Source organism: Chiloscyllium punctatum, chromosome 27 (assembly GCF_047496795.1).
Source record: "Chiloscyllium punctatum isolate Juve2018m chromosome 27, sChiPun1.3, whole genome shotgun sequence".
Classification (NCBI taxonomy): Eukaryota; Metazoa; Chordata; class Chondrichthyes; order Orectolobiformes; family Hemiscylliidae; genus Chiloscyllium; species Chiloscyllium punctatum.
The window spans coordinates 66,655,930-66,716,877 of NC_092765.1; the positions used below are offsets into that span (position 1 = coordinate 66,655,930).

At 44.7% G+C, this 60,948-nt stretch overlaps 1 long non-coding RNA gene across 1 annotated transcript; it reads right to left on the minus strand.

Moving 5' to 3' along the window:
- Positions 1-17,735: 17,735 nt before the first annotated feature.
- Positions 17,736-60,730, minus strand: LOC140453721 (uncharacterized). The gene is made up of 4 exons (XR_011952471.1): positions 60,612-60,730; positions 41,869-42,003; positions 25,950-26,077; positions 17,736-18,231 (listed from the first exon to the last, which is right to left on the minus strand). It is a non-coding gene; the product is annotated as an uncharacterized lncRNA (long non-coding RNA).
- Between the last annotated feature and the right edge of the window lie 218 nt (positions 60,731-60,948).

Here is a 60,948-nt window from a genome sequence, read left to right on the forward strand (position 1 = left end):
ATGTGGATTAACTCAGAGACTTTGGTCAAGGCTGGGGTCTATTTTCCAGCATGCTTTAATCATTGTTCATTTTTGTAACAATTTACGATTGTCCATCGTAAGATTATTATTTCAGGTGGCCCGTCTGGTCAGAAAGGCAAATACAGTGATGACATTTCTTTTGAGATGACTTGAATATTACAACAGGGATGGATTTTCGCGGCTCTATAAGACTCTGGTCAGACCACATTTTGTGTTTTGTGTACCGTTTTGGGCCCCATAACTCAGGAAAGATGTACCATTCCTGAGCGTGTTCATAGGTACTACATAAGAATGGTCCTAGGAATGAAAAGCTCAACATATGAGATCTCTGGGTCTATACTCGCTGGAGTTTATAAGGATGAAGGTGGATCTAATTGAAGCATACAGAATACTGGTTGCCTGGTCAGAGTAGATGTTGGGAAGATGCTTCCACTGTTAGGAAAGAAAGGACTCAAGGACATAGCCTGAGAGTCAAGAGAAAATCTTTAGAATGGAGATAAGGAGAAACGTCTTCAGCCTGAGAGTGGTGAATCTATGGTAGAATGGAACTTTCATTCCTTAAGGACATTAGTGAACCAGGTGAGATTTTCTTGGCAATCGATTCATAACCACCATCAATCTCTTAATTCCAGATTTGAATTTAAGCTCTGCCATTTGTTGCAGCAGGATTTGAACCCAGGTCATTTGAACATTATCTGGGTTTATCACATCAAAATTCAGTGATAACACCACGAGGCCACTGACTTGCCCAATCCTCCACACTGTGACTAACGTGTGCAGTATGATATGCCCTGGGATTTGTCTTCATGTTATCCTTGACTTCTTTATCAAGATGTGGATGACTTTTCTCCGTAATGAAATTCTTCTTCGATCTTTATTATCTCCCTAATTGTTTGCCAAATTTCTTCAGCTGTCCTGTCTTTGACTGTTCTTTTCTCCCACCACAGACCACCACAGCCAAATTCTTCCTTAGGCCAGTATAGTTATCATTGACTAACACTAAAACTCTCATGTATGACGCAGTCTTCAATCTGAATGTGAAACTGAAGCATGTTGTGGTTATTCCAAGGCAATGCTCATCCACCAATCCTTTCTTGTTACATAATATCAAATCTAAATTAGATTAGATTCACTACACTATGGAAACAGGGCATTCGGCCCAACAAGTCCACACCGACCCTCCAAAAAGTAACCTAGTCATTTCCGTCTGAGTAATGTACCTAATTCTATGAGCAATTTTGCATGGCCAATTCACCTGACCTGCACATCTTTGGACTGTGAGAGGAAGCCCACGCAGACAGGCTGAGAATGTGCAAAGTACACGCAGAGAGTCCCCCGAGGCTGGAATCGAACCTGGGACCCTGGTATTGTGATAACTACTGAGCCACCATGTCGTCCCATTCTCTGGTTGGTTCCATGACGTCTTGCTCTCAGAAATAATCTGTCCTACACTCTATGAATCATTATTCAAGGATATCACTGTCAAATTGATTAATTGAGCCAATTTGCATGTTCAAACAACCTATAGTTTTTGTTATACCCTTGTTACAAGTCCTCACTCTTTTGTACCTCAGAAGTACTTTGGGTAGGATGGGGTGGTGACAATGGTTGAAAATTCTTCTTCCCAAGAGGTTTGTTCTCCTGCTTTTTATTTGCACTGAGACGAATTTCAATTTTTTTTGCCACAAAACACTTCGAAACGTTCTGAGTTCCTCTCGCACGAACAAACGTTTATTTTCTTTTGACTAGCTGCATGTCACAGTAAATATCGAGTTATTAAGAGGTCTAAAAGTGGTCATGAGATATCAGCAAACAGAATTGAGGAAAATCCCAAAGAGTTATTTTCATATATAAGGAGCAAGAGGGCAACTCGAGAACTGTTTGGCCCACACAAGGACAAAGGAAGAAAGTTATGCATGGAGTCAGAGAAAATGGGTGAGATTCTTAGCGAGTACTTTGCATCTGTATTCACCAAGGAGAGGGACATGACGGATGTTGGGTTTAGGGATAGATCTCTGAGTACTCTTGGTCAAGTTGACATAAAGAGGGAGAAAGTTTTGGATACTCTAAAAGGTATTAATGCAGACAAGCCCCCAAGTCTGGATGGGATAAACCAGAGGTTACTGAGGGATGTGAGTGTGGAAATAACTGGGGCTTTAACATATATCTTTGCAGGATGATTGAACAGGGGTGAGGTCCCGGAGGACTGGAGAATTGCTAATATTGTCCGTGCTGGGACCACTGTTGTTTGTTATATATATCAATGATTTGGAAGAATGTATCGGTTGCCTGATTATCAAGTTTGCAGATGACACCAAGATTTTTGGAGTAGCAGGCAGTGAAGGGGAGCCTTAGAGATTACAGAAAAATATAGACTGATTGGAGAGATGGGCGCAGAAATGGCAGATGGAGTTCAATCTGTGCAAATGTGAGGTGATGCATTTTGAAAGTTCCAGTTCAAGAGTGAACAATACAGTAAACGGAAAAGTCCTGGGGGAAATTAACTTACAGCGAGATCTGGGTGTTTAGGTCCATTGTTTCCTGAAGATGCCAACCTAGGTCAGTAAAGTGGTCAGGGCAGCATATGGCATGCTTTACTTCATTGGATCAGTTGTTGATTACAAGCGCTGGCAGGGCATGTTACACTTGCATAGGACTTTGGTTTGGCCGCATTTGGAATGCTGTGTATTGTTCTGGTGACCACATTAACAAAAGGATGTGGATGCTTTGAATAGGGTACAGAGTCGGTTCACCAGAATGCTGCCTTGGTTGGACCGTGCTGGTTCTGAAGAAAGATTGAGTAGATTAGAACTTTTTTATGACAAAGTCGAAGGTTGTGGTGTACAAAATCGAGACGGATATACACAGGGTGGATAGCAAGAAGCTTTTTCCCGAGATTGTGGAACTCAATTACTCGGGGTCATGAGTCCAAAGTGAGAGGGGAAAGGCTTAGGGCAGATATATGTGAGAAGATTTTTACACAAGGGCGGTGGCAGCTTGGAACGTGTAGCCAGAGGAGGTGGTAGGGGCAGGAACTATCGCATTATTTAAGATGTGTTCAGACAAAAATAGGAATGGGCAGGGAGCGGAAGGACACAGACCCTTAGAAAATAGGTGTCAGGTTTAGAAAATAGGAGGATCTGGATCAGCAAAGGTTGGAAGGGCTGCAGGGTCTGTTCCTGTGTTGGAATGTTCTTTGTGCTTTATCAATCTTTCTAAAAATAGTAAGTTTTCAACTTATTGAACGCTAAAATTTAATAATATAAACGATTTATTTATTTGATATTGCATGTCATTTTATTATCATTTCTAAATTACAGTCACAGGGTCAAATGGATGGACAGCATGGAAACAGACCCATCGGTCCAACTTGTCTATGTCAACCAGATATCCCAACTCAATCTATTCCCACCTGCTAGCACTCAGCCCATATCCCTCGAAACATTTGCTATTCATAAACCCATCCAGACTCCATCTAAATATTATAGTTGTACTAACCACCACCACTTCCTCGAGCAGTTCATTCCAAGCACGTACAATCCTCTGAGTGAATAAAATGACCCTTACATCTCTTTTACATTTTTTCCCTACCCAACCAAAACCTATGCCCTCTAGTTCTGGACTTCCCTACCACAGAAAAAAGACCTTGTCTATTTACCCTATCCATACCCCTCATGATTTTATAAACCTCGATAAGGTCACCCCTCAGTCTCCAACGTTCCAGGGAAAACAGCCCCAGCCTGTTCAACCTCCAGCTATAGCTCACACCCTCCAACCTTGGCAACATGCATGTAAATCTGTTCTGAACCCATTCGAGTTTCACCTGACCGATCAGGTCCTGGGGATTTTTGCATCCTCATGCGTTTCAAGACATCCAACACTTCTTCCTTTGCAATATGGACATTTTAAAGATATCACCGTCTATTTCTCCGTATGTCTACATCTCGCATGTCCTCCTCCTGAGTAAACAGTCATACAAAATACTCGTTTAGTATCTCTCCCATCTCCTGTGACTCCACACAAAGGCACCTTACTGATCTTTGAGGGCTCTATTCTCTCCCTGTTTATCCTTTTTATCTCATGTATTTGTAAGATCCTTTTGGATTCTCCTTACCTCTATTTGTCAAAGCTATCTCATGTCCCCTTTTTGGCTTCCTGATTTCCCTATTTAGTATCCTTCTCCTGCCTTTATACACTTCCAAAGGTTCACTCAATCTATCCTGCTTGTGCCTGTCATATCCTTCCTTCTTATTCTTAATCAGACCCTCAATTTGTTTAGTCATTCAGCACTCTCGATATCTACCATCCTTTCCTTTTACCCTAACAAGAATATACTGTCTCTGGACTCCGGCTATCTAATTTACTAGCCGTCCGCTTACATGCGAACATTTGCCGCCATCAGCTTTTGAAAGATCTTGCCTAATACCGTCAAAATTCGCCTTTCTCCAATTTAGACCTTCAGCATTTCGATCTTGTCTATCCTTTTCCATCATTATTTTAAAACTAATAGAATAGTTGGCAAAGAACTGAAGCTCACACATTTCATGTGAGAAATTAAATCGATTGATCATATTTAAATGTGTAATAGTTATAATTCTATTTGATTGTTCCATCATTTGCTCACGCTGAATATTCAATCAGTCAGAGGTCAACCATTTTGCAAATGATAGAGTGACAATGTATACATTCGAATACTGAGATTCAATGTGTAATTGTGATCACTAGCATCGTCAGACAACATGTCATTTTTCGATACATATCGAAATGTGCATTCTTTACTTTTGTAACATAAAAGGTTGTTTGGTGTTTATATTTTAATTCCATCAATCTCGAATCAACTTCATTGTTTTCAGAGATGATGCAGTTATTTTTCAGTTGAATAACAGTAGCTCATACCTTATTATTGCCCAATTCACAAACATGGCAAACTGCTGGTCATTGTTCAGGTCAGTAATCCCATCACTTTGCATCATGACCGACATTAAAAGTGAATTCTAAAAGGCCTGAATTCGAGTACAGTGCTACTGGACCTCACAGCTGCATGTAGCACTCAGAGAGACACTGGCCTGGTCCTGAATCTGTCCAGAGAGTTTCCAATCTTTGTCAGGTCAGTCATTCAAGCATTCCCGCACAGAGATTCAATTGGAATCCACCTTGAGCAGGAGGAAACTAGCCTACAGGCTATCCCTGCTCTCAGTGTAGGTACAAATGCTGTCTAAGTTAGATACCAATGACTGACCAGGAACCAAGCCTTACAAATTCATCATCAGTCAGAGCCTGGCCCAGGGAGCAGATGTATGGACATGGAGTGTCAGAATCACATCGCACACGTTACTTATGGGGATGACATCTGGCATGTCCCCCAGCCTGCATACATCTGCACCCTGGGCCAGACACTGGGAGAAAACGTTCACATTTGACAATCTATTGCAGCATTTTGTGTCTTACATTGAACCCTCTGAAACTATATCCAATAAATGTACTTTCACATTCAACAGTATCAAACCAAAATTATACATGTCTGTGGATGGTCAGATACGAATTCATGGGTCACCCAGCAGAATGTATCTGAAGAAACCAGGAGCGAACGGCAAGCCAAAATCGTTTTAATAACTGAACTTGTGGATTTTGTCTGGTCTAGATAACCACACATATTGTGCTGACACTCAGGTGAATGTAACAATTACATCAAAACTGCAAGTCTTGGTCTAACGCCCCTCCCCACCTTCCTGACCTCACACACCTCACTCCCTCACACACTCCATTCCCTCACTCCCTCACACACCTCACTCCCTCACATATTCACCATCTGACGAGAATCCACAAGCTGAGTGAAACTTGCAATATATAATAGTACAGCACAGTGCAGGCACTTCGCCCTCAATGTTTTGCCAGCCTTTTATCCCACGTGTTTACTTACATCTTCAAAGAATTCAATAAGGTTTCTGAGGGATGACCTGCTCCTCTCAAAGCCATGCTGACTATGTCTAATCAAACTATCGTTTTCTAATTGTAAACTCGGTCCCTCAGAAACGTCTGCAATAATTTGCCCACAACTGACGTAAGACTGACTGTTTGGTCTTTCCCACAGTTATCCCTATTGCATTTCCTGAACAAGGGAATATCATTTGTGACCCTCGAATCATCTGGCTGGCACTGCTCCAGTGGATTGTGAGGACACAAAGATCATCGCCAAAGGCACGCCAATCTCTCCCATCACTTCCTGTAGTAACCTAGGGTAACCCCATCTAGCCCAGGGGATTTACCCATCCTTATGTTTGTAATTCATTCAATCAGTGGATATGTCCCTTCAACTTTTCTACACACTGTCCAACCAACTGATTGACTGCTTTCCATTTCAGTGCAATACACAGTTCTGCCTTCCTGAGTAAGTATGGTTCACAACGTCATGTGAACCATGGAATGAAAAAAATAAAGGAATACACCAGTGCCTTCCTGATAAATGTTTATGACCGAAACATCGACTCTTCTGCCCCTCGGATGCTGCCTGACGTGCTGTAATTTTATAGCACCACATATTTTGACTCTGATCTCCACCAACGACAGTCCTCACTTTCTCCATTATTGATGGCTGTACCCTGTGCACACTGAGTGGGCAATTAACCATCAGAAAATCATTGTATGTGGAGCGAGCTGACTGCTCACTTTTGGAAAGTTGCACTTGATGAATACGTTTTTTAAAAAAATACAATTCCGCAGATATTCATTCAGTGCCAGAGTTAGAGTTATGGTTCATGGTTTGAGCAGCTTTATAACAAACACGAAATGACTGAAGAACTCCGAGGTACAGGGTATTCCAGGAGAAGTGACATTTTTACCATCACAGAGGCGCATTTGAGGGAGGTCAGGGCTAACAACTCAATACTCTGTTGTACTGGAATTATAGGCAGGACAGGACAGGGTGTTAAAGAGTGTGTGGTGTTGCTTTATTAATTAACAAATCAATTTCTGCTGAAATGATGGACAATATCTTGGAAGGGTCTTCAAATGAGGTTTTGTGGGTCGAGGTTTGAATCAAAATGGTGACACACACACACACACACACACACACACACACACACACACACACACACACACACACACACACACTGTTTTTTAAAGCACATTTTAGCTTACAGTGTGGAAACAGGCCCTTCGGCCCAACAAGTCCACACAGACCCTCCGAAGAGAAACATTAAGATTGACAAGTTGCCAAGCCCAGATCAGATTTGTCCTCGGCTGCTTTGGAAATGAAAAATGCAATTGCTTCGCCACTTGCGAAGATCTTTGCATTCTCGATCTCCACTGGAGTCGTACCTGAGGAGTGGAGAGAGACAAATGTAATTCCTCTCTTCAAGAAAGTAAATAGGGAAATCCCCGGCAATTACAAACCAGTAAGTCTCAATTCTGTCGTCTGCAAGGTGTTAGAAAGGATTCTGAGGGATTGTATTTATGACCATCTGGAAGAGCATGGCTTGATTAAATGCAGTCAACACGGCTTTGTGAGGGGCAGGTCATGATGAGAGTTGAGCTGTGGATGTGGTGTATATGGACTTCAGCAAGGCATTTGATGAGCTTCCCCATGGTAGGCTCATTCAGAAGGTCAGGAAGAATGGGACACCAGGGAACTTAGCTGACTGGATACAGAATTGGCTGGCCTACAGAAGACAGCGAGTGGTAGTAGAAAGAAAATATTCTCCTTGAAAGTCAGTTACGAGTGGTGTTCCACAGGGCTCTGTCCTTGGGCCTCTCCTGTTTGAAATTCTTTTAATGACTTGGATGAGGGGATTGAAAAATGGGTCAGCAAGATTGCAGATGATACAAAGGTTGGAGGTGTCGTTGACAGTACGGAGGGCTGTTGTAGGCTGCAGCGACACATTGACAGGATGCAGAGATGGGCTGAGAGGTGGAAGATGGAGTTCAACCTGGATAACTGCGAAGTGATGCATTTTGGAAGGTCGAATTTGAAAGCTGAGTGCAGGATTAAGGATAGGATTCTTGGAAGTGTGTAGGAACAGAGAGATCTTGGTGTGCAGGTACATAGATCCCTTAAAATGGCCACCCAAGTGGACAGGGTTGTTCAGAAAGCATATGATATTTTGGCTTTCATTTCCAGGGGGATTGAGTTTAAGAGTCGTGAGATCTTGTTGCAGCTCTATAAAACATTGTTGAGACCGCACTTGGAATACTGCATCCATTTCTGGTCGCCCTATTATAGGAAAGATGTGGATGCTTTGGAGACGTTTCAGAGGGGGTTTTCCAGGATGCTGCCTGGACTGGAGGGCTTATCTTATGAAGAGAGTTTGACTGAGCTCGGAATACTTTCATTGGAGAAAAGGGGACCGAATTGAGCTATACAAGATAATGACAGGCAGAGATAGAGTCGAAAGCCACAGACTATTTCCCAGGAGAGAAATGGCTAACACGAGGGGTCATAGTTTTAAGCTGGTTGGAGGAACGTACAGAGGGGATGTCACAGGCGGGATCTTTATGCAGAGATTTGAGAGTATGGAATGCGTTGCCAGCAGCAGTTGTGGAAGCAAGGTCATTGGGGACATTTAAGAGACTGCTGGACATGCATATGGTCATAGAAATTTGAGGGTGCAGACACGAGGATCAGTGGTCGGCACCACGTCTAGGCTGAAGGGCCTGTTCTGTGCTATACTGTTCTATGTTCTATGTTCTATGCTCTATTTTCAAAGTCCTTGCACTTAATAATAACTTGCTCTTGGGTGTGGAACTAAGACCCATTATTTCAATGCTCCATACTGTGAGTTGTGCACTGCTTTCAACATATTGTTATAAAAATGAACGGAATAAAGGGAGAATTTTGTGTTTATTGGACAATCTAAAAGTTGGTATTACGAAAAGATGTCGGACCTTCAGTGATAAGACTTTGCTGTTAATGGTTAGACCAATGCTGCAAGCATTTACACAGAGATTTCCAGCTCAAGTCACACACAAGGATGTTGGGCTGGGATGATGCCAGCCAATTCTGTTTGGATACTGACACTGTGGTAATAACATACACTGGATATGGCTTATGAAGGATTCAATGTAAGATGCCATGTGCTGCAGGAGTCCTTCACCTTTATAACACCTTCATTCAGGATCGTGTCCAAGGTACAGAATTACAGAATTTACGTGGCACAGAAGAAGAGATATACTTGCAAGCCATGGCTGCTTACAGGTCATTGTTACAAATGTTGAACTGCGTCTGGACCAGCGCCATGTGTTAGTCCATTGACCAGTCTGTCCCACACATATCTCCCTGTAGTTCAGGTATGTCTCTAACCAAGGTAAAAACAATGACTGCAGATGCCGGAAACCAGATTCTGAACTGGTGGTGCTGGAAGAGCACAACAGTTCAGGCAGCATCCAAGTAGCTTCGAAATCGACATTTCGGGCAAAAGCCCTATTCCTGATGAAGGGCTTTTGCCCGAAAGGTCGATTTCGAAGCTCCTTGGATGCTGCCTGAACTGCTGTGCTCTTCCACCACCACTAATCCAGATTATGTCTCTAACCAGTCTATTGTGAGGGATTGTGTGAGTAACTGTGCAGCTCAAGTTACGAATCTCTCTGAACATAGTTTGTCGATAACCAGTGTTTTGGAGGTCAAGGTGAGGGCCAGTAACACATTGTCTGAATTCAGGCTTTTTTGCAATGACATTTCCAATAGCTTTGCTGCCTGCAAGATGGTGTGTTCACTTAAATGAACATGAATTGGCTGTTTACTACAGTTAGGTGTGCGCGCAGGTACATCAATTATTGTTCAATTCAATTGCTTTCAACTGAAAAACAACGATGTTTAGTTTATTTTAAAATATGTAAGAAATAAGTGGTATTAACTCTTAATTATACAAAATGTAAAAGTGACCTGTTGTATATTTCCCACAGACTAATCAAGCAACAATCAGATATTGTCTGGAAAGCAAGATTATGTTAACAGGACTATGTCACAGGCAGCATCACCATCCTCTGTGGTGTGTTCTGTCCCACTGACAGGACACAGCCAGGCAGAGGGGGACAGCTCCTTGACATATAGACAAAATGGGGCGGCATGGTGGATCAGTGGTTAGCACTGCTGCCTCACAGCACCAGGGTCCTAGGTTTGACTCCAGCCTATGGTAACTGCCTCTGTGGAGTTTGTAATTCTCCCCGTGTCTGCTTGCGTTTCTTCCCACAGTCCCAAGACATGTAGCTCAGGTTGATTGGCCATGGTAGTGGTTTCCTGTTCGGAGGGTTGGCGTGGACTGGTTGGGCAGAAGGGTCTGTTCCCGCCCTGTAGGGAATCCAATATAATGATATTGGATGCTGGATCCTGTGGTGGCTATTCTGCTATATATAGGGAAACCTATAATTGACCACATCATCATCGATCTGCGTGCTGCAGATACACCACTCCATTTCATATATCGGTAAGAATGGTCACTGCACAGTCCTTATGGGGAGCAAGGGCTAACTTCACATTTTGCAGACCCACCTCACCATGTTATGTACTGAATGGTACAGACTTTATACAGGTTAAGCAACCAATGACGATGCATCCATGAGGTACAATGGACCATCTGCAGCAACAGAATCACATTCTGTACAACTCATACAGTTTGCAACTTCCTGGACCGACATACCTCCCACTGTACAGGAACCATCACGGCCCGACATACCTCCCACTGTACAGTAACCATCACGGCCGGACATACCTCCCACTGTACAGTAACCATCACGGCCCGACATACCTCCCACTGTACAGGAACCATCATGGCCCGACATACCTCCCACTGTACAGTGACCATCAGGGCCCGACATACCTCCCACTACACAGTAACCATCACGGCCATACATACCTCACTCTGTACATTAACCATCACGGACCGACATACCTCCCACTCTCCAGTAACCGTCACGGCGTGACAAACTTCCAGTATGGCCCCAAATACCTCCCACTATACGGTAACCATCAAGAATGGCATGATGGCTCAGTGCTTAGCACTGCTGCCTCACAACACCAAGGTCCTAGGTTCAATTCCGGCCTTGGGAGACAGTCTGTGTGGAGTTTGCACATTTCCCCCGTGTCTGCCTGGTTTCCTCCAACAGTCCAAAGATGTGCAGTTCAGATTAATTTGCCATGCTAAATTCCCCATAGTGTTAGGCGCTTTATTCAGAGGGATAAAGGAGGGATTGGGTGGGTTTGTATGGACTAGTTGGGCTGAAGGGCCTGTTTCCACACTGTAAGGAATGTAATCGACTCTCCAAGGTTCAAGTCAGGAATATGTTGGAATAATCACTTGCCTGAATGAGTGCAGCTCCAACGGTACTCTAGTATGGACTTACCAGCAACAGGCAACACAGTTGTATGGGGAGGATCATGTCTCGCAAACATGACTGAATATTTTGAGGAAATGGCAAATTTTTTTTGATAAGCGAATGGAGCTGGATGTTGGCCGTTTAGATGTTAGCAAGGCCTTTAATATGGTTCCCTATGGCAGGCTCATACAGAAGGTGAAGTGATAGGGGTTCAGTTAGTAAGATGGATAGAGAACTGCTTGGTTTGAGAAGACAGAGTAGTGGTGGAACAGTGTTTTTGTGACTGGAGATCTATAAATAGATTGGCGGAGTTGCAGATTGTTAGGATGATTGCCTGAGAATACAGCAGGATATAGGTCAGCTGCAGACTTGGACAGAGAAAACACAGATGTAACTTTATCTGGACAGTTGCGACATGATGCATTTTGAAAGGTCTAATGCAGGAGAGAAGTATAAAGTGGATGGAAAATTACTGATTGCATCAACATCCCAAGGGATCTGAGTGTACATCTCCACAGTTCCCTGAAAGTGGTAACACGGGTGGATAGGATGAACAAGAAGACTGATTGCAAACTTGCAGACATGCATCAGAGCATACAGTATGAAAATTAACAGGTCATATTGCAGCTGTAGAGAAACTGTATTTCGAGGTACATTTAGAATATTGTGTACAGTACTGGTTGCCACATGATGTTGAAGTGTTGGAGGGGGTATGGAAAGGTTTTACCATCATGTTGTCTGGTTTGGAGGGTATTAGCCAGAAAGAGTAATTGAACACACATGGTATGTGTGCACCTGGGCATGATTGGCTATGGGGCTACCTGATAGATATTTACAAAATTGTCAGAGGCATATCTAGAAAGACAGTTAGAGGCTTCCCCCCCCCCCCCCCCCCCCCCCCAGAGTAGGAATATCAATTACTCAGGACCGTAGGTTTCAGGTAAAAGTGAGAAAGTTCCGTAGATGTGATAGGTAAGGATTTTTTTTGCTGTTCCAGACATAATGTGAAAGTGCCTGAAATGCACTGATAGAGGGGAAGAAGCCAATATAGCAAGGTTTAAGAGGGATCTTGGCGCAAGTATGAGTAAGTAGGGAATAGAACGACATAGAAGATATCGGAGCAAAAACTTTTGCTTTAACTTTGTAATGGCATCATGTGTCAGTGCGGGTTTGCTGGGCTGAAGGGCCTGTTCTTCTACTGCACTGTTCTTAAAGTCAAGATTTGAGCACGGGAGAGGCGAGATGCTCACTGAATGATTACTGATGATCAACAGCCACATTATTGTGGATCCACCCCCTCATCAACTTGCAGCTTCATATCCTCCCCCACTGTGTGGAAACTCAACATGGAGAATTTGACAAGAAAGTCAGACCCAGTATCTGGTGACTCCATCTCGCCGCTCGCTCCTGCAGACTTCTATCCTGGACACCAATATCTCGGGGAAACTGCACTGACAGAAGCTGCATGTACTCCACACCCACCAATGCTGTCATCTGACACATGCCAGCCTCACTATGCCATCCCAGCACATCTCCGACCCATTGACAGTACGCTTCAGTACTTCAATGCTGCATCTCAGGGTGCACTGACAATTCTCAATGCAATGCTGCAAGGACACTGTGCTCAGGAAACACACACACAGCTCATGGACTGTCCCTCTGGGCTGCTCACTCCATGTTTGCACATAGTCAATACTGCTGCAAGGACACTGTGCTCAGGGACACACACCCAGCTCATGGACTGTCCCTCTGGGCTGCTCACTTCATGTTTGTACACATTCATTTTGAACTGACTTGAATGCTCAAAGAATTATTGACTTGCCTTACCCTGCCTTTAGCAGCGTTTCCCCTCACCTACAGCTACCAGGCTCACCCGCCTGCTGTAATGTCTTGGTGTTTAGCAGGGACACAAACCCAGGAAGCTTGATATCTTTGTCCACAGTCAGTCATGATGCCCAGCACAGTGAGTCAGGGGAAGTCTCAGATCCCAGTCTGGGAGCTTGGACACGGTCAGTCAGCCGCTCGTGGTTGTTAGGGTCAGGATCCTTCCCCTGTGAGGGGGTGAGGAGATGAATGTTAGGCTGCCCCATATCCCTCTTCGATCTTTGTGGCCTAGTGTGGGAAGGTTCCTTCTGGAATGTGAGAATTACAAGAAGGATGAGGGAAATCGAAGTGATTGGTGCAGCTGTTAGTGCTGGGCCAGCTGGGGAAAGATGTCGAGGTGCGCTGAGTGAGTGAGTGGGCAGCAGGCAGAGTGGGGCAGAGGGGCAGAGAAGAGATTAGAGAGACTGAGAGAAGGTGCTGCATTCAGTGAGAGTGGGAGAACATGAGCCTTGGCGGGAGGTGGGTGCAGTAACAAAGAGAGTGAGGGTGCGGTCACAAATTGCAGATGGTGGCACTTACCCTGGTGGAGGAGAAATGGTCACTGACCTCCTTCCTATACTGGTGGATATTCACCCAGAAGGCTGGTACCTCACTGACCCAGGGATCAGCCTCGGACCAAGCTGGCAGAGTCTGGTGTCATAGCTTTCCCTGCCATCCCTGAAGGAAGATAATGTCCCTCTCATGCACCATGTCATACGCAAGGACCCGTGGTTTGGCCACAAAGTGGGGCCCCAGTTTAACCCCCTCTGCCATGTCCAGGCCATTTTCAGCTTCACACTCCAAGAGTAAAATGACATTTTAAAGATGGCTCCTGGAAACAGGGAGGCTGGTGCATTCTGGGATATCCAGGCAGAGGGCAGTTGTTATGACGAAGGGGAAAAATCATCACGTTAGTGTCAGATAAGAGGAAGACCACGCAGGCAGGGAGAATATGAGGCAGATTGGGATGGTATCATGAGAAAATGCAATTCACCGTTTGGACAGTAACCCTCCATGAAACCCGATTAAAATGAGACTTGACGAAATCATAAGATGGGTTAGGCCTCTGTCTGTATGAAACAAAATAGAGATGAAATATTGGGAGCAACAAACTTGGAGCGGAGAATTATACAGGAGATTCAATTCCTTAAAAAGGGGTAACACAATGTTCCAGACTGCTAAAAGGAGCAGGAGAAAATCCCCTGCCTTATCGTTATCTACGTTATTCAATCCTCCCTGGATGCAGGGATGGTGCGGGCGGACTGGAGAATGGCTAACACTGCAGCTTTGTGTCATGTGGAGCAAGGGACTGACTGAATAGGTCGAGGCTGGAATTATGAGACAGTGGATAAACTGTCACTGAGGATGTCCCAGGGACTCCAGGACAGTCAGTATGAGGTTGTTCAAGGAAGATCGTGTGTAATTAATCTGACTGTGTTGGTTTGAGACAGTAACTTGTAACTACATGTGACTTACTTGGATTTAACGAGAGATCCCATGGCAGACAGTTTAAAAACAGAAGCTATAGGATCCAGATGAATGGAGCAACCAACCCAGAGAAGTGTCGGGCAAGGCATTTGGGGACATCAACAATAAAGAAGAATGGCGAATAAATGAGAGTATGGTCAGTGTGGGCAGATAAATGAAGGAAGCTGGACAGATCAATAATCTTGTTAATGCAGCAATTGGCATTATTTCCTCTGTCAGCCAAAGTGCAGAACTTCAGAGCAGGAAGATTATGCAGGAACTATATAAATGATGAGTTCAGTCACAGCTTGGGGACTGTGTGCAGTTCTGGTCAACCCATCACATGGAAGGATGGAATTGGACTGGAGAGGGTACAGAGGAGATTCTTCACCCTGTGACAGTGGAAGTGCAGATATGGGGAAAGATAGGGGAATTGAGGATGCTGAGAGGAGATTTGATTGGGGTGCACATATTGCCATGAGCCTGGGTCAAAAAGGAGAGAACATCTTGCTCCTGTTGAAGAATTGCGTTACCAACAGTGAATATAAAATGTAATTGGTTGAAATATTAGCAAAGTGCTGAGGAAGGTTGTTATTTCACCCAGAGTATGGCCGAGATCTGGGAGTCACACATGGAAGTGGAGTAGAGGTAGAAACTCTCAAACCATTTTAAAAAGGTGCCGGAAGCTGCACCTGAAGGCCTATCGTCTCTGGGGAGGCAGAACTAGGGCTTTAAAAATAACATTACATTTTGTCCAATGTAGACAGTGTGCAGAGTGATTTCCTCTATCCTGTACTATTTTAAGAAGTTTTCAAGGGTTACCAATATCTGATAGGATCAATACACAGGAATGAGGGTAGAAAGCAGGGAGGAGCAGTATGTGAATTGATTAGCATCACAATACTACTGATCCCAATCTTTATACACAGTGCACTTCCCTGTTTTAGCCTTTATATCCTTCCTGTGTAAATGGTTAAACCCCTTTGATATATCCAGTTCTGAGTCGTTGTCACACTGCAGCCACGTCTCCATAATGGCAGCCCCATCTGACCTGGTTCATGATGTTTAAAGCTACCATTTCATTGGCCTTGTTGAAACTTTAGGAGGGAATTCAGGGATGGCAGCAAGTGCGAAGTCCAGGATAGCTGTAGGGTCCAGAGGAGGTAACAGACATAGGAAAGAGTGTGAAGGTTATGGGATATTGCAGGGATATGGGTTGTTCTAAAGGCTGAAGGAGATTACAAAGACAATAGTAGTTTCAGGTTTTAAAAATGGAGCTGGAGCAGCCACATCAATATTCAGGCTACAAGAGCCTTGTAGAGAGAAACCCTCCCCGACACCTGATGAAAATGTTACCTGGACAATTTCGCACATGATTTATTTCTCTTTATCTCTCGGCTCCAGAAATAAAACTTCTGTCCAATGTGCCGACAAACTGCCAGTCTCTGAAACATCCTTCATGTTCCATGACCCTTCCCGCCTCTGTAAACCCACGAGTTTCTACAAATATTCCTATTTGTGTGAAGGGCTCCATGCCCTTATGAAGCTCCCTGCTTCAAACCCCCTTCCTCCTTATGGAGAAGGTCACACACAAACAGCAGACTGTGTCTTTGGAACCAGTTAGTGATTCGTAAGAGACGTTCAGAGTTGAGAACATTGAGACCGAGAGTTTGTAGAAAACAGAAAAAAAAGAGCAGAGCTTGTATTGGTCCTGCAGGAGAATGATAACAGGAGGATCGACTGAAAAGGTACAGGACTGTCCTTGGGGAAATTTACAGAGACAGCATTGTCGAAACTGGGGGAGGTTTCAGAGATTAGGGGATTTGTAGGTGTTCATGAACGTTAGAGATACGTGAAGTGTTTTTATAGCGATTGGAACGAGGTCAGTCAGGTAAACCTCATTTTACGTGTCACCTGATTGGGTCTGTTAACCCGCTCTAATCAGGGAATCCTGGCTCAGAAATAAACAGAAGCATCGGGGCTCTGTTCAATATTAGAGCCAGCTCTGAGCGAGCGTGGGTCAGTGCCATGGATCATGCATGGACAAATAAAAGGGGATTTGGTAACAGGATACCAGCCTCTGTGGATTATTGCAGTTTTAACATCTGGTAGATATTACAGAGAGAGGGAGGGCTGGGGAAATTTTCACAGATCAGGACGGTTTAGAATCTGGAAGTTGCAGGGACAGTGAGCTGTGTCGTGGCAGAAGGTGGTTAAAAAATCAGGAGCCTGGTCGGTACTCGAGGATGTTACACAGGTTGTTAGGCATTGGAGTAGATTAGACAACAGGGAAAATTGTAGGGACTGTAGCTAAGAAAATAGATGGGCAGAGTTGGCAGTGCTGGAGGACGTTGGAAATATAATGAATACTGTAGTGGCTGGAGTTTATGAAGATACTGCAATCTGTCAGTGCAGGATGGGGGTAAGTAACGCTGATTGTTGTATGGATTGGAGGAGATTGGAAAGATTAGGTTTCTATGGATCAGAGTAGTTGCAGAGAAGGGAAGATCTGTAAAGACTTGAGAAATATATTATAGAGAGGAAAGTTTCGGGACTGGAGGAGATTCCAGAGAAAGAAGGTTTATATGGCCTGTATGAGTTACAGAGATAAGGAGGGCAACATTGGCTGATGGAGATTGCAGAGATTAGGATGTGTCATACAGGATCGGCGAGGTTACAAAGACGGGATGTTTATGGATTTGGAGGACTCTCAACACATCACACAGACGCCTTTGGCACAGAAGGGTGTCATATGGCCGAACATGGCTATCCCAGCTCTTCAACTGAACTCTGCTGAGTAATTTTCTTCTCCTTCACTCACATCCTCACGTTTGTTTTGTTTTAGAAATTATCCATTCGCCTCCTGAATGTTTCAGTCAAACATGCAGCTATAACGCATCTGAGTGCATCTTAAGTGTATTTTGTGGAGATCTTTTTTCCAGGTATAAATCCTTTTTTCTAATTTTGATGCAGCCTTACTCCATATTTTAACACGCTCATTATGAGGGGCTCACAGGGGGATTCTGAGACAGATCTATGGTGACTTTCAGTTTTCATATAATCCCGCTCTGCTCTACCATCTCCCCTCTAAACCTCCAGCATTCTTCGTGGCTCCCAATTCAATTCTCCATCTGACACGAACTCTATTGTTCTTCACTGTCACCGAGGGAGCATTGGGGTTGTTTATCCTGCCGTTCCTATCTGAGGGATCATTCCTCGATTGGGCCCAAGCCATCTCCTCTTTGCAGGGAGCCATGGTTCAGTTTATCATTTTCTGACCAAATTGGTGTTCCAGTCAAACCTTCCCAGCTTCATTCTTGCCCCATTGAAGGCTGCTCTGCAAAATAATGTTTCTCACTCTCAATTACTGTATATCATTCTCTACCATCATCCTGAAATTTACAATAAAATGATCGCTGTGCCCCCAATCTCTTCCCCTACTGACACTGGATCCACTTTCCTCACCTCTTTCCCAAGGACCAGGTCCGACAGTACATGCTGTCTTGGGCTGGACACATACTCCTGCAGTAAGCTCTCCTCCATGTTATCAAGGAATACTCGAACCTCGTGACCCTGCAACACCAATGACGCAGTTAATATCTGGATAATTTAAGTTTCTCAGTATAATTAATCTGTAGTATTGTCATGGCTCTCAAACGCGCCTGAATATTTATTCTCTCCATCATTTCTTTGGTTGCTGGCGAACAGACTGTACCACATTGTATACGTTATGTTCTGTAACTCCAGCCAAATTAATTCTGTCCTTGGACGGATCATCTTTCTCTTGGACTCCTTAAGTAATGCTAATCTAAACCAGTACTTCTCCCTTCATCCTTTCCCTTGCCTTCTATCATTTTGGAATTCTTTATCATCAATATTTCACACCCAATCCTGCCATTCTTTGAGTCAAATTTCCACACGCCTATCTGCATCTGTAATTCTGCACACTCCGAGTATTCACGTCGATGCAGAGAACCTCAGATTAAGGCTTTCTTTCTTACTCCATCTTCCACTCTTAAAATTGTTGTAGCAAATGAGTACCAACGGCATCTCCCTGTATTTTGAGAATCCTGGTAGTCTCCTCTACTTTCCTTTATGGATCCTAAGCACAGGCCAAGTTATTTTCAATCCCTCCCAAACACCCCGTAAGGTATTCAGTCCCAGCTTTGTCACGTTAGCCCATCCAGCTTGTACAGTTGCTGCCTTCCCCAGAAACAGTCCCAATGTCATAGGAATCTGAAGCCCTTCCTGCTGCACCATCGTTTCAGTCACACTCTCATCTACCTAAAACTCTGAGTTCTGTTGCCACTTGGACACAGCACTGTCAGTGACCAAGGGCTTGCTACATTTGCGGACCTGCTTGCTAACCATCCACCGAGCTCGCTAAATTCTGATTACCAGATAACTTCACGCTTCCTACCCAGGTCATTCCTACCAACATGGACGTGACCTTTGACTGCTCACTGTCCCCCAGACGAAAGTCCTCCAGACACAGTGACATTCTTGACCCCACTATCCTGGAATTACAGACACGCTGACACCTTCTTCACTTTCCTGCCTCCCCTGTGCCTATTGCTCCTCCTTTATTCTCCCTCCCCTCCTGTACAGTCAGGCTGCTTGTGGTGCCACAGACATGGCTCTGACTGTCCTCCACTGAGCAGGCCACACCTTCATCAGCTTCCAAACTGGGAAACTGAATTGGGAGGGAGATATCAGGGTATTCCTGTATTCACTGACTGTTTCTCTTCGATTGCCTAATCCCCCATTCCCTTCTTTATTCCAGGCTGTCATGGCTGCAGGGTGATCTGCTCTGTGCGTGTGCTATCCCCATAACTCTCAACATCACAAAGTCTCTAGCACTGTCTGATCTGCAAGACTCAGTGTTCATCTAGGACATTAGCAGTGACTATGACTTCCCAATGTAACAGAACACATTTACCATGTGACAAACTTGTCTTGCAATGTCGAAAAATGCAACATGTCACGAGTAACTTAATGAATTAGTTAGAATGAAGTTGACATCCGGGAATAACAATATGGTTAATCCCTTATTCCACTGTGGCTTACTGAGGGTAATTCACTATATTGGCTCAGAATTTCACATCCTCTCTTATGTCTGAGATCAATCCTTACTTCAGAAATTGAAAAAATAACTTTGCTGACTTACAGCAATTGACTGACAGTCGTTAATAACGGTGTATTTATCAGCCAATTAACTTACAGCCTTTTCTGCGATGGTTCTTGCACTTGTTCCAAACTCAGTGCAGGCAGGTCCCAGCAGCTGAAAGTTATCTCTGTGACTCCCAGTTATATGTAATCCTCCAGCTCCCATACCACTCTGCTCCCTCACAGGGTCACCGTCTCTGTGACTCCCAGATACGTGTAATCCTCCAGCTCCCTCTGCACTCTGCTCCCTCACAAGTTCACCGTCTCTGTGACTCCCAGGTACATGTAATCCTCCAGCTCCCACTCCACTCTGCTCCCTCACATGGTCACCATCCTTGTGACTCCCAGGTTCGTGTAATGCTTCAACTCCCACTCTACTTTGCTCCCTCACAGGGTCACCGTCTCTGTGACTCACAGGTACGACTAGGCCTCGATTCTCAGTGCTGATTTATATCCTCCCATTTTGCTGCCTCTGTAGCTCCCAAATGTGAGTGAGCCTCATGCCCCTGCTCCAAGTTGCCCCCTCACATGGTCACTCCCTCTGTGACTCGGTGCTGATTTCGAGCCTCCTGCTCTGCTGCTTCTCCAACTCCAAGTCCTAGTCAACCCCAATCCTCGCTACTGATTAATATTCTCCCGCTATGTGCTGTTCTCTCAGGTTCTCTCCCTTTGTGACTCCCATGAAATGGTAGGCCTCAAGCTTCAGCTGAGATTTATAACATCCCATTTCGCACTGCTCTCTTACAGGATCGCTGTTGTGCCTGGAAGACAGTGGGAAAGAGGGGGATTAGACAGAGCAGCGGGTGTTACAGTGATTGAGCTAGTTGTATGGGATGGAACAGGCTATCTGGGGAGCTAGGCAGACCTGCAGTAACTAAAGAACGTTACTGGCAGATACAGCGAGAGTTGCAGACACTGAAGAAGGCAAAGGAAATAGAGAGATAGTGGCTTGTTCATGACGGAGCTTTGTAGAGTCTAGAGGGCTTTTTTCTGAGTTGCTTACAAGATACGTAGACTTCAACAAATGCAAATCGAGAGCCAGCAAGTCGCGTATGGTACTGGAGACTGTTGGATGTTAGAGAGTTAGAAGACTTGCAGTAACTGGGGGGAATAACTTTGTGACACTGGTGGTTTTCAAGTACTCCCAGGACATGAGGAGATGCAGAGAATGGGAGCATTCGAAATAGTGGGATTGTAGGAGTTGGAAGAACTGAGATGTATAAGTAGGAAGAAAATTGCCAATTTAGCACACGCAACCATTGTAATTATTGAGATTTTGGAAGGGAACCTATGCTATCATTGATTGCAGTTATATGGAGAGTAACAGAAACTGAAGGGGTTACAAATTTTAAAAGGGAGAAACTTTGGGTGACCAGAAGTTTAAACAACAATTTAGAGATTTTACTGATCTCAGGCACAGATGGGAATGGAGGAGGTGAGATATTGTGAGGAACTGTCAGATTTATATGGCGGGGAGGATGTCACATATACAGAGAGAGGTGCCTTGTCTGTGTGCAGTTACAGACATTAGAAGTGTTGTAGCCGTAGTTCCAACGGCTGGTGCAGGGGCTCAGGAAGGCAGCTCACTACTACCTTCTCAGGGACAAGTCCAAATAAATGCTGGCTCATCCATCAAAGCTCATGTTCATGAATGACTGATGGAATAAAAGATCTACAAGCAGCACTGAGGTCACTCAGGCAGGCCCGTTCAACAGTACTTCACAAACCCGGAATCTCTATACCATGGAAGGATAGGAGTTCCCTATGCACGGGAACATCAGCATTTCCAACGTGCGCTCCATGGCACGCTCCATCCTCCCAGCACTGTGTCTGTCCCTACACCCAAACGACTGCAGAGGGTCAGGAAGGCAGCTCCCCACCACCTTCTTCAGGGAATTACAGATGGGAAGGTAATGGTGAAACTCTGCTGTTTACAGTCAGACAGAAAAATAAATCCAGCAGTGGGTGTGAAATGAAATTTCCGTTTCAGAACAACATGCTGAGCATGGATAGAGGATTTGCCTGACTGGCACAAGGCAGAGAGTGTGAAGGAAAGGGTCTTTGTCACGATGGGATCTGACGATGGGGAGGGCTCCGCAGGTGTCATTGTTGGGACTACACACTACACGTTATACATTCAGAGTCTGGACAGAGGATGTGAAGGGGTATGAGAAATGGGTTTCCAAGAAAGATTTCAGGGATGAAATTCGTGTCGTATAAGGAGCAGGTGAAGTCTCTGGATCTGCACTTGATGAAGCTTCAGAGGCGACGGTAGAATCCCATTCAAACTTACAGAATACAGAGGGGCTGGATGGAGTGGACGTGGGGAGGATGTTTCCACTTGTAGGAGAGACTAGAGGTCAAGGCCACAGCGTTAGAGTGAAGGAATGACCCTTCAGAATGGAGAAGTGGAGGAATGTATTCAGCCAGAGGGTGATGGACCTGTGGAACTCACTGCCGTTGGAGGTGTGGATGCTTAGTGTTTCAGTGTATCTAACTCAGAGATAAGCAGGTACTGAATGAATAAGGAGATCAAGTGTTACAGGGAGTGAGAGAATGGGGTTGAGAAACAATTCATCCATAATCGAATAGTGGAATAGACCTGATGGACCGAATGGCCTAATTCTACCCCTATACATGATGGTCTTATGGACTGCGCTTATTCCATAGGTTTCTAAGTGTGCAGTTAGCATTTCTGGCATATCGTTTACCATACATTCCAGCACTTTCCTGATTATTGCTGTCATCTCTTGGTTTCAGATAAACTGCAGAAAGCTACACCATGGAGTAACGTGGGATTCCTTGTGTATAAATCTCAGAAAGGTAGCATACAGGGCCAACATGACATAGAGAATGTAAACGGAATGCTGGCATTGATTTCAATGGGAATAGAGAATAAAAATAGGGAAGGCTTGTAATAAATATAGTGGACTCCTGTCAGTCCACACTGAGAATACTGTGAACAGATTTGGTCCCATATCTGGAAGGAAAATGCCCTTGCATTGGAGGCAGCCCAGAGAAGGTTCACCAGGCTGATCTTCACAATGGAGGGATATTGATGAGAAGAGGTGGAGAAGGTTGAACTTGTAGTTGTTAAAATTTAGAAAATGAGGCAAATTTATTGATACACCAAAGATTCTTGTGCTCTTACAGATTCGGTACTGAGACATTGCTTCCCTGACCAAGGATCTGTAACCGTAGATGAAGGGGAATACAATTACCAGAGAAGCTAACAGAGAAAAGCTGGGCTGTAGAGAATGGAGGGTGTTACAGAGTTCGGTGGTTTGAGATCACGATTGGTGGTTAGAGATCAGTTGGTTGTCGGGCTGAAAGATGTCAAGTGGAGTTACAGGATTATCAGTTCTGAAGCATTTACAGAGATCCAGTGGAATATAGGGACTAGAGATTACACAGTAGTAGTTGGAGCTGCAGAAGTTTTTAGAAAAAGGGAGAGTAGACAGATGGGGTGGTATTTGGAGCTACAGGAGTTTACAGAGAAAGGGAGGATTGGAGGGACTGGAGATTACACGGATTGGGGTGGTAGTTGGAGCTGCAGGAGTTTATAGAGAAAGGGAGGATTGGAGGGACTGGAGAGTACAGAGGTAGGGGTGGTAATTGGAGCTGCAGGAGTTTATAGAGACTGGGAGAGTTGTTGGTGCTGGGAATTACATGACATGGACAACAGTGGAGCTCAGGAGTGAGTGAGATAGGGAGGGTTGAATGGGCTGGATCAGTTCACACAGCCAGGGAGAAGTGTAGGGGTTGGAGGATCCAGAGATACTGAGAGTTGCAGGAGTTCAGAGAGCTGGTGAGGACTGTGAAGGCAAGTTTGCAGCATTCCCATCAGTTACACAGAGATGTGGAGTGCTTTTCTGGAGTCGGTTACAAAAATTGACAGGGTTGCAGATACTGGAAGATATTACAAAGACAGTGAGCTGTAGTATTTGAGGAGGTTACAGCGACAGGATGCATTGAGGAGTTGGAGGCTCCTACAGGTTTTAAACCTGCTGCAAGTGATCAAAACCTTACATCGATCAGGGGGATTGGAAGCTCTGGGGATAAAGAATGAGAATTGCAGTAACTGAAGAATATCACAGAGATGGGGAGTAACATATGAGTTAGAGGAGTTATAACATGAGATGAGCTGTATTCAATGGAGTCAGGGAAGATACAGGGAAATCTGAAGGGACAACAGGTGATCAAAAGGACAGTGAGGCTTCTCACTGTCGGATTGGGTCAGTTTACGCAGGCATGGGGTATTTTATGGAATTGTGCTTCTTACAGAGATAAAGAGAGTTGTATAGAATTGAGGAATGTACAGAGATATGGAAGGCTGTAGTTAATGAAGACTTTTGTTGATGTCAGATGCTGAGGTTCTGGAAATTATATGGACCGGCAAGCTGTACAATCTGTCAGAGCTTACAGAGACAGGATCAGCAATAGATCCTGGAGAAACAAACACAGATAGGGAGTATTGCAGACACTGGAGGAGGTTTCTGTTTTAGGGATGATTGTAGGGGAGTGTAACGTTTACACAGTTAGGGGTGTAACAGCTGGAGAAGGTTATGAAGATGATTAGATTGGTGGGGGGACCGGAGGAGCTTCAATTGACAGGGCGGGTGATAGCGACGGGAGAAAGTTACATAGATAGTAAGTCCTGCAGAAACTGATCGGGAGCAGGTTCCACAGATCGGGGTTTTACAGGGACCTGAGAGGATGATGCAGAAAGGGAGGTTTGTAGGATGTCCACATTTTCAGAGTGTTTCAGGACTGGAAAAGGTTATTCAGTTAAGGAGGGATGTTGGAGCTGTGGGAGTTCACAGAAACACGGAGATTTGAAGGGGTTGGGGCTGATTATGGATAGATGGATATATTTAGGGGCAGTAATATGGAACGCAGAGGGAGAGTTTAGATTAGATTCCCTACAGCATGAGAACAGGTACTTCGGCCCAACAAGTCCACACCAACTCTCCAAAGAGTAACCCACCCAGACCCACTTCTCTCCGACAATGCACCTAACACTATGGACAATTTAGCATGGCCGATTCACCTGACCTGCACATCTTTGGACTTTGGGAGGAAACTGGAACACCTGGAGCAAACCCACGCAGACACAGGGAGAAGGTGCAAACTCCACACAGACAGACAGTCACCTAACGCTGGAATCGAACCTGGGTCCCTGGCACTGTGAGGCACCATTGCTCACCACTGAGCCACCGTGCTGCCTAACTTGCAGAATTACACAAAGAGAGAGTGTTTGAGGTGCAGGGAGGACTGGAGGGAGTGGACGAGCAAACAGAGATGTGGAGTGCTGCTGTGGCTTGAAAAGGGTCTGGAGGTGTTCATATGGGTAAGGAGGTCGGTAGGGATGGGAGAAGGTTACTGTGGTCGTGTGGTGCTATAGGCCAGGAGGCAGGAATGTGATCGGACCTGCAGAAGGTTACAGTGATATCATGTTTTCTTGAGACTTGAGGAAAGTACACAGGTGGGTATTTTGCTCCAGGCTGGTGAATTTTACAGAGACGGGGTTACTGTAAGTATTGTGCAAAAATACAGAAATAGGGATTATTGTACTGAGTGCAGGATGAGATTATTGAGATTGGGCATGTTATCGACATTGGACCAATTTAAACATAGAGAAAGTCGTCAGCATTGGAACAGTTTTCAAATATATAGTGGCAATTTGGGAGGGGTGGAGGTTACAGAAATAGGAAAATTTCTGGGAATTACAAGCATTCAAGACATTGACACAAAAAAGGTTGGACAGAAAGACATGTTTCCTTGCTGTATGACTCTATCACATGACAAGAGACAGTGTGAGAGGGAGAATATAGAACCGAAAGATCCCAGGTTTCAATACCATCTCTTAAAGGGAGGCCTGCTTTCCCCTCTGTTGTCCTGATCCTCACTAAGACAGCACAGGCCTGGATTGATAACTGTCAACTTACGGTATTAACATAGGAAGGCTCAGTGCAGTAGAGATGTAAATTAACATGAGGTGGAGTTTGAGCCTGGGACCATCATGCTCTGTGTTTACCCTTCAACACTGTATCTGTGTCATCTCTTCTGGACCAAAGTTCGATCCCTTCAATATACTCTGCTCTGTTCACTGTGAGTGATCTTACCTCCCTGCAGGATTTACTGAAAGCTGCAGATCTCACTCTCCATCTCTTTGGATGACCGACTGTCTTCAGTGTGGTGATGGACGAGACAGGAATTGGGAATTCTGCTGAGTCAAGAGCATCCTGAGTATCTACAGGAGATAGAGAAACAGACAGAATGGGAAATTAGACTGATGCAGTGAGGGTTACACATGGAGAATGGCACTGAGTCCCACAGGGATCTGGAAAATCCCAGTCTCCATCCCTGGCCTGTGCTGCTGCTGCGTCTCCCTGGAGTGGAGAATTCTGTTGGCTCAGGATCTGGAGTAACTACAAAAGGTGCAGCCACGGGCAGCAATTAGAACCTCACAGTGACAGATACCACATGGGGAGAGACTGTGCGATATCACCAGAGTGCTGAAGGTATCAGGATCAAATCTCGGTCAGGAAGAAGGTGCACTGGGATCAGTACTCAGGGATAAGGGAGCTATCAGTGGACCAGGCAATGGTCTCGTGTTACTCTCACTAGACTGTTCATCCAGAATTTAATACCAAAGTCAGGGATACACATCTAACCGCTTAATAATACCCTTTCAGTAAGCAAATCTGTTATAGGCTTCCAGTCTGGCCTATATATGAATTCGGACCCAGAGAAATGGAATTGACGCTCAGATGCCCACTGTAATGATGTGGCAAGCCACTCAGCTCTAAGGCTGGTCAGGGTAGGCATGCGATGCTGGCCAGCCAGAGACAGCAACATCCCATGAGTGATTTAAAATCAACACTGCTGGGAGCAGTGTCCTAGCCGATCATGTCGGTAGGTTTATGGACAGGGCTTTAAACTGACATGGAGGGTGTAGGGACATAGTTCAGATGAAAGGAGCTTTCCAAATCCAAAGAGAAAATGTGAAGCCTCGGAACAGCATGGGAATGTGGCTGAAGACAAGCAGAAAAGAACAGGAAGGGACAGAGTTTAACTAAAACTGTACATTAATGAATCGGTTTGTGACAGGACATTGTGGGGAAGAGGAAATATTAATGCTGCTTTTTTTTCGAATGGACATAGTATCTACAATAAGGTAATAGACTTGTGACACAGAGAAAAATGAGACTTAGTCACCAGGCAGACGTGATTACAGTTTGAACAAAAGGTGGAACATAAATATTCAACAGTAAACAACCTTACAGGATCTCAGGCAGAATGGAAAAGCAAGATGGGAACCCTTACACTAATGGATAACAAAGGTATCACAGAGAAGGCATTTAGTCTCAGATTATGCAGCTGAATCAGCCTGAATGCAAATTCTGGGTGCCATTTGTCAAAACCACAAGCAGGAGAACAGTTTTTTATGCTGCCTTGCAGTATTTCATTGCTCATTCCTGCATTAAACAGGAATTCATTAGAAATTGTAGCAAAGGTGGTGTGATAATTTTGGAGACTTCAATCTTTGTATAATCCGGGACAAACACATTGGCAAGAGTGATATTATCCGAGATCCCCCTTGAATGTTTTTGTCAGTACTTCCTCGAATAACACATTGTGCAAATGGCTAGGAATATAACTATCTCAGATCGACTGTTGGGTGATGAAGCTGAGTGAATGAGTAATATCACACCGAGATCCTCCAAGAAATTATACCAGAATTCAAAGAGATTATGACATTTTAAAGTGACCATAAATCACACCCGAGCATCAGTAACAAAGCCTATTATACGATTTTGAGAGAGAACTGACCAAGGCAAACAGGGGAAACAGACTGAAATGTCAGGTTGTAAATGAACAGTGGAAAACATTTATAGCCAGAGAGAGCTAGAGACGTACAGCACATAAACTGACCCTTCGGTCCAACTCGTCCACGCCGACCAGATATCCTTTCCTAATCTCGTCCCATCTGCCAGCACTTGGCCCTTATCCCAATAAACCGCTTTTATTCATATACCAATCCAGATGCCTTTTGAATGCTGCGATTGTACCAGCCTCCATCACTTCCTCTGGCAGTACATTCCATACAGAACCACACTCTGCGTGAAAAGGTTGCCCCTTAAGTCCCTTTTAAATCTTTCATCTCTCACCCCAAAACTACACCCTCCATTTCTGGTCTCCACTACCCCAGGGAAAAGACGTTGTCAGTTTATCCTATCCATGCCCCTCATGATCTTATAAACCTCAAGAATGTCACCCCTTAGCCTCTGACGCTCCAGGGAAAACAGTCTCAGTCGTTTCAGCCTCTCCTGGCAGCTCAAATCCTCCAACCCTGACAACATCCTTGAAAAACTTTTTTAAACACTTTCAAGATTCAGAACATCCTTCAAATAGGAAAAAGATCAGAACTGAATGCAATATTCAAAAAGTGCCCTAACCAATGTGCTGTACAGCTGCAACATGACCTCCAAACTCCTATAATCAATGCTCTGACCAATAAAGGAAAGAATACCAAACACCTTCTTCACTATCCACTTACCTAGGTAACACTTACGGGGGCATGGGCGTGGACATGAATTGGTCGTTGAGTGTGGTCGTCGGGGCCGGTGTTGAACGTGTTTGGGGACGGGCTGAGTGTGATGTCGGACGTGTCTGGGAAGTGGGGGCAGGTGTTGGGTGGAGGGTGGTGTCGGACGGTTTTGGGGGCAGGATTCGCTGTTGGGTCAGTTTAGGGGGGGACGTTGAGAGGCAGGTGGGGGCGGTGTTGAATGCCTTTGGAGGCTAGCGGAGTTTTTGGGATCTGACAGGGTGTGGGGGCTCACTCATGGCTTGCTGCTGCCTAGTCACCTGAACAGGGAGCAGACTGGACTGAAAACTCCGAGACCCAGAGGAAAGGCATTGAATGGATTAACCGAATAATCAATTATCCGAACGAAATAGTGCCCGTCCACCTCGTTCATATAATCGAGGTTCCTCTGTAAACCATCTGGACTATAGCCTGGTGTTGTGTGAGTTTTACCTTCACCCAATCAACCCCTGCTCAATCCTGCTGAATGGTCCCAATATTGGCCCAGTTCCTGTATAAGACCTAAATCTGTCAACCTGTCTGATCTTTTTCCACAACTATGTTAAAACAAAGACAGTTGTGGTGACTGGACGCAATGTGCTTTCCGACTGATACTTCAGTCACTTGCCTGACCTCGTTTTCTGATGACAGGCCCAGTGTTGCACCCGCCTGAGTAGCGTAGTTCCATCTATATCTTGGTTTAGGAAACTTTCTTGGATACATTTTACAAATTCCACCCAGTACTGGTCTTTTACGCTCTGGGTGACACAGTCAATCCAGGGAAAGTCAAAATCTCCATCCAATAATACTCTATTATTTTTATAGGTAACTGCAAACTAACTACATATTTGCTCCTCTCGTACCCGCTGTTCTATGAGGGTCTAGAACATGATCCCAGCAGACTGACCATCCCCTCTTTGTTTCTAACTTTTATATTTATGGCCTCATTTGATTACTGCTTAACAGAATTGTCTTGATGCACAGTTGTTATGTCCTTCCTAATCAAAAGGGCAACTCCCCCTCCTCACTTACTTGCCCTTCTGTCACGCCTGTAGTTTCTTTGACTGGGAACACTGAGCTGCCGGTCCTGCCCTTCTCTCAGCCATGTTTCCATTATGGGGATAATATCCCAGTCCCCAGAGCTAATCCATGCTCTGAGCTCGTCTGCCTTACCAGTCAGGCCTCGTGTGTTGAAATAAATGCCCTTTAAACCAGATGTCTTTTCCCTCCCTCGACTGTGCCCCTGGATATCCTGAATAGGTAACTTGCTCCTGATGGCTGATGTATTTCCCTGACTTTTCGATGGTCCCTCTCTCACTCAGAGTCTCAACCCCCTGCCAAACTAGTTTAAATCCACCTGGGTAACGCTAGCAAATCTCCTGCCTGGGATCATTGCGCCCCTTTACTTCAAATGCAAACCATCTCATTTGTACAGGTCCCCTCTACCCCAGAAGAGATCCCAATGACCCAAGAACTGAAAACCCTGCCGCAATACCAGCTCCTCAGCCACACATCCATCCGGCCTACCTTTCTATTTCTATCCTCACTGGCATTTGGCACTGGTAGTAATCTCTAGATCATTGAAGTCAATATCCTGCTTTTTAAACTTCTCACCTGACTCCCTGTACACATTTCACAGGACCCCATCCCTTTGTCAACTCTGTCATGTGGACCGATGTGCACAATGACCTCTGGATGTTCACCGTCCCCCTTCATAATGTTCAATAACGACTCAGAGACTTCCTTGACCCTGGTACCTGGGAGACTTCCTTGACCCTGGTACCTGGGAGGCAGCACACCATCCTTGAGTCTCTTCTGCAGCCACACAGTCTCCTGTCTGTCCCCCTCACAACTGTGCCTCCTATCAATATCACAATGATTAGAGAGGATCTGGCAAACAGAGACAGGGAGGAACTCCCTGCAGTTGGGTCCATATTAGGAAAGTGGTGCATTTTAAAGTGATGCAGTGAGAACGCAGGCCCAGCGTGCTCCTTGTAGAGTGGATAGTAAAGGCAGCAAATCCAGAGAATACTGATCAAGTAATATCGTGAGTTGATAAAGAAAATACAGTGCAATAAAATCAGGTGAAGCCCTTCACAAGTATAGAGAGTGCAAGGGGTTGGGGAAAATGAGGGACAAACAATGGTCATGAAATATATTTGGCAGATACGATTGTGGAAAAGCCACAGGTATTTTATCGGCCTCCTGAGAGTAAGAGGATTCCCAGCGAAAGAAGAAGGCCTGTGAGAAACCAAAGGGACAATCTGTGCATGGAGCCAGAGGAAGCAGGTGAGGTCTTCAATGAATACTTCCCATCTGTATTCACACAGGAGAAAGGCATTGTAGCTGGGGATTTCAGTTGGGATGCTGAGGCTCTAGAACATGTTAAGATCAATAAGGAGGAGGAATTAAATATTTTCACAGGCAAAAAAGTGGAGAAATTCCCAATGCCCAATAAAATGTATCCCAGGCTGCTATGTCATTAAGAGAAGAACATCTGGCCATCTTCACGTGGTCTGCACGACATAGCCACAGCAAAGTATTTGCCTCCCAATTACCCTCTTCAAAGGTCGAGCCAGTTACTCAGTTCTAGGCAAGAAAGGCTGGTCAGATAGAGACACCACATCCCATATCTGATTTAATAAATAATCCATTAGGATGGTCCCACTGGAACCGTGCTGGGACCAGGGTCCTGGCTGATCATGTCAGTAGGTTTATGGACAGGACTTTAAACTGACAGAGAGGATGCTGGGACAGGGTTCAGGTGAAAGGAATTTTCCAAATCCAAAGATAAGAGGTGAAACAATGGAACAGCATGGGAGGGGACTGAAGACAAGCAGAAAGGAACAGGAAGGCACAGAGTTGAACTAAAATTTTACATCAGCGAATAGATTTGTGACAGAAAATTGTGGGAAAGAGTAAGTTATGTTTTGGTTTTAATGGGCAACGTCGCTGTAGTAAGGTAGCTGGATTTGTGACACAGCGATAAAAGAGATTTAGACACCAGGGAGACATGGATACAGGGTGAACAAAAATATTCAATGATTCACAATCTTGTAGAAACTCAGGCAAAATGGGTAATGCTAAAAATAATGGATAACAAAGGCATTACAGAGAAAGCATTTGGCTGCAGATCATGAAGGAGAGTCAGTCTGAATATAAATTCTGGCTACTATTGCCAAAGACACAAGCAACAGAACAGTTTTAGCCACTGAACAGTATTCCATTGCTCATCATTGCATTACACAGGGACTCATTGGAATTTTTTAACAAAGGCATTGTGATAATTTTGGAACACTTCAATATTTGTATAATCTGGAGCAAACACACGGTCAACATTGATATTGGATGAAGAGTTCGGTTAATTCTTTTCAGTATTTCTTTGAAAAACACATTGTGCAACTGGCTAGGGCCATAACTCTCGCAGAGCGACCGTGTGATGAAACTTATTGAATGAGTCATGTCACCGAGAGAGATCCTTCAGGGAATTGTGATAAAGTGCAGTTTAAGTAAATATAAAGTTTTAAAGTGAATCACAGAGGACAACTGCAACTAGAAACAAAACTCGTCAATTACATGTGTGTAGGAGAACTGACCAAGGTAAACAGGCTAAACAGACTGAAGCATGTGGCTGTAAATGGACAGCAGAAAACATTTGAAGGAACAGTGTACAACACTCAACAGAAAGACATTCCATTGAAACAGTATAAACCTCAGCAAGAAATCCCCACTGGTCCCGCACTCAGGACAAAAGATAAATGTGAAGTGTTCCATTTTGGTGAAACAAACCAAACCTCATACTAGATTATGAGGCTGAGAGAATCAACATAAAGTACTTAAAACCATGAAGTTAGAGAGTGTTTTAGGAGTAAATGTTAAATAGATTACAATGGGTCTGCTCGCAGGAGGAGGGCTGTGGGAAGGGGAATCATTGTCATGGTTTAATGCCACGATAGGAACAGGGAGAGGTGAATGTTCTGGAGGTGTTGAGAGTGTTACAGAGAGTGGTCAGGGCCTCAACGGTGTTACAAAGCCAGTACGGATCGTTGGAGCTGGAGGGGTTTGCAGAGGTAGGGAGGGATATATGTATTTTTATTTATTCATTCATGGGATGTGTCTGTCACTGCATGGACTAACATTCTTTGACCCCACTGCTAATTACGCAGAGGGTAGAACAGAGTCAGCCATATTGCTGTGTGTCTGGAGTCAAATGTTGGCCAGACTAGGTTACAATATTTAATGTCCTTGCTAAAAGGAAGTAAGTGAACCAGATGAGTTCTTCCTACTGATCAACAATATTTTTATGATGGCCCCACCAATGTCTTTTACAGATACAACATGACACCCAACTCTTACTCTTAATGCTCTCCCCAATGAAGGTAACCATCCCGAACGCCTGCTTCACCAGCCTGTCTACCTGTGACACCACACTCAAAGAACTGTGTACCTGCATCCCTGGGTCACTGATTGATAACACTGCCCAGGGTCCAAACATTAACTGTACAAGTCCCACCCTGGTTTGTTTCACCAAAATGGAACACTTCACATTTATCTAATTAATCTCCACCTGCTATTCTACAGCCCACTATCCCAGCAGTACTGGTCATCCTGTTGTATCATAGATTATTTTCTTCACTGTCCACTTTAGCACCAATTTCAGTGACACACAAAAACCTTACTTACCAGGAAACTAATATTCCCATCCAACCCACTTATCCAAATGACAAACAACCCTGGACCCACTACACCGCTAGTCACATGCCTCCGGTCAGAAAAACAACATGTCATCCATCACCCTCTGTCTCCTACCACAAAGCCCATTTCGTATCCAGTTCCCTAGCTCCTCCTGAATGTCATATCCTTTTTACATTGATCTGAGCTTTTTACCCAGTTTACCAGACAGAACATAGAACACAGAACAGTTCAACCCAAGACCCTGCGGCCATGATGCTATGCCAACCTTTTATCCGGTTATAAGATCAAACTAGCCTACATACCTTTCATTTTACTACTATCCATGTGTCTGTCCAAGAGTCTATTAAATGTCCCGAATGTGTCTAATTTTACTACCACCATTGGCAGTCCATCCGACCACCTACCATCTCTATCCTATTATCCATCCTCCAATCACCATAAACTTATGCCGCCTTGTAATAGCCATTTATGCCATAGGGGAAAAAGTCTCTGACTATTCACTCTCTCTATGCCTCTCATCACATTGTTGACCTCTACCAAGTCACCCCAACCCCTTCTTCACTCCAATGAAAAAAGCCTTAGCTCCCTCAACCTTTCTCCATAAAAATGCCCTCCATTCCAGGCAGCATCCTGGTAAATCCCCTATGTATGCTCTCTAAAACTTGCACACCCTTCCTGTAAAGATGGGACGAGCACTGAACACAATAATCCAAGTGTGGTCTCACCAGGATGCTATGAAGATGCAGTAAAACCTCACGGCTCTTGAAATCAATCCCCTTGCTTAGGAAAGCCAACACAACACATGACCTTTTAGCACCCTATCAACGTGCGTGGCCACTTTGAGGGATCTGTGGACATGGACGCTATGATCTCTCTGTTCCTCCACATTGCCATGTATTTTGCCTTTAAAAAATGTATTCTATATTCAGGTTCGACCTTCCAGAATGAATCACTTCACACTTTTCCAGATTGAACTCCATCTGCCACTTCAAGCCCAGCTCTGCGTCCTGTCAATGTCCCAATGCAACCTACAACAACCCTCCACATTACCCATGACTCCACCAACCTTGGTGTGATTGGCAAACTTACTAACCCGCTCTCCAACATCCACATGCACATCATTTACAAAAATCACAAAGAGCAGAGTTCCAGAGCTGATTGTTACAGAACACCTTTGGTCACTGAGTTCCAGGCTCAATACTGTCCATCTGCTGCCACTCTCTGTCTTCTCTGGGCCAACCAATCCTGTATCCAGACAGACAGATTTCCATGTATCCCAATCATCCTTCTTTTCTGAATGAGCCATCAAGGTATTCTGTCATATCCTCAAAGAATTCAATGAGGTTTGTGAGACATGACCTGCCCCTCACAAACCCATGCTGTCTCTAATTTAACTATGTCTTTCCAAGTAGTCATAAATCCTTTCTTTAGAGTCCTCGTCAATAATCTGCACACCACAAACATTAGATCAAATCTGTAATTTCCAGTATTCTACCTCCGTAACATGGCTCGGACTTTACAAATCTTCTCTCCTCTGCCATGTTCCCCAGAAGGGCACTGGAGGGTGGTGGGGCTTACAGAAATAGAGAGGAATATCAGGACAGGAGGATTTTGCAGACATTAGGAGGTTTGCAGTGCCAAAAGGAGGCTTCAGTAACTGTGAGATTTCATGGAGATGAAGGCATTTGAGGGAGGGAGGGAGGGAGGATTGTAGGGAAATGAGAGGTTTCACAGTTTAGATGTTTCGTTAAGACTTCAAGACGTTACTGAGTCGGGGAGGTTTAAGTACTGGTAGATGTCACATAAACATGGTTTTGGTTGCAATGGCAGGAAGAGGATTTAGGAAACTGGAGAGTATGGGGTCTGAACGAGGTTACACAAAAGGGAAGAATTGTCAGAAGTAGAGGTGTGTACAGAGACAGCAATGGTCTGATCTGGAGCAGAGGACCCAGATTGGGAGGGACATGGGGACTGGAGGTGGTTTCACAGGGTGGGAGGACCATAGAGCCACAGGAGGTTATAGAAATGTGGAGAGCTGTAGGGCTGACGGGTTCATGGAGTTGGGAATGCTGGGAAAGATAGAGAAGTTTACAGGGATAAGGATGTTTGTAGGACAGGGCAGGATTACACAGACGGACTGTTTTAGGGAGCTGAGCAGATTACAGAGATAAAGATGTTTGTATCATCTGGCGGAACAAACAGAGATATGGAGGGTCATCGTGACTGAACATGTTTATAGATATAGGAAGGCCATGGTTCTGGGGGTTATTTAGACATGGAGGATGTGGAATCTGGATTCTTTTTTGAGAGATTGGGTAGCAAGTTTGGTTGGAGACAGTTTCACAGAAAATGGAGCATAGCAGAAACAGGAGGATGTTCCTGCGGAAGGGAGGGTTCGAGTGGAGAGTGATGTTTACACAGATGGGGGTAAGAGCTGGAGAAGGTTATGGAGATGAGTAAATGTTTGGAGATACAAGAGGAGCTTACATTGACAGTGTGGGTGATAGTGACGGGAGGATGTTACACTGTTAATGAGTCTTGTCGGAACAGGATCGGGAGACGCACAGGCATTGGAGTGGGATCTACAGATCGGGAGTGTTGCAGGGACCTGAGAGGATAACACAGATAGGGATGGTGGTAAGGTTTCCACAGACTGATGGCGTTTTAGGGACTGGAAGAGGTTTGGTAGATAGGGAGGCCTGGAAGAGCTGCAAGAACTTATGGAGAGTTGAAGAGTTTGAGCAGTTTACAGAGGGAGGGTTCTCCGACAGGAGTAGGTCACAGATAGTGAGATTTATGTGGCCTGAGAAAGTTAAAGAGAGGGTATTTTTCGGGACTGGAAGATATCACACTGACAGGGACAGTTGAAGAGACTGTAGCAAAAATGCATGGAGAAGGTTAGACAGATAGGGAGGTGAGTAGGGACTGAAGATGAATACACAAACATGGAGGGTTGTATTTTTAGATGGAGCTTAGAAGGGTAGGACTGGTGTAGGGATTTACACGGATAGAGAAGATTGTGTCTTTGGAGAAGGTTACAATGATACAGACAGTGTTAGGGAGTGTTTAATGGACTACAGAGGAGCTCAGAGAGAATGTATTATGGGGAGTGGAGGAGATTACAGACACAGAGATGGCTGTCGAGTTGAAAAGATTGTCTACAGATCCTCGGTGCTGTATGGCTGAATGGAAGTTACAATAATAAGGGTTACCTACACTAAATTACTTTTTTGATATCGAGAAAGTGTTAGAACGGGATTGTCAAAAGGAAGTATAGACAGTCCAGATGAGTTTACAGAGATAGAAATGTTTTGGGGGCTTTCAGGATGGAACAGTGATTAGGAGTGCTGTCACGAATGGCAATATTTATAGAGAGGGTTCTAAAAGCAGGAAGAGGTGACAGTCATATCTATCGTGGTAAGGACTGGAGAAGCTTACATCGCCAAGGAGTGTTTTAGAATCTGTTGGAGATTACACATATAAGGAGAGTATTGGGGATGAGGCAAGGTCCAAGAGACAGAGATGGTTGACAGGACTAGACAATAGCCTGGATAGAATCTCCACAGTGTGGAAAAAGGCCATTAGGCCCATCAAGTCCACACCAACCCCTCTAAAGAGCATCCTAACCAGACCCATTCCTCTCCCGGTACAATAAACCCTGCATTCCTCATGGTGAACTCTCCTAAACCACACTTGCCTGAATACTACAGTCAATTTATGATGGCCAATGACGTATCGTGCAAATCTTGGATATGGCAGGAAACCAGAGTACCCGGAAGAAACCCACACAGTCGTGGGGAGAACATGCAAAGTCCACACAGACAGTCGGCCAAGGCTGGAATTGAAGCCAGGTTCCAGGCACAGTGAGGCTGATTATATAGAGCACTGCAGAGATTGGACTAGGTCACAAAGTTCACAAGGGTTTATTGGAACAGAAGGAAAATATAGTCAGGAACAGGAGAAGCTTACATAGATGGTGTCCATGAGCGGGCCTGGAGGAGGTTAACGCAATAGGGATGGTTGTGCATTCTCTCGACAATTATAGGTAGGGACGGTTGGGGAGACTGGATGAAGTTAGTCATACTCAGAGTTTTACACTCTGAGTAATGGCAGATGGAGTTTACTTCTGATCACTGTGAGGTAATGCACTGTGGGAAGTCTCATAAGCGAACGATATACATCATGAAGGGTAGGTCCTCCTGGCGAACTGAGTAACACCGGGACCTTAGTAGGCAAGTCCCTGGATGTCTGAAGGTGTCAGCACAGGTTGACAGGGTGGGAAGACACCTGAACTGGGAGCAGGAGGGGGACCCATATCCTGATGGGGCGAATTGTTACAGATGCTTGAGAGGATATCATCTAATCTGGCAGGGTGTTGCACCTTAAACATTCATAAGGCCAGAAAGAAGATTGAGGTTGGTGAAGTTAAAGACAGCAATTTCAGCAGACAAGGCAAGCAAGAACATAGTAGGAAATGGGGGAGGGTGAACTGATGAGTAAACTGCATTTATTTCAATGCAAGGGGCCTGACAGCTAAGGAAGATGAACTCAGGGCATGGATTGGAACATGGGACTGGGAGATTATAGTTATTACAGAAACACAGCTGATGGAGGGACAGGACTGTCAGTTCATTGTTTCAAGGTGGAGATGCTACAGGACGCATCGAAGGGGAGGCTAGAGAGGACGTGTGGTGGTGGGTTTTCATTGCATGAATCATTACAGCAGTACTTAGAGAGGATATTCCTGTGGGATCACCCAGTGAAGCTATGTTAGTGGAACTGAGAAATAAGAATGGGTCATCACTCTGACACAATTGTCCTACTGACCCCGAATAATCAGTGGCAGACTGAGGAACAAACATATCAGGAGATCTCAAATATCAATCATAATAATAGGGCTGTTATGGTTGGGGTTTTTAAACTTTCCAAACCTAGACTGGGACTGCCAGTGTTCAGTGTTTGTAAGGGAGGAATTTGGTAATTGTGTTCCAGAAAACTCCCAATCAATATGTAAATGGCCTGAAAAGAGAAAGGAGCAAAACCTGACCTCCCCTTGGGGAAACAAGATCGGGAAAGGGACTGAGGTGTGAGTGGGAAAGCATTTTGCCAAAGTGACTCAAGTCTATTAATTTGAAAATAGCGATGGAAAAGGACAGGGCTGGTCCACAGGTTCAAGTTATAAAATGGGGCCAGACTAATCTTGATAATATTAGCCAGGAACTTTCAAAAGGTGATTGGCTGGTCTGTTTACAGGGAAAGGGAAGTCTGGCAAGTGAGAATATTTTAAAAGTGAGATAAACTGATCGATCAGCACCAGAATGTTCCTGTTTGTGTGCAGGACAATGCTGACAGCATTCGGTAACACTGGCTGTCTACTGAGGGTCTGGTCAAGGAAAAGAGGGAACATGTCAGGTATAGTCAGCTGGATCAAGGGAATCCCTGAGGATCACAGGGTCTTTAGCAATACACTTTGGGTAGAAATCAGGAATGCAGAAAGGGTTCATGAAATAGCCTCAGCAGAGAATGATAAGGAGAATCCAAAAGTGATTGTATAAATATATTAAGTAAAAGAGTAACTTGAGACAGAATCGTGTCCCTTAAAGATCAATGAGACCATTGATGTGTGGAACCGCAGGATATGGCAAAGACCTTAAACACATTTTTTTTTACTCCAGAACTTATTGTGGACAAAGACTGGGGAACTCAGGGAACAAGAGTAATACGTTAGAAAACATTTGGAGTTCTCTGCAATTCCAGCATCCCCGCTATAGGAAGGAGGTTGTGAAAGTTAAAAGTGTTCCGAAAAGATTAACAAAATGTTGCCAGGGTTGTTGCTGAATAAGTTGGGGTTATTTTCCCTGGAGCATCGGAGACTGAGGGGTGACCTGACAGAGGTTTGTATAAACATGAGGGGTATGGATTAGGTAAACAGTCAAGGTCTTTTCCCACGGGTTCGAGAGTCCAAATCTAGAGAGCATAGGTTTAAGGTTGAAGGGGAAAGGTTTAAACGGCACTGAAGGGACAGCTCTTTTTATGCACACGGTGATGTATGTATAGAATGAGCTGAGAGAGAAAGTAGCAGATACTGATACTATGACAACATTTAAAAGGTATCTGGATGGGGATATGAATAATAAGGGTTTAGAGGTACATGGGCCTAATGCTGGTAAATGGGATGGATGTATTTAGATCTTCTGGTCAGCATAGATGAGTTGGACCAAAGGGTCTGTTTCCATGCTACCCATCTCTATGACTTAAAAAGAGTGCATGTTATAGGAGAGGTGGTGCTGGAGATTTTACAACACAAATGAATGGAAAGACCAAGGACCTGATTAAGTGTATCATAGGACATTGTGCGATGCTAGGGAAGAAATTGTGGAGCCGCGAGCAAAGATATTTGTACCATTGACAGCCATGTGTGATGTGCTGGAAAGGCTGGAGACTGGCATAGTGGGCAGTGAAGGAGGTATTTTTGAGATTACAAAGGGATCTTGATGAAATGGGTCAATGGGCTGAAAAACTGTAGATGATATTCAATCAGAATAAATGCGAGGTAATGCACTTGGTAAAATAAACAAGGGTAGAGCTTATACAATTAATGTTCGGGTCTCGGTTAGTGTTTTGGAGCAGAGGGACCTCCGGGTTCAGGTACAGAAATCTTGAAGTTTGCATCACAGGATGGAAAAGACAGTGCTTGGCATGCCTGACTATTGCTCAGTCCATTGAGTGGAGGATTTGGGACGTCATGTTGAGATTGTGCAGGCATTTATGAGGCCTCTTCTGCAATACTCTGTCCATTTCTGGTCGCCCAGTTATAAGGAGGATATTATTAAGCTGCAGGGTGTTCAGCAGAGATTTACCAGGACATTGTTGGATATGGAAAGCTTGAGTTCTGAAAAATGGCTGGACAGGCTGAGTCTTTTTTTCACTGGAGCCTGGAGTTTGGGATGTGATGTTATAAAAGTTTATTTTTAAAAATGAGCTATAGATCGATTTAATGGTAGTTGCCTTTTCCGTAGGATGGCGGAGTCTCAAGAGGAGGGACCACATTTTTCAGGGTAGAAGAGAGAGATGTTCAGAAAAAAGACATGGCGGCAAATTGTTACACAGAGGATGTTTTGATTGTGGAATGAACTTCCTGAGGAAGGGTGGATGTGGTTACAATTACAACGTTTAAAAGACAGAGATACTAATCGAATACTTTGCATCAATCTTTACAGGGGAAAAGGATACGGAAGATATAGAATGTAGGGAAATAGATGGTGACACCTTCCAAAATGTCCATATTACAGAGGAGCAAGTGCTGGACGTCTTGAAATGCATAAAGGTGGATAAATTCCCAGGACCTAATTGGGTGTACCCTCGACCTCTGTGGGAAGCTGGAGAAGTGATTACTGGGCCTTTTGTTGATTATTTGTATCATCAATACTGACAGGTGAGGTGCCGGAAGACTGGAGGTCGGCTGACGTGGTGCCACTGTTTAAGAAGAGTGGTATGGAGAAGCCAGGGAATTATAGAGCAGTGAGCCTGACGTCGGTGGTGGGCAAGTTGTTGGAGGGAATCCTGAGGGACAGGATGGACATGTATTTGGAAAAGCAAGGACTGATTAGAGATAGAGATTTGTGCGTGGGAGATCATGTCTCAGAAACTTGATTGAGTTATTTGAAGAAGTATCAAAGAGGATTGAAGAGGGCTGAGCGGTAGATGTGATCTATATGGACTTCAGTAAGGCGTTCGACAAGGTTCTCAATGGGAGACTGATTAGCAAGATTGGATCTCATGGAATTCAGGGAGAACTAGCCATTTGGATACAGAACTGGCTCAAAGGTAGAAGACAGAAGGTGGTAGTGGCGGTTTGCTTATCAGACTGGAGGTCTATGACCAGTGGAGTGCTACAAGGATTGGGCCTAAGACTAGTGAATGGCCAAAGGTGAGGGAGTCCAAAACTCGAGAGTACAAACGGGACGTGAGAGAGCAAAGATTTAAAGAGGGAGCTAAAGGGCAACATTATCCACAGAGGATGGTACACAGACTGCCAGGGGAACATGGGCGAAACAAGAACAATGACAACATGGAAAAGACATTTGGGCAGGTACATGGAGGGGAGAAGGTTTGAAGAGCTAAGGGCCGAACGCAGGCAAATGAGACTCATTCATTATAGCAAACTTGGAGAGCATTGATGAGTTGTACCACAGGTTCTGTTTCCGTGCTGTATCACTCTGAATCCAGTTAAAGAGGATTACAGTACAGAAATAAAGCATGTTGTAGACACTGAAGCTATTTATGGCGATAAAAATGGTAGTCTCGAATGCAGTACATTTAAAATATGTAGAGGACTATCGGGAAGGTAGGTAGTTACAGCGACAAGAACGATTATCGGAGTTAAAAATTACTGAAGACACTGGTGCAGAAGCCATGCCATAGGCACAGAGTAGCAGAGTAGTGAGTCTTAGCACACTGATGGAGGGAGAACACAGAACAGAAAGATCCCAGGCAGCATTGCCAACCTCTCGTCGGAGCCCTACTCTCCCCTCTGCTGTCCTGATGCTCACTGAGACAGCACAGGTCTGGATTGATAACTATGAACTCCCCATGCTGTCTCAGTGCAACGTAAATTAAAGTAGAGGTGGTGATTGAGTCTGGGGTGTGTCTGTACTGTACTGTGCTCCCCATCCAGCACTGTATCTATGTCATGTCCTGTTCGCGATGTTTGGATCTCTATCATCGCTCCCTGCTCTGTGCACTCTGAGTGATCTTACCTCACTGCAGGATTTATTGAAGCCTCCACATCTCCCTTCCCTTTGTCTCTCTGGCTGACCAACCATCTTCATTGAGGTGTTGGACGAGACCCCCAGCAATTGGGATGTCTATTGAGTCAGGAACTTCCTAAATACCTACAGGAGACAAAGAAATAAACAGAATAGAAAATTAGACTGATGCGGTGAGGGTGACACTTGAAGAATGGAAATGAGCCCCATAGATATCTGGAAAATTCCACTCCATCCCTGAGTTGTGCTGTTGCATTTCTCTGGAGTGGAGAATTCTGTTGGCTCAGGATCTGGAGTAACTGGAAGAGCGGGAGGCGCTGACAGAGGCAGCAATTAGACCCACACAGTGAGGGATATCACATGGAGAGAGACTGAGTGATATCACCAGAGTGCTGCAAGACTTCAGGATCACACAGTCATGGTGGAAGAATGGGTTTAGCTTCATGATGCTCTGGTATCAGTGTTCAGGGATGATCAACCAGTGAGCAGGCGAAGTGATGGCCGAGTGGTATTATTGCTAGAGTATGTGTCCAAAATCTCAGCTAATGTTCAGGGGGAAGATGGTTTAAATCGCACCATCAGAAATGGTGGAGTTTAAAATTAATAATTTCAAAAATAGTAATTCACAATCTATAAATAAATATGAAACCATTGTTGATGTACAAAAAAAAACCAAATACTTGTCCTTTAGATAAGGAGATCTGCTCATCATCACGTGGTCTACACGACATGCCCACAGCAAAGTGTTTGCCTCTCAATTACCCTCTGAAATTGCTGAGCAAGTTAGTTAGCTCGAAGGCAGCTAGGGCTGGGCAAGAAAGGCTGGTCAGCCAGGGGCACCCACATCCCATACCTGATTTAATAAATAGTGCATTAGGATGGTCCCACTGGAACTGTGCTGGAACCAGTGTCCTGGCCAATCATGTCGGTAGGTTTATGGACAGTGCTTTAAACTGACAGAGAGGATGCAGGGGAAGGGTTCAGGTGAAAGGAGCTTTCCAAATGCAAAGAGAAAAGGTGGAGTATGGGAGCAGCATGGGAATGTGACTGAAGACAAGCAGAAATGAACAGGATGGGACAGAGTTTAATTACATCAGGGAATGTACATCAGGGAATCGGTCTGTGACGGGAAATTGTTGGAAAGAGTAAATTATGTTTTTTTTTGGAATGGATAAAGTCGCTTCAATAAGGTAGATTGATTTGTGACACAGAGATAAAAGAGATTTAGACACCAGAGAGACATGCATACAGGGCGAACAAAAGGTGGGCATAAATATTCAATGGATCACCACCTTGTGCAAACTCAGGCAAAATGGGCAACGCTAACAATAATGTATAACAAAAGCATTACAGAGAAATCATTTGACCTCAGATCATCAAGTAGAGTCAGTCTGAATGTAAATTCTGGCTACTACTTGCCAAAGACACAAGCAGCAGAACAGGTTTAGCCACCGAACTGCATTCCATTGCTCATCACTGCATTAAACAGGAACTCATTGGAATTTTTTAACAAAGGCATTGTGATAATTTTGGGAAACTTCAATATTCACATAATCTGGACAGTCATACTGACAACAGTGATATTGGAAGAGGAGTTCAGAAAATTATTTTTTCGGTGTTATTTTCACTAACAAATTGTGCAATTGGCTAGGGACATAACTATCTCAGAGCGACCGTTGTGTGATGAAACTTAGTGAATGAGCAATGTCACCTGGAGAGGTCCTCTGGGAGGTTGTGATAAAGTGCATTTTAAAGAAATATACAGTTTTAAAGTGAATCACAGAAATGATACACTACAAATAGAAACAAAAACAGCCAATTACATGGGTTTGCGATGAGAACTGCCCATGGCAATGAGGCGAAAGAGACTGAAATATGTGCCTGTAAATGAACAGTTTGAAGGAACAGTGTAAATCACTCAACAAAAGAACATTTCACTGAAACAGACAAAATCTCAGCAAGAAATTCCCAACAGCCCCTCATTCAGGACAAAATTGATAATTAGATTATGAGACTTCGAAGATCACCAAAAAGTATTTAAATTCCTGAAGTGAGAGAATGTTTTATGGGTAAGTGTTAAAGGGATTGCAAAGGGTCTGCTAGCAGGAGTTTGGCAGTGGGAATAGGAATCATTGTACGGATTTAATGTCACAAAAGGAAAAGGGAGAGGTGAATGTGCTGGAGGGGGTGAGAGTGTTACAGAGAGTGGTCACGACCTGAACGGTGTAACAAAACCAGTACGGATTGCTGCAGCTGGAGGGGTTTGCAGAGGTAGGGAGGGACATATGTATTTTTATTTATTCATTCATGCGATGTGGGTGTCACTGCTAATTAAACAGGGGACAGCTCAGAGTCAGCCATGTTGCAGTGGGTCTGGAGTCACATGTTAGCCAGGCCAAGTTAGAATGTCAGATGTTCTACACAAAAAGGAGGTCAGTGAACCAGATGAGTTCTTCCCACTGATCAACAATGCTTTTATGGTGGCCTGACCAATGTCTTGTACAGATACAACATGACGTCTCAACTCCTACTCTTAATGCTCTGCCCAGTGAAAGAAATCATCAAAAATGCCTTCTTCACCTGCCTGTCTATCTGTGACACCACTTTGAAAGAACTGTGTACCTGGGTCACTGATTGACAACATGACCCAGGGCTCTAACATTAACTGTACAAGTAACACCCAGGTTTGTTTCACCAAAATGACACACTTCACATTTATCTAATTAAACTCCACCTGTTGTTCTTCAGCCCACTATCCCAGCAGTACACTTCATCCTGTTGTATCACAGAAAACATTCATCACTGACCAGTTTACCACCATTTCACCAAAAAACTTACTTAACTTACTTAACAATATTCCCATCCAAACCATTTATCCATATGACAAACAACAGGGGACCCACTCCACCGCTGGTCACATGCCTGCAGTCAGCATAACAATATGTCTCCCATCACCCTCAGTCTCCTACCATCAAACCCAATTTTCTGTCCAGTTGACTAGCTCCTCCTGAATGCCATATCCTTTTACACTGATCTGAGCTTATTACCCAGCTTTCCATACGACATGTAGAATACAGAACAGTATGGAACAAGACCCTTCAGTCATGATGATACGTCAATCTTTTATCCGACCGTAAGATTTTAAAAAAGTGGCAGAGAGAGTTTAATTCAGATAAATGCGAGGTGCCGCATTTTGGGAAAGCAAATCTTAGCAGGACTTAAACACTTAATGGTAAGGTCCTAGGGAGTGTTGCTGAACCAAGAGACCATGGGGTTCAGGTTCATAGCACCTTGAAAGTGGAGTCGCAAGTAGATAGGATAATGAAGAAGGCGTTTGGTATGCTTTCCTTTATTGGTCTGAGTATTGAGTACAGGAATTAGGAGGTCGTGTTGCGACTGTACAGCATATTGGTTAGGCCATTGTTGTAATTATGGTCTCCTTACTATTGGAAAGATGTTGGGAAACTTGAAAGCGTTCAGATAAGATTTACAAGTATGTTGCCAGGGTTGGAGGATTTGAGCTACAGGGAAAGGCTGAACCGGCTGGGGCTTTTTTCATTGGAGTGTCGGAGTCTGAGGGGTGACCTTATGGAGGTTTACAAAATTATGAAGGGCATGGATAGGGTAAATAGACAAAGTAGTTTCCCTGTGGTTGGGAAGTCCATAGGTTTAGGATAAGAGGGGAAAGATATAAAAGAGACCTAAGGGGCAACTTTTTCACACAGAGGGTGGTACGTGTATGGAATGAGCTGCCACAAGAAGTGGTGGAGGCTGGTACAATTGCAACATTTAAGAGGTATTTGGATGGGTATATGAATATGAAGGGTTTGGAGGGATATGGACCAGGTGCTGGCAGGTGGAACTCGATTGGGTTGGGATATCTGGTCGGCATGGACGGATTGAACGGGAGTGTCTGTTTCCATGTTGTACATCTCTATTACTCTAACTTCCATTCCCTTCATTTTATTATCATCCATGTGTCTATCCAGAAGAATATTAAATGTCCCTAATGCATCGAATTTTACCGCCACCGCTGGCAGTGCATTCCACATACCCCACTCTATATGTAACGAACCTGCCTCTGAGATCTCCCCTTAACCATCTGCTAATCACCGGAAAATTATAACCCCTTGTAATAGCTATTTATGCCAGGGTAAAAGGATCTCTCTCTATTCACTCTATCTATGACTCTCATCACCTTGTTCACCTCTGCCATGTCACCCCTCATCCTTCTTCACTCCAATGAGAATAGCTTAGCTCCTCTGTCTCACCTGTCTCCCCGTGTCTGCGTGGGTTTCCTCCGGGTGCTTCGGTTTCCTCCCACAGTCCAAAGATGTGCAGGTCAGTTGAATTGGCCATGCTAAATTACCCGTAGTGTTGGGTAGGGGTAGATGTAGGGGTATGGGTGGGTTGCGCTTCGGCGGGGCGGTGTGGACTTGTTGGGCCGAAGGGCCTGTTTCCACACTGTAAGTAATCTAATCTAATCTAATCTAAAAAAAAATTCCCCATGTAATTTCCTGGCTTTTCCCTGCAGCCCTTATGTGATAGAACAGCATTAGCCGCCCTCCAGTCTTCCAACACCTCACTGTGTCTGATGATAATATAAATATATCTGTTAGAGAAACTGCAATCTCTTCCCTAGCTTCCATTAATATTCTAGGATCGACCTAATGAGCTGCTGAGGATTGATCTACCTTTATTTGTTATAAGATTTCAGCAATTTCTCTTCTCTTGTGGGGATTCTTTCCAAGACACCACTGTTTATTTCCCCAAGTTCCCGAGCTTCCATGTCTTTCGCCACAGTAAATACTGACAAGATTATTTTGTCTAATATCTCACCCATCTCCACTGGTTCCACACATGGGTGACCTTATTGATCTTTAAGGGGCCCTATTCTCTACCAAGTTACTCTTTAGCCCTTATTGAAACTTGCGTTAAGGCTTCTGATAAATGAAATACACCATATCCCCCGTACAACCACACCCTCCTACACCCTTACAATTCTGCCACTTATATTCACACCAACAAATTAAATTCAACAGGCTCAAAAACAAATTCTCTTTCAATCAATTGGCTTTCTAAGTGGCCAGTTATTGTATATTGATATATCCTTTCTAACAATTTCCGTATGCTCCCGACTTACTGTCAGGCTAACACTATTTGGTTTCAGAATAACAGCAGAAAGGGTTGAGTGAGTTCTTGTTTATCAATCTGAAAAAGGTAGCTTACAGGGTCAGCAGGTAATAGAGAAGGCAAATCAAACGCTGCCATTTATTACAGAGGGAATGGAGTCTAAAAAATGGGCAGGTCTAGCTAAAACTATGCAAGGTACAATTCAGACCACACCTCGAATATGGTGAACAGTGTGAGTGCCTGAAGGAAAGGCATTGGAGGCAGGTCAGAGAAGGTTCACTCGGCTAATCCTTGGAATGCAGGGATTTTCTAAAGAGAAGAGGTGGAGGACGTGGAGGTTGAATCCATTGAAGTTTAGATAATGAGAGAGGAATGGAATGAAACATCCAAGATTCTGAGGGGTTCTGATCGGGCAGATGCTGGGAAGTTAGAAAATAGAACAGTAAAGCACAGCAACAGGCCCTTCGGCCCACCACGTCTATGCTGTCCAAGATACTATTCTAACTCATACCATCTGCCTGCACATGGTCCATATCAGTCTATTCTCTGCCTGTTCATGTTTCTGTTTGAATCCCACTTCAAAACTTAACTCATTTCTGCTTCTACGACCTCCCTCGGTAACATCGACTCTCTATGTGAAAAAAAACACTTGCCTCATACATCTCGTTTAAACTTCCTCTGTCTCACCTTAAACCTATGCACTCTCGTATTTGAAATTTACACATTGGAAAAGAGATTCTGACTATCTACATTATCTATCCCTGTTCCAAATGTTATATTCCTGTATCTGGTCACCTGTCAGCCTCTGATACTCTCACTAAACAATCCAACTTTGTTTAATTTCCTCTTACACCTAACACACCCTTAAAAACCCTAACACAGGCAACGTGCTGATAAACCCCTTTTGCACCCTCTCCAAAGCCTCCCCATCCTTTCTATTGTGTGGAGGTGAGAACTGCACACAGTACTCCAAGTGTTGCCAAACAAACAGTTTATACAATTACAAAACAGATGCAAGAAACTATACTCAACATTGTGACTGATGAAGGCTAGTACTCCATTTGCTGTCTTTCCATTCTGAAACACTGTAGTTGCCATTTTCTGGGAGTTACTGACTTGCACCAAGATCCTTCTGTATACCAATATCCCTCAGTATGCTAACGTTCTTCCTGAATTGGACATCATCTCACACTTGTCCAGACTAAACTCAATTTGCCATTTCTGTCTATCTCTCCAACTGTTCTGTAACCTCCTGCAGATGTCAATGAATCAGGGAAACAAGGGTTTTGTGGAAAAGGCAGGAAAGTAGAGTTGAACAGTATCAGATCAGCCATGATCTGATTGAAGGACAGAGCATACTCAATGGGCCAAATGGTCTCATTCCCCTCCTACATCTCGTGGTCTGAGCACAAACTCAATATATCCTGCATAATATAATGGGTCTCTGCTCACAGAACCCCTTTAAAATGAGATTATTGGATATTTATTAGTACACAGCATTTGATCTACAAATATGATATGTCATAGAAAACCATCTCACATCCAATCCAGGATTCCTGATACTCATTGCTGTATCAGTCGGCATGGAGACCACTGCCACACACAGTTACTGTACTGCCCTTGCCATAAGTACATTCAGTGTCCCGACTGTAACCATATTGACATTCCCATCACTGTTTGGTGCCTACAAAAGAATTCCTGCTAACGGTTGCTGCTGCTTGTTTATTCTCAGCTCCACTTTTCATATTCAGATCCACATGACTGCATTAACCTCATCCTTCCTTCACAACTTGTTGGCTTTTTGCCTAGTTTGCTTATTGGGACTAGTTTGGGTAGGGCTATCTGCTCAGCATGGGTGGGTTGGACCGAAGGGTCGGTTTCCATGCTGTACATCTTTCTGACTCTAGGACTCTTATCCCAACAACCCTTCAGTGTTCACCTCCCAGCGATGGTCATTCTGCAGCTAAATCTCTAGAAAGACAGTTCGATCCTATCTGTTCACTGTCATTTCATCTGCCTCATGGCGAATACAGGGAGTCATTCCTCAGTAGTGGGAGGTTGAACAGATGTGTAGAGGTTACAGAGGTAGAGGGGCTTACAGGGGCTCAAGAATGTCAGTGGGACAAACGGGTTTGGGGATTGGAGAAATTTTCAGAGATAGAGGGAGCTCGATTAGATTCTGGAGATAGGGATAGGAATGGAGAAAGGAAGAGGTAGGCAGACTGAGAGGCACAGACAGGGGGCTGTTTCATCTAGGAGAGTATTGTGCATACTAACAGAGATACGGAACGTTGTTGTGACTGAAGACGTTTACAGATATAAGAAAGCTTCTAGACTCTGGAGGCGACAGTGATTGGAAGGCAATGGAGAATGCCAGGTTACTGGGATGGAGACAGTTACACAAATGGGGAGGGTTGCACAAAGTGAAAGAGATTCCTGTGGTCGGGAGCGGTATGGTGTCTGGAGTGAAGATGAAATTTAACAATGTAAAGATCAAAGAATTGGAGAAGGATAAGGAGATTACAATTTTTCACAGCTAAGGAGGGGTTGTAGGAGCTGGAGAAGATTACATAGGTAGGGACTGATGGAGAGGTTAAAGACAAATACATTGTCATGGAGGGTGCTATTGGTAGGAGGGGCTCACAGGGATAGACAGGACTGTCAGGGTTTACAGGGATGAAGGAATTTAGTATCTACTGGAGAAGGTTAGGAATTAGTGTTTTTGGGATTGGAGAACCTGACAGAGATAAAGACAGAGGTGTGGTGTGGACGAGAGGAGATTCCAAAGACAGGAAGTATTATCGGGACTGGAGGATATTACAGACATCACGAATACAGTGTGGGTCAGGATTGATGCCTGCGATCCCCTGTGCTGTCGCAACGAGGAGCAGTACAGCAAAGGTGAAAGCAGGACCCTCAGAAGATGGTGCGAATGAAACCTAGAATGTTGCTGTTCCTTGACCAGCTCTGTATCTATGTCCGGTCTTCCAGGTCTGAATATAGAAGTCGACTTCCTCCACCCTGTGCTGCTAATTGTGAGTGATCTTACCGGCTGCAGGATTTACTGAAGGCTCCAGATTTCCCTTTCCATCGATCTCTGGCTGACCAACCAGTTTCAATGAGGTGATGGATGAGACAGGAGTTAGGAACATGCTGATTACTTGCATAAGAAAGAAATAGACAGAATGGGAAATTAGACTGAAGCAATGAGGATAACACATGCAGAGTCCAGCAGAGATCTCAAAAATCCCATTCTCCATCCCTTGTCTGTGCTGCTGCGTCTCTCTGGAGTGGACAATTCTGTTGACTCAGGATCTCAGACCATCTGTAAGAGGGAGAAATGCTGACAGAGGCAGCAAATAGACCGACACAGCGAGGGATACCACATGGAGAGATACTGAGTGATATCACAGTATTAGACACTGTATTAACAGGGAATTGTTTGAATTTGTAACAAAGGCACTGGGATAATTGTGAAGGGATTCAACCTTCCTATCTCATCATCTCTTTGGCGGTGGGTCACAGACGAGGCTGACTCTCTCCCACTCTCGGGGTGGGGTGGAGGCGGGGGGGAGGGGGAGAGGGGAGGAGGTCTGGAGTAGGCTTAACAGTCCGATGTGGCCTTCCACAGATTCTGTTAAACTTGGCGCAGAAGGTGGCCATGGGAAGGGGGTGGGTGGGGCGTTGATATGACAGCGTGTTCCTTGTGGTGTTTGCTCCTGGTTTCCCATTTTCCCCACAGAAAGTCTCGAGGTGCTCGACACCTTCCCAATGTTCCTCCCCGACTTTGGACGAACCTGGTCCAGGACTGAACAGATTTTATTATGAGATGAAAAGAAAACCTATCAATTCTGAAGAAGCCAACATTTAGAAATGTGGACACATTTGTTAAAGAGATCGCTAGGGAGTCTCCTAGCAGGAGGAGTGCTGTCGGAAGAGGAAACGTTGTCAGCGTTTAATCAGATGATCAGAACAGGGAGAATTGAACGTGCTGGAGGTGGTGAGAGTGTTACAGAGAGGGGCAAAGGCCTGCACAATGTTACAAAGCCAGTACGAATTGCTGCAGCTAGAGCTGTTTGCAGTGGTAGGGATGGACATCTGTATTTTCATTGATTCATTCATGGCCTGAGGATGTCACCGGATGGACCAGCATACATTACCCTACTGCTAATTGCCCAGAGGAAGCTCAGAGTCAGCCATATTGCTGTGGGACTGGAGTCACATGTGAGCCAGACCAGGTAAGATGCCAGATATCCCTCTCTCATGGACATACGTGAACAAGTTGATTTTTATCAGATAATCAACAATGCTTATACGGTGGCCTCACTAATACCCTGGACAGATACACCATGACATCCGAACTCCTACTCTCAATGCTCCTCCCAATGAAGGGTAACCATCTCAAACGCCTGCTTCACCAGCCTGTCTACCTGTGACGCTACTTTCAAAAAACTGTGTACCTGCATCCCTGGATCACTGATTGACAATAGTACCCAGGGCCCGAATATTAATTGTACAAGTCCAGTGCAGTGCCACAAGGATCGGTGCTGGGCCCTCTACTTTTTGTCATTTACATAAATGATTTGGATGCGAGCATAAGAGGCACAGTAAGTGTCGGGGGTAGTGTAATGTTTAAACGGTTAGCTGCATTTTAGTCTTTTCTACCTTATAGTAAACACAAGCAGACACTCGAAACTGTTTCCGGACCTCCCCCATGTTTATATGAATGAAACAATTGTAACAGCTTTCCTCGATAGTTGAGAGACCGCCCATAACCACAGTTGTACAACATCATCCATATAAGGAAAGAACGGGGAGCTCGAACACTGATTGGCCAAGTGAATAACAAAATAATCGCAGGCACCCGAACCCAAATAAGGAAAACAGTGGGGAACCCTAGCACTCATTGGTCAAGACAGCAGTAGGTGTCCCAGCCCACATATACGTGTATATATTGCGTGGAGACTACTATGCTTGTGTGTGTACCTTTGGGAACAACACCCGACTTTGCAAAGTTGAATGAAAAAGTTTTGGACAGACTCCTCCGTGTCTTTGTTCCAGGGAAGGGAAATAAAAGTGCCGGAGCTAGGGCCGGACAGCCACTTATCTCGCACATAAGTAAGTTTACAGATGACACCAAAATTGGAGGTGTAGTGGACAGAGAAGAGGGTTACAACAGGATCTAGACCAGATGGGACAATGGGCTCACTGGCAGATGGAGTTTAATTCAGATAAATGCGATGTGCTGCATTTTGGGAAAGCAAATCTTAGCAGGACTTATACACGTAATGGTAAGGTCCTAGGGAGCGTTGCTGACCAAAGAGACCTTGGCGTGCAAGTTCATAGCTACTTGAAAGTACAGTCACAGGTAGATAGGATAGTGAAGGCGGCATTTGGTATGCTTTCCTTTATTGGTCAGAGTATTCAGTACAGGAGATGGGAGGTCATGTTGCAGCTGTACAGGACATTGGTTTGGCCACTGTTGGAATATTTTGTGCAATTCTTGTCTCCTTCCTATCGGAAGAACTGTTGTGAAACTTGAAAGGGTTCAGAAAAGATTTACAAGGATGTTGCTTGAATTGGACGATTTGAGCTATAGGGAGAGGCTGAACAGGCTGGGGCGGTTTTCCCTGGAGCTTCGGAGGCTGAGGGGTGACCTTACAGAGGTTTACAAAATTATGAGGGGTATGGATAGGATAGGATAAATAGACAAAGTCTTTTCCCTGGGGTCAGGGAGTCCAGAACTCGAGGGCGTAGGTTTAGGGTGAGAGGGGAAAGATATAAAACAGACCTCCGGGGCAACATACTCAGAGCAAGAGAGGGACACGCATGCACACACAGAGCAAGGGAGAGAAGGACATGCACACACAGCATGGGAGGGACAAGCACACACAGCAAGGGGGGACATGTATTAACACACGCACAGCAAGAGGGACACACACATACACACACAATCATACATACGGGGGGCAACTGACACATACAGAGCGTGGGACACGCACACACACACACACACAGACACACACACACACACACACACACACGCAGCGAGGGAGAGACACACACAAAGACAGCGAGAGTGGGACCACACACACACACACAGCGAGGAAAAGAGACACATACATACACAGAGCCAGGAAGGGACATACACACACAGAGCAAGGGAGGGACACACACAGACACAGCGAGGGAAGGACACACACAGACAGCGAGGGAGGGACATGCACACACACACAGAGCAAGGAGAGACATGCACACACACAGCAAGAGACAGACACATACACACAACACGATGGAGTGACACACACAAACAGCGAGTGAGGGACACGCAGTGAAGGGTGGACACACAAACACATACCGTGACCGTGTGACTCGGATATAAACATACATACACACACACACACACACACACACACACACACACACACACACACACACACACACACACAGCGAGGGAGGGAAACACACGGACACGGACACACAGCAAGGTTTGGACACACAGACACAGCGAGGATGGGACATGTATTCAGAAAGCGAGAGGGGACACACACAAAGTGAAGCAGGGTGACACGCAGACATATGCACACACAAACACACACACACAGTGAGGGAGGGACATGCACACACACACACAGTGAGGGAGGGACATGCTCTCACACACACACTGAGGGAGGGACATGCTCACACAGACACAGTGAGGGAGGGACATTTCGTCCCCTGTCCAGGGGACTTCCTCAGGGAGCCTCCTGTGAAGCACTTCTGTGATCTTTCCTGTGACACTTATAGTGATTTGTATCTGCCGCTTCCGGTTGTCAGTTCCAGCTGTGCGCTGCAGTGGCCAGTTTATTGGGTGCAGGTCGATGTGCTTATTGATTGAATCTATGGATGAGTGCCATGCCTCAAGGAATTCCCTGGCTGTTCTCTGTTTGGCTTGTCCTATAATAGTACTGTTGTCCCAGTCGAACTCACATTGCTTGTCATCTGCGTGTGTGGCTACTAAGGATAGCTGGTCGTGTCGTTTCGTGGCTAGTTGGTGTTCATGGATGCGGATCATTAGCTGTCTTCCTGTTTGTCCTATGTAGTATTTTGTGTCGTCCTTGCATGGGATTTTGTACACTACATTGGTTTTGCTCATGTTGGGTATCGGGTCCTTCGTTCTGGTGAGTTGTTGTTGGAGAGGGCTGTTGGTTTGTGTGCTGATATGAGTCCTAGTGGTCGCAGTAGTCTGGCTGTCAGTTCCGAAATGTTCTTGATGTATGATAGTGTGGCTAGTCCTTTGGGTCGTGACATGTCTTCATTCCGTTGTCTTTCCCTGAGGCATCTGTGGACGAAATTGCGTGGAGTTTGACCCCACCCTGTAGCTCACCAATAGGATAAACATCACACTGAGAAACCTACAAAATAATAATGGACAGATAACCAGGTCTGACCTACAAAGAATGAAACCTGAAAGCAACAACACCCCCAGATTCTATGGACTACCAAAGTGCACAAACCAGCCATCCCACTCAGACCCATAGTATCACTACCAGGGACACCATCACACAAACTGGCTAAAGAACTACAGCAGAAACTGAAACACCTGATCAGCGGACCCAGACAATCTATACAATCGACACAGGAATTCTTGCACATCATCAGAAATACACACAGACAAGGAAGAAACTATGGTCTCATTCGATGTAACAGATCTGTTCACCTCTATCGACAAAACCCTAGCCAGAGAAACAATAGCCAACCTGCTGAACATACAGAACAGACAACAGGACGTTGAACCTATCAACAAAGACGGCATACTCAAACTACTGGACCTGTGCCTCACAACACACTTCACATTCAACAACCAAATATATGAACAAATCAACGGAACACCCATGGGCTCACCCATCTCTGGACTCATAGCAAAAGCGGGAATGCAAAGATTAGAACAAACAGTCTTACCGCAAATTCAACCCAAACTCTGGGTCAGATATGTGGTTGACACCTTTGTAATCATTAAAAACACAGAAATAGAGAACGAACACCGGCTCATCAACGCCACACTCACAGGAATCCGATTCACTAGAGAGGAAGAAAAGGACAACCAACTCCCATTCCTGGACGTGACGGGACAGAGAAAACCGAACAGAGAATTCACCACAAAGGTATACAGGAAAGACACACACAGAGACCAAGTCCTGAACTACGAAAGCAACCACCCCAACACACACAAAAGAAGTTGCACCAAGACACTGTTCAAAAGAGCCACAACACACTGCAGTACACCAGAACTGCAAAAAGAGGAAGAAGAACACCTATACAATGTATTCGCCAAAAATGGATACCACCGCAATTTCATTAGGGATTGTCTATATGGATTTGCCAGACGTCTGTCCTCTGATATTGATGAGGGCAGTGCAGATGTTGTGGTTTATATGCAGTTCATTAAGGTCTTTGACAAGGTCCCACATGGAAGGCTGGTCCAAAAGGGGAGATCCCATGGGATCCAAGGTAAGTTGGTGAATTGGGTCCTCAACTGGTGGAGGGTTGTTTTTGTGATTGAAAGCCTTTGCCCAGCGGGTGTACCACAGGGATCTGTTCAGGAACATTGCTGGCTGTTACGTTCATTAATAACTTGGATATCAAAACAGAAGGAATCATTAGTAGGTTTGCAGATAACATGAAAGGTGAGGGCGTTGTCGACAGTGAGGGGGATGGACTCAGGTTGCAGTCTGATATCGATCAGATGATAAACTGAGCAGAGTAAACACAGACAAAGTTTACTTCTGATCACTGTTAGGTAATGCACTGTGGGAAGTCTAATAAACGAATGGTATACATCATGAATGGTAGGTCCTCCTAGAGAACTGAGGAACACAGGGATCTTGGTGGGCAACTCCTGAGATCTCTGAAGCGTCAGCACAGGTAGACAGGGTGGGGAATACACCTGGACTGGGAGCAGGAGGGGGAGCCACATCCTGGTGGGGAGCGTTGCTGGAGCTGCTCGAGAGGATTTAAACTCGTCTGGCAGGGCTGTGTGACCCCAAAGAATCGTAAGGCCAGAAAGAAAGTTGAGGCTGGTACAAATGTTCACGAGAGCAATATAAGTAGACAAGGCAGGCAAGAACATAGCAGACAATCAGGGAAAACTGGTGGATTAAACTGCAGTTATTTCAATGCAAAGGGCCAGACAGATAAGGCAGATGAACCCAGAGCATGGATGGGAACATGGGATTGGGATCCCATAGATATTACAGAAATACAGCTGAGGGAGCAACAGGAGCAGCAGCTCAATGTTCTGGAGACAGATACTACAGGAAGGATAGAACAGGAGGCAAAACAGGAGGAGAGCTGGTGGGTTTGATTGGGGGAAACATCCCAGCAGTACCTAGAGGGTGTATTCATGTAGGATCGCCCAGATATTAGTGGAACTGAGAAATAAAAATTGGTCATTAGTTTTCTACGGTCGTACTACAGCGATAGGCAATGGGAGATGGAGGAGCAAAAATGTCAGGAGATTTCAGATATCTCTTCGAATAATAGAGTTGTAATGATAGGGGATCTTAACCATTCCAAACCTGGACTGGGATTGCTACTAAGTTAAGCATTTGGATGGAAGGAATTTGTTAAGTGTGTTCTGAAAACACCCAGTCATTATGTAAATGGCCCAACTGGAGAATGGGGCTAAACCTGACCTCCGCTTGGGAAACAAGGTCGGGAACGGGACTGAGGTGTTAGTGGGGGAGCACTTTGGAAAGTTACCACAATTGTATTCGTTTGAAAATAGCGATGGAAAAGGACAGGTCTGGTCCACAAGTTAAAGTTATTCAATTGAGCAAGATAGTATTAGACATGAATTTTAAAAGTAGATCAGGGGATTCTATTTGCAGATAAAGGGAAGTCTGGCAAGTAGGAATATTTTAAAACCAAGATAAAAGGAGCGTTCAGCGCCAGCGTGTTCCTGTTAGTGTGCAGCTCAATGCTGACTGAATTAGGAAACACTGGCTGAGATTCGAGGCTGTGGTCAAGAAAAAAGGGGTCACATGTCAGATATAACTGGCTGACCATAGGGAATTCCTTCAGGAGCATCGGGGCTGTAGAAATACACTCAGGATGGAAATCAGGAATGTAAAAAGGGGACACGAGATCGCTTTGGCAGAGAAAGGTAAGGAGAATCCAAAGAGACTCTACAAGTGTATTAAGAGCAAAAGAAGAGCTCGGGACAAACCCGGTCTCCTTAATGATCAATGAAGGCAACGATGTGTGAAACTACAAGATCCGAAACAAATATTTCACTTTGGAACTTACTTTGGATAAAGACTGGGGCGCTCAGGGAACTAAACAGTGTTTGGTCTGACCACTGTTGGAATACTGTGTGCAATTCTGGGTCTCAATGCCATCGGAAGGATGTTGTGGAACATGAAAGGTTTCAGAAGAAATGAACAAGGATGCTGCCAGGGTTGGAGGGTTTGTGCTTCAGGGAAAAGCAGGCTGGGGCCGTTTTCATTTGAACATGGGAGGCTGAGGAGTTACCTGATAAAGGTGTTTAAAATCATGATGGTCATCGATAGGGTCAATAGACAAGGTCTTTTCCACAGGGCTGGGGGATTCCAAACTGACAGGGCATAGCTTTAAAGTGGGAGGGAAAGTTTTCAAAGGGACCTAAAGGACTACTGGTTCCGGCAGAGTCGATGGAATAAGAGGAAATAGTGGAGGATGATAGAAATACACTTAAAAGGCATGTGGATGGGTATATGAACAGGAAGGGTTTAGAGCGATACTGGCAAAGCTCTGGCAAGAGTGACTAGATACGTCATGCAGGAGTTGTTCCAAAGTTGTTTCCGTGCTATACATCTGTGTGATTGAATGTCTTGGAATGAGTCCACATTATCGAAGAGGAGATGCTGGAAGTTTTAAAACACAAAGGTAGATAAATCCCCAGGCCCTGATCAAATGTATCTCAGAACATTGTGGGAAGCTGGTGACGAAATTGTAGGGCCCCTAGCAGAGATATCTGGACCATGTGTGATAGTCTGTTAGACTGGAGGGTAGCATTGTGGACATTGAAGAAGGTTTTCTGAGATTACAAAGGGATCCTGATGAAATGCGTGAACGGCTGAAAAACTGTAGATGGAGTTTAATCTGAATAAATGTGAGGTAATGCATCTGGTACAACAAACATGGGCAGGGCTTACACAATTAATGCTAGGACCTTCGGTAGTGTTGTAGAACAGAGGGACCCTCATAATTATTTCAAGTTTGCAACATGGAGAGATAGGATCGTTTAAAAAAGGTGCTTGCCTCACTTGCTTACATTGCTCAATCCTTTGGATATAGGAGTTGGGAAGTCGCATTGAGATTATACAGGCCATTGGTTAATCCTCTTCTGGAATACTGTGTCCAGTTCTGGCCGCCCAGTTATAGGAAGGATATTATTAAGTTGGAGAGGGTTCAGATGAGATTTACTGGGATGTGGCTAGTTATGGAAGTTTTATGTTATAAAGAAAGGCTGAATAGGTTGGTATTTTTTCACTGAAACCTGAATGTTGACAGATGACCTCATAGAAGTTTATAAAATAGCGAGGGGGATAGATAGAATTAATGGGAGTTGTCTTTTCCTGTGGACAGGGGAGTTTCAAGACTAGGAGCTACATTTTTAAGTGTAAGAGGAGAGACAATTTAAAAAAAAGACATGAGGGGCACATTGTTACACAGAGAGTGGGTTGTGTGTGGAATGAACTTCCCAAGGAAGGGGTGAACTTGGGGACAATTACAATGTTTAAAAGACATTAGGATTAGTACAGGTTTGAAGGGATATGATCAAGGAACAGACAGGTGGGACAAGATCAGTTTTAGAGTATGGTTAGCGTTAACCAAGCAGTGCAATATGACTCTCTGACTATGATTATAATGATGTGTCATTAATTAAGAAAGGCTGCAAGAGGAACCTCGGGAAGTACAGACTGATGAGCCAGACATCAGGGTGGGTCAGTTATTGGAGGTCATTCTGAGAGGTAGGACTTACATGCATTTGGAAAGACAAGGACTGATTACAGCAGCCAGCACGGCTTTGTGCGTGGGAAAACATGTCTCACAAACTTGACTGGAGTTTGTTCAAGATGTGACCAAGAAGATAGACGAAGGCAGAGCAACAGACGCTGTTTCTGTCTTCAGCAACCCTTGGTCAGGGTGTAGCATGATACATTGGTTAGTAAGGGTAGATCATAAGGGATCAGGGAGAGCTAGCCAACTGGATACAACTGGATGACAGTGGGATGAGGGTGGTGGTAGAGGGTTGTTGTTCAGACTGGGGCCTCTGACCAGCAGTGTGCTGTAAGGATTGGTGCTGGGGCCACTGTTGTGCATCATTTACACAAACAATTTGAGTGAAAATTTGGGAGTCCGTGTTAGTATGTTTGTGGATACCAAGATTAGTGGAAGAGTGGGCAGAGAATATAGTTATCGAAGGGGATGTTAATCAACTGGGCCAGTGGGCCAAGGAATGAAAGATGGAGTTTAATTCAGGTGTTGAATTTAGTTCAGACAAACCAGGGAGGACGAATACAGTTAATGGTTGGGCCCTGCACAGTGTTGTCGAACAGACAGGGACCAAGAAGTGCAGTTACATTGTTCCTTGGAAGTGGCATCACAGGGGGACAGGGCGGGGAAAGCAGCATTTGGGACACTTGACATCAGTGGCCAGAGCATTGAGTACATAAGTTGGAGATATTTGTAACATTGTTGTCAATATTTCTCCTAGGCAGAGGAGGCCACGAGGTGACGTTATAAAGGTTTATGAAACCATGTAGGGCCAAAGTAAGGTGAATAGCCAAGGGTAGGTGAGTCCAAAGCTAGAGTCATAAACGTGCGGTGACAGAGCAAGGATTTAAAGAGGGAGCTGAGAGGCAACATTTTCCACAGAGGATGGTGCATGGATGGAATGGACTGCCAGAGGAAATGGTAAAAACAAGTACAATTACAACATGGAAAAGACACTCCGGCAGGTACATGGAGAGGAGAAGATTTGAAGGGATATGGGCCAAACACAGGCAAATGCAACTCATTCCATTTAGGAAACCGCAAACACAGAGTCATGCAGCACAGAAACAGACTCTATGTCTCCAGTTGTTGGAGGAGCAGACTATCGAGACAAGACATATTGTAAAGACTGAAGCAAGTTACATCGATATGGATAGTCGTCTGGACTGGAGGTTTCAAATCAGACAAATAATTGGTAAGAGGGGAGGGGATGACAGAGATAGGAACTGTTAAGGGAGTTAGAATGATTGAAGACACTGGTCCACAAGATGAGCCATAGATACAGTGTTGGAGAGGGAATAGGGAACAGAAAGATCCCAGGCAGTATTACCACCCTCTCATTGCAGGCCTGCATTCCCCTCTGTTATCCTGGTGCTCACCAAGACAGTAAACGTTTGGATTGAAAACTGGGAACTCCGGGTGCTGTCTCAGTACAAAAAAAACTTAAAGTAGAGGTGGTGATTGACCCTGAGATGTGTCTGTACTGTGCTCCCCCTCCAGCACTATGTCTATGTCATGTCTTGTTAGCTGATGTTTGGAGCCCTCTCATTGCTCTTTGCTCTGTGCACTGTGAGTGATCTTACCTGGCGGCAGGATTTATTAAAGGCTCCCGATCCCCCCTGACCTTTGTCTCTCTGGATGACCAATCATCTTCCCAACCAGCAGTTGGCAAGTCTATTGAGTCAGGAACTCGCCAAATACCTGTAGAAGACACAAAAATAAGCAGAATGGGAAATTAGACTGATGCTGTGAGGATTACAGATGTAGAATGGCACTGAGCCCACAGAGATCTGGAAAATCCCAGTCTCCAATCCTGGCCTGTACTGCCTCAACTCTCTGTAGTGGAGAATTCTGTTGGCTCAGGATCTGGAGTAGCTGCAAGAGTGAGAGACGCTGACAGAGGGATCAATTAGACCCACA